The sequence below is a fragment of the Lineus longissimus genome, chromosome 2 (genome assembly GCF_910592395.1).
Source record: "Lineus longissimus chromosome 2, tnLinLong1.2, whole genome shotgun sequence".
Lineage (NCBI taxonomy): Eukaryota > Metazoa > Nemertea > Pilidiophora > Heteronemertea > Lineidae > Lineus > Lineus longissimus.
Genome location: NC_088309.1, coordinates 8239096 through 8296249, shown reverse-complemented (window position 1 = coordinate 8296249; position 57154 = coordinate 8239096). Strand labels below are relative to the sequence as shown.

Sequence of the window (57154 nt, the reverse complement as noted above, 5' to 3'; positions counted from 1 at the left end):
TTTTGGCAACAACAATTCTCTACTTGGAGGAGCATCAGTTTGTAGTAGATAAATGAAGGACTGAAATCCTGTGATTATTGAATGGTTCTTTCGAGGACGAACGAATAAGGCAAAGCAGCGGTTGTAATTAAAAGTGTACACTTATGTATTTACAGAGGAAAGTTAAAGCATACATTTCAAGGATTTAGTTTGGAAGGCCTTGCATTGTATGGTACATGTATATTCATGAGGTATAAGGTCTAAGATCGTCTAATTAGAAGTAGGTGCACAGCAGATATAAACAAGCGACATATAGACAGTTACAGTTAGTCTGACACTGAGGTAAAAAGGAGAAAGACACAACTACATAATCAGGAAAGAGAACTGAGTCGCATCCAGGGGACCTGCACCCGAGTCCTACAAAGTTTGAATAACGCTTGGCTCTATCCAGTGCGCTAAAGATAAGCCCTTACCATGCTCACAGTCACACCCACGATACCTCGTGATACGATTTCGTAAGTGGGCCCGGGAAATGGGCTTTCTTGGTCACGCAAATCGCTCAAAAACCAGTATTGTGGAAGGTTTTCGTAGCTAGGCACCACCAGCCGGCACTGGGACATATCGGCAGTACCACCACAGTGTATTTCGGCAGGACGACAGCAAGCAATTATAGCAAAAGTTCCAAAATTTGTCTGTGACAGAGTATACTTTGTTTCAGCCTTATGAGCTTAGATTGCCCTTTCGTCGTATCCTGAGATACAGTTGTTGGACGAAACAGTGATGCTCGCTATCATATGTTCAGAGAAGGTACATTATATTCTTTAGAACCATAAAGTGAACGTTTCGCAATTGCCTTCTTAGTTCACAACTAGTAATATGAGATAAACATATTCTTATCAATCATCTACTCTCTCTTAGCACAACCTTCAAAATGAGAATGTTGTACTGCCTGGGGTCGGTGACTGACGACGTCTATGAGACGAGATTCGTTGTCCTCCCTAAACTTTGTCTCCGATTTTGATGTCCAGCGCATGGCTAAAGAAACCAATGACCTTGTTTAAATCTTTCGATGGAATATGTGTTCCAACCAAACTTTCACAAGAGGACTGACTGTCCCTTCTACAACGGTTGCTTGTTGTTGGCAGGTACATGCCTGTCAAGCGAGGCGATACTAAATTTAAAGTAAAAAGTTAAGTTTGAATTCTTCTACAATATACCTTGGCGCTTTTCCACAAGTACGAGAGTCATCCCAGAGTGATCAAAACAAACCGCAATGTGTCCTTGCTCTTCGTTCACCTAGCGCCGATACGGCTTGATTTTCATTTCGACCTTTCTCAGCGAATAAGAGTCCGATTCCTTCAGGGTATACCAGACGATTCCGTCCGCGTATTTTTGTCCCCCGTGCGAGTACCAACTCGTATGGTAAACGCCGTTGAGGTTGCTCGTGTAGCAACTGTGGTACCACCAACCTCCCTGGTTCTCCCTCGCACAATTTCTGGCGTGGAGATCGTTGTCCATGTCTCCCGTACTGAACGCCATATCGTTGTGGTAGCTCAGGGAATCGCCGGCGTCTCCGTGATAGTTGCTCACCTAAAAATAAAATAGCAGCATATTCTAATTTCGCTATCTTTTGAAACAAGTGAATGAACATAATTTGGCCATATATCAGTACGTAGTTGATGTGAATATTCACGAAGACATTTCCAAGGACACGTTCTTACGGAAGACCATTCCAGAAAATAGATGGAAGCAGTGCAGCATCAATTTTTGGTAAAAGACTAGGGGAGACACTTTGAACTGCTACACCGACACTTGCTGTCTTGGCCCTCGCTATGGAGGTGGGTCAGGTGAAACTTTGAAGGACTATAAACTAGCAACTTACATGTAATCGATACTTCTCTGTTGCGCTCTCCACCAAGAAGTGGTCGTATTCGGCGTAATACCTCTTTCCCTCCCAGTCCCATATATCCACACGAAGGACATACTTTTTCTGGTTGGTCAGGTGCGTGAGCTTCTCATTGCCAATCCAGAACTCTCCGTAATTGTTCCCAAACCCGAACTTGTACTCCAGCCAACGCCTGTTGAACTTCTGTAAGCCGTCCACTCTCCGTTGGAGGACCGTCCAACCCGACCCGTTGAACATCTCGCAGTAGACATCGTCAAGTTGTGGTGACCGGTCTGGTCGTATTTGGTAAACTCCGCTGATGCTGTAGCCTCTTTGGTAGATTTCGTCACAATCTGGAAGACAAGAGTACCGTATTTAAGCATTTTGTTGCGTTCCATTACGGCGACTGACGTATTCGGTCAGCGAAGGTGCGTCGAGGGTGCGATCCTCATGATCACTTGGACGGCCGGGGGCATTTTTACTGCCCCGGTAAGGTAACATTTTAAGGACGAGGTGACTTGCGTATGGCCCTAAGCGATGAGTCTGGGTGCCAAAACAACAATTTTCGGATTGCATGACAAATAAACATGAGAGACAGGTCTCTTTTTCTGTGGACTTGCCTTGTCTAACAGTGGTGACTCTTCTTGTAATGATACTAAGGGCCATAATCCTAAACTCTGCATGAGCTGTACCGTAATTGCACCTCATCGGACTATTTCGAATTTAAAGCGTCTTTCATAAATATTTAGTTCAAGGAACATAAAATTCTTGTTCCGCGGAAGGCATGTATCAAACTTCGAATTGATAACAAGAAGAAGCGTCATTCCCTCATTAGGCGGAGAGGTTGCCCAGGACATTCTGATTACGAACCACTTTCAACGACAATCATCGACATTTTGGCGAGAACACTTCTGTCTCGCGAGGCGCTAATGACTGTGACTAGAAATTTGGTGTGATATTAGAATAAAACGTTAGATTTTCCTCGTTTACCTATTTTATTTGACAGGGAGATAAGCTGCCTCTGACAAATCATTAGATTGATGGGACAGATTGTGCACGGTTACCGGATTCACCATGAGTTCGTTGAAGAACGGGTTCTGTAGCATTATTGAATATAAAGAAAAACTGACAGCTATAAAGCCTGGCATAACGTTCAAAACGATCTGGCATCGTTACCACAAAAGTACCAAGAGTAGGCCTACTCCTAGCATTTTTGGTTTAACCCAGTTAGGCGTTGCATTGGCTTCAATTGCCCTGCACTCTGGAAGCAGTTAGTGCATGGACCAGCCTTGCCTCTCGACTCTCCGAATTGGCCGCCTCGGGAGTTCATAGATCCCGGGCAATATAGGGCGGATTGGGCGTTAGGGTGTTTGAGGGAGTGGGGGAGGTTTCTATAGTATGTTACCTCTTGGTGCATCCGTTGAGCGAAGCGTCAGTGATGCAGCTCGATCTGACTGTGTGCCAGAGCTGATATCAGGATAGACACTCCTGACGTCTTTACTGCCTGAAAGTACAAGAAATGATGAAGAAAATGAACAGAGTCAGAGAACTATCGAAACTAAAACGCCAAATTTAAGTAATAATGTCATTTATTAAATAAATCATTATTGAGGAAAAGGGAGAACTGCTTCCTTCTTATCTCTGGCATGAAAGAGAGGTTAGAAGGGATCTAGATCTTCGAAGGGATAAGACTTCAGAATCGGCACTGATGCCCTACTGCCAACAACAGCGTTGATTAGAAATTGAACGTTTCCTCTATTTGAATCATTTATCAATCCCTGCAGCTTTCAATACACAATGTGTCAATAAATAAGAGATCTCCGGAGGCAAAAGATAAATGAATAGTAGAAATAAACAGTTTCATAGATACTCATACATGGTATTTAAGTAATAAACTTGCTGTTATTGACTATTTTACATTTGTATAAAAAAATCCATTTCGAGTTCGGTGCAAAAACGAGTGGTCACCATGACAACTGTAAATAAATCCTGACAATGTGTGAGGTGATCTAAAGTTGATAATGATGATGAAGATATAGATGCTTTTCAATGAGCGACGAATGAGAAAACTGCAACAACTGGCCGTCTACGGGATACTGCCACCAGTATCCCAATGAGGAAGAAATGGGTATGGACCTGTATTCAGCGGATATATGCCCACTGATGAGACAGACGCCCCTAATGAACAGGCCTACCATTTGTCACCCGCCTCGAAAGAGCAATCCTGTGAAATACCAATGGTCAGACCCACCTGGGTCAGAGCAGTGGACACCAATCGGTCGTCTGTTGACAAAAGCCTAATGGTCGCCAATTTTGTATCTCACATCTGCGTACTATACATGTATATTGATAATGGCAACATGAATTCTCTGAAGACGAGACTGATCCGGTGGAGATGTTTGAAATGTCCCAAGGTGTCCGGGTAATGCTTAATGCTTTTGGTTCCAACTGGGTTGTTTCTTTACAATTTTGACCTCTGTATCAGGACACCTCCCCAATCAGGACAGCACGTGTCAGTCACAAGCGTGTCCTTGATAGAGAGGTTCTACTGTATATGTTTGCGTATCGATTCCTGCATACATATCATCAGTTCTGTCCGATCGATGATGATCAGCAGTGTCTTTCAGTCTGGATATCAATAGTCTATATATTCAATTAACACTATATAATTAATACTAGCCTATTTGTACCGATTTCATCCATCCTTAATTGACTCTTATTGTTGCGGTAAGCCTATTCTATCTTACCGCCCAGCGTTCCGACAGGATACATTCATATATCTGGTCAATGAACATATATTTATCAAGAAAATGATTTCATTGGGCTGCAGTAACAATTTACTGCAATAGTGGCATATCGTCACCCTCCGACACGTACGATAATTGCCTAACAGCACGTTCGCTTGTAGTGCTGTCGCAAAATTTACTGCGTCACTGTCCCTTGCCTATGATATGCAACTCGAGACATTCGGGTCTAACCGCGCAGCCTTCATTGGATGTAAGCATTTCTTAGTTTTATACCGCGCTGATCTGATCACGTCGATGGGAAAACATAAGAAATGAAAGAATAACAAGGCGGGAAATAGTTTCACAATCTACAAGTGTATGCTGAATCTTGTGACTCTTCATGTTGTTAGCATCAGTGAAGTGAGGTCACATTCTTTCTCGGACGCAAATCTTTAAAAAATAATGGATGGAAAGACCGGTGTAACACGAATATTAAACCAACAATATTTCGTCATTATGCAGGTCAACCATATCCAGGCACGATGATGTTATTTGCTAAACCTGGAATTAAGCGAAATGAAATGAAATGTCGAAATGAAATTTTTCTTCCTGAATTATGGTGCCGTGTCCTTGCAGAGTATCATTCTCTGGTCAATAATAAGGAAGACACGCACGTTTACCATACACGTTTCCAAACCAATATCGTACTGTTATTAAAGGGTATTATGACCGCCCGACCTATCATTATTGTCATGAGCACGAAGTGACTGGCTGGACAGCGGAAATCCGGTCCACATTAGGGCGATTCCGCCAGGTATAATGGGGGGAAGTACTCGGGTCTTATTCTGCGTGCGTGATGCAGGCGACAATAATTCCTCCCAAAACTGAGATTGAAAAACTGGCGGCGAAGGTCTATTCTGTCTGGATATACGTTTCTTCATATCATGCCAGCCACACCAACTAAGTTTCCAGTTTCCCTTTCTCGGCGGTTTACGTGTAAAGTAAACGACCTCGCATGTTATCAATAGTTTCGAAGCACGTGACAGTGATCATGTGAATTGATACTGGATGATGGTTCGATCAGATGAGGCGGTGGTGTGTAAGGCAATATTTTATAGATGTGTAAATCATCTAAAACCGTAAAGCAATGCGCAATGTTTACATCACTCTAATTGCCACTTTAATTGGTTTCATTGGCTTAAGGCTTCCAAACTTTTCGCAATCAAAAACCGACTAATAATCTGAGATGTCATCCCGTCAGAATTGAGCGGAAGAGGAAAATGACAGCGGGAAATTATGTGATACCAGCCTGTCGGATGATCGTTGTTGGCGGACAGTGATGACTGAAACGTGACGCAGCTTGATCATGTTGTCGACAATTGACGGACGAAAACGGAGGTCAGTTAAATATTGTTGATGTATGAGATCTCGCATTGTTTGTCCATCGAAAATCTATCCCCCGTCAACTCAAGATGCCTCTGAAAGGGCTTGATGCAAGCACTCAGTATACTACGCCATTTCATTAGTTTACAAGGCAACAAGGACTGTAAGAATTGATGCAGATGACTGACTCTGCGTCCTTCATCGTCATCGTCATCGTAATCGTCATCACTATTATCATGGCTATCATCGCCGTCGTCCTCATCCTCATCGCTAATCATTATCATCGTCATGGGGAACTGTTTCTCCAGGGCGAATCTGCATGCCTTAAACGAACCATGAGGGGAAGTCTCGTACTTCACTCGAGAGACTGTCAGTTGACTGATTCGGTTGATTGAAATCGGATTCCCCATTCAAAGATACCAACCACAACCATTATCTTTAAAAGGCAATTAGCTTGGAATTTCTATGCAAGATATCGTAAGAAAGCGTTTTTCTTGTGTGTTTTCCTGCTCCTAATTCAAACCAATTCGCCTCTTGTGGATGGGGAAAGGCCATCTTGGTCACAGGGGCATGGTAATTAAGTTTACAATGAATACACCCGATTAGGGGTGGAGCAAACTAACTTAAGTAACCGTTAAGAGGATGTCAGTCACAGTCATGGACCAATTTTTCAAAGGAATGCAATTATCGTGTAATTTGCATGGAATTGCGGACATAGGTATTTCTTGCTACGATGAACTGTCCATTCTTTGAAGTGAATCATGGCGTATTTGCAACGTTGCATAAGCATTTTCTCTACTTGGAAGAAACTCAACAAAGAGACACGCTGAAGGGGATTAGGAGGTACCGATGAGTATGACGATGACGATGGCGATGACGTTGATGATGAGGATGACCACGATGTTAGCTATGATGAGAGTGATGACGATGACGATGACCACGATGACGAGAATCTTACTTTAATCTCTCGTATTCAAGGCAGGCCTTGCAACTCACCGAACAGCCTGACCCGAGAATCTTATTTTAATCTCTCGTATTCAAGGCAGGCCTTGCAACCCACCGAACAGCCTGCCCTAGACATGCAGTACCTGGTAGAGGTCTGGGAAGATGGGAGCACCACAAGAAAAACGGCCAAAACCAGCGCTCACTGGTCAATTTACTGAAATAACCCGTGTCCATCTTGAACAACATTTGCACTGAGGTTTGAGGTGAATCAACCATTGGGTTACTATGTCTTGTTTGTAGAGAACGCTCTTGAAAGACAGACATATTGAAGCTTGTTCGTTATCTAGCAAGACAGAGTTTTAAAAAAATTCTATACGAAATAGTTTTTTGAGTTTTTGATATCAAGGTTATCTGCCCCCAACTAACTATAGTCACCTCAAGCTCACAGAAACGAAAGTTGTTTTGTCTCCAAGCCATAACCTAATACATAAAATATACAATACTGTCACCATCATTGAACCCTATTATACATCATCATTTCCTCAGTGATATTTTATTTCAGATCAGCAAATGAGCCCAGGATTATGATGACTCAGACAGGTGATTCTGTTACATGTCATGTCATATTTGTTTGCCTTATCCTCTGTGAAAGACTGTGAATTATATGAAACTCTAATACTGGGTGTGGCATGTCGCTGACATTCGTATTGATATCATGATTAAGTATAACGACATGGATCAACTTTCAGTGCCAAATACATCGACTTTTTCAGGGATGATTTTGGGGTATCTGAATCTGGTGTGAGAATCGATGTAAACTCCAAGGTAGTAAACGATGATGGCAGAATACATGGCTGCCGAATACGTCGGGAAAGAGGAATTCCGAGTGACGCCGAATTGACCGTGACAAAATTATTCCATGTACAACCGTGAATGTATACTATGGCATAACAGAACCCCAATTTCGTGTAACTTGATCTCACCCACCTCTATAGCTCCTGCCTAGAGTCTCCGTTAGACATCACAAATTTATTTGAGTGGGTTGGTTACATGAGACGGTTTAAGAGAACAGGGACCAGTTTTTGCTTTGGAGAAAAAAGCCTTGAGAATATTCCTATGATCTTGGATAAAACATGGAGGAACAAAACAAATCTATCTTTTTGTATTAACGGATGCCTGGGGATAAACATTTAAAAGCTAATGCGATGTCAAGCCATACCAGGGCAAAGTTTATAACAGTAAGCTATACATCCCTATTTAGCTAGTGAAAAGAAGGCCATATAGGCAAAAGAAGAAAGCTAAAATGTTTTCCGCCCTTTTTGCATCGATGACAACGCGGCTTTCAAAAGGGAATGACTCGAGGTAAAATGCTTCAACTAGCGAGTCTGAGACATCGTAACAAATTCTTCACAATGACTATAGCATAAACATGCCAAGGAGATTGACGGCATTTTAGCTGATTCATTGTTAAAAAGTGTACCCCGATATTCAAATTGACGAGAAGTGAAAAACCGCCTACTTTCTTTACAAATACCGAATTGGCGCCTGGCTCGCAGCATCGTTTCAGACGAGAGTTCACTAAAATCGACCAATGCAATCAATCCAAACTCTATTTCCCGTGACCTTGATACCCGCTGAACCAATCGACGGGACTTTCATCATGTTTATTGAACTTCAGGCCGTGAACGAAAGTCGGATGTGGAAACCGTTGTTCCCTCAACAGTTTGTCGAATGAGATCAAAAGGAAAATGAAAAAACGAGAGATATTTTCTTTCGATGGAACCAATAAGCGTTTGAATGACCTCTGTACCCGCTGTCGACGGGCTGAAACTGTGTCCCATTCTTCAACCTCGTGTTTAGGATGGAGATAGGCATCCTTGCTGGCCTTTCAAGGCTTTGCATAAACTCACCACAAACAACCCGACGATAACGAAAGAACGTACGTATTTTCGCATTCCAAGTATCACAGTCGTTGTGGCCCATCCAGGAGGGGCTTATTAATCGAGTCCGGCCTACCTGCGAAATGGAGACTACGTCACTCTGTCAGTCTTTTGGCGTTCCCGATTGGTTTTTCTTCGCTCAGTTTGGAGCTGATCCTATCTGTTCTCCCATGTCAATACATACATAGCTGTGCCAAACTCCTTGTGCCAAACTGCCCCGGTGGCATACATGGACATTATTACTCCTACCCCAAGGTTTCTTCGTCTAACTCATAAAGTTGTCGCATAACCAGTTACGCTACATGTACCTAGATATGAAGGCAGTTTGTGCCGTAAAGTTCACAGACGAAGTCATTTTGAACCACATGTAAGGTTTTGATACAAAAACCAATGAATGCAGATGTATGAAGTGAAATGATCACCAAAAAGAAGGTGTATTGATGAAAATGATTGCAGCATTGTTACATCGAGAAAATGTGTTGATATAATTGATTATCAATTTTATGACAAATGCTGGTCAGCAATAGTTCAATATCAATTAATTACAGCGTCGATAATAAAGATGCTTACCACGCGATCTGAATGGTTCACGCGATAAGCGAGAAATTTTCATAAAGAGACTATTTGGAATCAAACACATAATCTATAAGTCGGACATTGGTACAACATTGGTTGGCTCATGATAAGCATTATTGGCAGAAATCTCACACGCATCATTAGCTACTATCTATTACAAAATCTTGTCGCTAGACCAGGCGCATCCAAAAGCCCCCTGGTGGTGTGAGCTTGGCTTAATTAACACCAAGTTTCGGATCATTACGATATCACTCCTCAGGTCATCCGTTCTGGTGGCTGGCTTTGATGGCCGTGGCGAAACGCGGACATTGGATTTTCAGTGGTTGACTTGCATGCTAAGTGGGCTTTGAGTGAAGAGCATGCCATTTAAGGTTGACTAATCACCAACTTTATTTATTGCTGCAGCGGTCGTGACTCGCTGCATGAGGTATTGAGGAGGACGTTATCTCTTAGATGACAGAGGACCGAATGCTAAAGCATCCAATATGTCAGTCTGGAACCAGCTTCCTGTAAAGGTCCATACATCAACTGCTTTGCCTAATGGACAGTAATCAACTTGATAGCATAATGCTCTTCTTAAATCATTTCCCAGTTTACTTAAGTGAAAAAAGAAATGTGCATTGTAGGTCTGCGGCAGTTGATGCTATATGCTAGTCGCTGATCGCTAGTCGTAATTGACGGCCTATAAAAACTGTGTTTTATTGTATCGTCTTGGCGCAGGTGATAGAACTAAACATTCATGTCATTGAGCAGTCATTATGCAAGCGAATTAGCTGATATTTCGCTATTTTCTCTGAAATGATCGGGTGCTTGGGAGGCTAAAGTTTTGTTAAAAGGTTCATCTAAACCAATGCTTTGAACGTGATGGAGCAATCGCTTTGATGAAGACTTATAATAAATAAATGGGCCTAAAGTTAAAGGTATATATCCATTTCAGTTGGTGCATTAAGAGTTGCCTTTCATCACCTTAAGTACAGTAATATGTTCTCTTTGCCCGGGTCTCTTTGTCATACTTATTATCGGCTAATCTCATACAACTCATTACGCTGAACTATTGGTAGAGATTGAAATCGTCCTGGCGTCTGCTGCTATAAGCCGATACGATTGTAAGCTATGATCAAACCTATGATCTTATACCTTTATGTCTAAAATCATTAACAGAGACCGAGACAAAAGTGGTTTCAAACAAACAAGATAGTACATGTACATGTACCTACATGTATGACATCATGATTATGGACATACGGGCTTAATTTTATCCATATGATACCGAAGATGGGGAAGTAACCCTTTTTATATCAGTGTGATCGCTATCACTAGAGTTAATAAAGAGCAATCTTCCTTAATTCTTTCTGTCACTGAATCCTATTTAACCTTGCCTATGTTCATGTTGGCGACCATTGAATTTATGACGAGGAAAATAGCCGAGACGACGAAATATGTTCCGCAGAATGGATGAATAACGGGTAATGAAATTTCTTTATTCGATGGACGTGCCTACATGTATCATAGAACTGCATGAATATAACTCTCAATTATTATACTTGTCAGTTGATCCGATTATTATAGCTCAATTCTAAAATCCACAGACGTGTGAGGCTGACGTGACCAGCAGCTTCCTTGAAGGAAATCTTAAAGGGAGACGATAGGCAAAGAGAAAAGGGTGGCCAGGTGTGCGAGGGATATTTATATAGTACATGTATATCACTTAATAAGACCAAAACCAGTTCCCTAATAGAACATCGATATATTTTTGTAGTCACATGAAGACCACTAACAGAGGTTTTTGCCAAACTGCTCTACATGTACATACATGTACTTCTATTTGTCACAAATACATGTATACAGGCAGCAGCCGAGAAAAAGGCTTCATTATAAATGAACTTTGAAAACTGAGATGTTTTCATTATATTCCCCAATAGATTATGAACGGGATTATCAAGGGTCTATCAGATATCGGCTGTGTAAACCGTTTCCCGCCTTGTAATGTGTGTCAACGACACTTTTGAAGAAGGCGTACAATGTACTTGAGTCGGCAAACAACGTATTGACGAAAATTTAACATCTCCTTGAAAAAAAAATTTAAAAACCCAATTTTGCTTTATTGAGTCTTGAACCAGATCGTGTGATGGTTTTTAAACACATTAAAGTATGAGAACCACTCCGTAATTGCTATAAAGACATTAGTTTTGCCGATTAAATGCATGTACACGTATTACGAATAACCCTATAAAATTATGATCGATTGTCAGCCGTCAGATTGTCAGATACTTAAGATGAAACAATACATTAACATGCATCTTTTGAGGATATGAAAATAAGAAAGGCTGGATATGGCAAGGAAAAAAAAATCCGAATATGGGTCTTTATATTGAATATGTGACAATAATACACGCGACAGACGTCGGCTGATTACAAATGACTCACTTCGGAAAATCATCCTAAAAAAATAAATCCAATTATTGTTCTCAGATTAAAAGAAAAAAAAACATGTAAAATTAATCAAATACTTACTGTAGGTATCTGTAATGTTATTTGCAGCTTCTCCTAAGCGGCCTCTCAGTTTTCTATTGGTCGTTCTCAGGGTGTTCAACTCGCGTTGAAGATCGGAATTCTCAAATCGCATCTCGTGGAGCTGTTCCTGAATTCTCGACGTCGATTTCCGCATTCTTGACTGAAACTGCAAATAATCATTGTTCGCGTTTTCGATCCGTAGAATCATCGCATTGAGGCGAGAGTTCTCCTTCTTCAGGTCATTCTGTTGTTTTTTCAAGAGTAATGTATCAGCTTGGACATCTTGCATCATAGTTTTTAACTGTTCGATATCCGTCTCAATATTGCCTGTGTTGGTTGAAGTCTTTCTCCCACCATTCCGTAACTCTTGTATCTCACGTTTTATAAGTAGCCATTCGGCCTTCAAGTCCCCGATACCGTTCTGTAACCGAGCAGTCTCGGCCTGTAAGCTCCCGACCTCCGTTTTTATCTGTCCTTCATTCTGCATCGGACCGTCTCCTCCAAGCTGCTGAGGCACACCCGCCCTTGACCCCCCTCCCATGAAATCGTTTCGGTCCTTCATATTCATCATACTCATCTTCAGTTCCTGCTGCTGCATCCTAAGTTTCACATTCTCTAACTTCTGCTCCATCACCTGTTTCTCAATGCTGTGAGAAATATTCTTAGAGGCCAAGAGTTCGTGAAGGACATCATTGCGGAGCCGTAATAACTCCGTGTTAAAATGCATACTTATATTTCTTTGCTTTAAATCCAACCTGTCCAGTTTCCAAATAACGTCTTGGTCGGGTTTCCAAACTTGGAATGTGTATGCGCACGTGTTGTCCCCTTGCCGTCCAGTGGTAGCCACCACGCAGACACTCACAGCCATAGTAAGAAAGGCCCGAATTGCCATTCCGTCGACTGTATCCTATCAAGATCGGATGGCAAAAATCATCAAGTTGAAATATTCACCATGCAGTAGAGACCCTGCAGTTCGTATCGGTCATCCCAACCTGTAATTTGGAACATCAGTCAAAAAGAACTGCATTCAAATTCAACAAAGTTCAACGCCTGCACCGCTTTCCAGTCCGTCTCTGCCGCTCAACTGCTGTAGCCTCGCTGGCGGTACCAAAGTAATCTCTGCAAATCGAAATTCATTGTCAATTCGCGAAACATGTGTAACTGGACGTGATGTCGAGGGGTTTCGCGATGATTACCACAAATTATTACGGGAAGGTCAGCAGGATTTGTGCGTATCAACACGCGATTGTCCTATAATGTTCTTGGACGTTGGGGGACAAGCGATTGTTTAATGTCCTCAGCCAAAATTTGCACAGTGGCGATCTTTGACAGAAGCACAGCTCGTTTTTCAAACGACCGAAGACTTGGGGCAGCACATTCCATTAACGCCTATACCACGCGAGGACGTTTACGAAATCTGATATTAAATATTCGTCGAGGAGAACCCGACCAATGTGAACGAATTTTTTGTTGCTTAAAAGTTATGTCAGGACACTTCAGAATTCGACGAATACCGGTATAATCCACACGTATTTCTTTTCTTGATAGGAAAATAGCCAGCACGTTGTAAAGATCACTTAATTAACGAATCCTGTTCCAATCCGAATCTCAAGACATTTCCAGAATCAGATGAGGTTGAGCATCATTGTTATTGATAAATCCAGATTGAATCCAATCACATCTGAGCCTGATACAAAACCGGGTCTTCGCCTTGTCTCGAAGTAGACGATAAAAGCGATATACATGTATATATGCGCCGTGCAATTTAAAACTTTAACTGAAACGGTCTTAACCCAAAAAGAAAAGAAGACTCACTTGGGGAATTGGGTTTTCAGGGCCAACTCCATGCTGTATATCTCAGCAGCAGACGACACGAACAGTCGATACTTGTCAAGCATTTGTTTACAATCGCTAGCTCCTCGTGTTCGCTCGGGGTATCGATGTTTCAGTGAAAGGAGAATATAGTTGCAAAGCTATACGCAACATATCTAAGCTCCATTTCGAAATGTTGTCTCCAGGGATTAGTGTCTGTTTTGAAATTAGAGGTCGGTTTGCCTTGATTTAATATTTGAAGGTATCTCGTTTCCACTGGTCATGCTTATGGCGGGGGCCACGGCCACCCGATGGCGATCCCGCCGTAAAAGGGTAGTCTCTTCCCAGTTTATGTCCACAGATAGGAAATATCTGAGTGTTCGTGTTATTAACCTTCTTCCTGAGAGCATCGATTTCTGTTACACCGGCATGCATGATAAAAGACTGACACCAAGTTCATTGCAAGATCAGCCGGCTCATGATTTTATTGTCACGCTACTCTTGATAATGACAGCTATAAGTCAAGCGAGCGGTCGCTCATCTTCATTATTGATAATCATGATTTTATAGCAAAATATATATATATCGGTAGTCTAGAAAGTTTTGAGCTTTGCGATTTCTCATCACGTTAAAGGTCCGCTTTTTAACGATTTAGTTGGTAGCCTGCACGAGGTGACACATGCTCCCAATATATACATGTATATCCATATGTTACTGATACCGAAACAGTTTTATTACAGGGTCTCGGACATCATCAGCCTGCGACTGACAGGTCGACCTCGCGGGCAGTACCGTCTGTATTTGACAGTTCAAACAGTTTTTCAATGGAGAATGTCTCGAATTTTTAATGTTAGTTCTCGACATTACTGATCACATAGCTGATGACGTACTAACCCCCGGGTAAATTCTTATTTGGTTTCTAGTAGCCATACATCTTAACACCTGGAACAATAAGTTAATGTAGAGTTTGGGGGACACCATCACTGTGACACTGGCAATACAATGACGGGTTGATATTCCTTACCTAGCTGTCAAACTCCAGGTGGCCGACAGTTGCTAGAATGGTCGAACCTGCTTTCAAGGCCAAGGAAACGTGTCAGCACGGACTTCACAGATCAGACCAGAATAACCAACCAACAGCTCCATGGTGATCGCATCCAGGATGCGACGCCGCATGCTAATTTTTTCCCCACGACGAATTGTGAAAAAAGGAAGTGTTGTTGAGATGGACGATTGTAGCGCTGGAATCGCGCAATCAACGAGAAGTGCTCTCGAACAATAGAGTCATCTCATCGGAATGGATTCCACGTCGTCTGCTAGTGTCATTTAACGCTTCTTCTTACAAAAGAGATGTTAAGAAAGTGCATTAGCCATTACCAGATGATGGTGCAATGCAGATTTACTCGGCGAAATTGGCAAGTTTGCAATGGGTTGATGTGTTAGTTGTCCGGGGCTTTTCTGGCACATCGAGACATGGAATATCTTCTCATAGGTAACATCCCCATTTCGCTCACTGCCGGGAACTCTGCTAGACAACTCAGCTGGTCTATTTTGAAGCATCCGCAGCCTCATGGTTAGACTTACAAATAATTCAAAGGTAATTTATTTGCATTTTAATGATTTATATTTTGTAAAAAAAATCACACACAGCAAACAGCGAGGTTAAGGCATGACAAAAGATACATGTTGAACATTTAGAACACAGTTTAAATATGTCCAGTGGGTCCAAGTGAAATTTGAATAAGTTTTTCTTAACGGCAAAATGTATTTCACTATCTACTGCCTTATGAATTCAGATGTGGGCGAAACAAGAAAAGTTCTAGCATACTGACAGTTATTATCATCAATGTACTTAGAATGCCATTAGCTCCTCAGAAACCTATCTTAACAGTACTCAATGTTCAAAGTCTTGTTCATAAAGTTTTGATCTTTGGCCAAATCCTTTCAATGATTTTTTAAGAAGAAAGGCAAGTCCATCCTTCTTGCTCCTTTTCGTTTCTTCGTAAATAATTTAAGGGAAAGAAGTCCATCGATTTGCGGCAGAAAGAAATACTGAAGCACATGGAGAAGTATCTGTAGAGAATACAGAGTTGTGTAGTGACATCTATAGGTTAATATACGGTACTAAATATGCCATCCATCATTGTTCCGCGTTAGCCTTTTAGAGATGACATACCCGCTCTCATTATCTCATCCACCAGTAATAAGTTGCTTGCTATGACAGTACTGAAAGGTAAATTATAGGTTGTGAAAAGAACAGACTAAAAACAAAGACATTAATGGGTCTAAATCCTCCCATTCAAATATTTCACAAATGTGCCTAGTTCAATTTTCAGTAGTTCACTCAACTAGCAAGGACAAACATTTGAATAGGTAACAAGCTTATTCTCATATTTGTACTTACTGGGAAGGCAACCTCGCATAGGGGAAACAAGCCATTGACTACTGTATCTTATGTTAGACTACTATGAAAAGAGCAGTGGAAGCCTTGATGACAGCTGAGAGAACTCGAATGCCAGGCATCACACATACTGCATCCCCACTAGCTTTTTAGTTTCTTACTAGCTCACTTACCAAGAATGCAGTAACTGTTTTTTCACTCGATAGTTGTCGACTATGCCAAGATCTCCTGGTATACATGCTTCACCTGCCAAAATCAAACCACAAACTATTAGCCCATTTGACATGGTAGAAAACCACAATAACTGTGCTGCAGATCAAGAAGGCAACAAACATCCATCATCCAGATTAAGAATCAAACACGCCTCTAGCAGCAGATACTGAATACATTCCTCCCTACCAACTAATGTAACTTCAATCAGAAGCACACCTTTTGAGGAAACCAGTGCAGTGCCTTTGACCTAATTTCCTCTGAACGAGATCTCTGCTCTAAAGAGTTCACTCCACTCTAGCCACTTAAATGCTTTTAAGGCCACAGGAAACTAGAAATGCATGTTGAGTTTTTGTCAACCTGACAGATATATATACGCTTTCATCTTGCTCGGCACCTCTCAGCCTATCTTACCCGTCGCTAAATCTAATCCAACTGGTTGTCCAGCAGTAACGTATTCCTCCTGAAGTTTCACGATTGTCTCCTGTGGGTCATGTCCAGAGTTCTTTCCAAGCACCTTGGGAATGACCAACAGAGCCTCAGCAAATGCCTGCACACCTGCAATTAGAATATAGACCACTTAATGAAGTGATGCAAGCAAACAGTGACAATTCATTTTCCAGACAATACCAGTCCAAGACAAGAAAGGAGTCAGTTTTGTGACATAATCAGTGTTCAGCTTTGGCTTTTAGTTTTATTCCAAGTTTATTCTTCTTTTGCAACATGGTAATGATGCTCAATTTCAATTTCAGTTCTTAGATATTAAGGTAATGGTGCATGCTAGAAGAAACAAAGAAGTCACTTACCCAACCTAGCTCTGCCCTTGACAGACTCCTTGAACTTCATTAAAGCTGAGTAGGCAGCTATCTCGAAGGCCCCAGCTCCAGGGATGACACACCCATCCTCAATGGCATTCTTGACAGCTCTCAAACCATCATGGATCGCATCCTTGATCTGAGTAAGGGTGTGCTTATTTGGTCCTTTCACTAGTAGGGTAACTGAGAGTGGATTGGCACATTCCTCTACGTATGTGAACTTGCTTTCTCCCAAGACATATTCGTAGACGCGGCCGGCGAAACCGAGGCAGTCAGGAGTCAGATCATCAACGGAATTCATGGCAATTCCACCACAGGCCAGGGTCAATCTGAAAGAGATTACAACAGGATGCAAACCAGGAAATCATCTCTTTACAGACCTAATGTTGAGATCTTTAATAATTCCCGACACTGTTATCAAAACAAATCAGTCCAAAATACCTTAAATAGCTGTAGAATACCATATCATCACGAAGAAAATAACACATACCTTTCCATGTTCCTCCTCTTAGCCCTCCTCAGAGCCACGATGCCTTCCTTGGCCATCATGTCAAGAGAAAGGGGGTCAATACCCTTCTGGTTGATGACAACAAATCCCTTGTCGGTGCCCTCGCACACCTTCTTCTTCAATTCAATAATCTTCTTTACCCTCTCATCAGTGAATGCCCTCTCAGCCTGCACAAGCTTCTCACGCTCGACTGCGCTCTTGTAGAAGAAACCAGAGTTCACCTCACTGTAAAGGAAATTGTAGCAATATGTCATTTAAGACCAGTTCTTTGCTATCAGGTCATAGTATGCTTGTGGACCTTGTTCACTGAATGCCTGGCTCAGCTTAGGGACATTGCTCACTGTAAGGTCTGGTTTGGAGTTAGTCACCCATTGGGAGTTTCATTTATGTTTTACTATCTCAGAAGGGACAGCAAGAGACCGAAATTTGAAGCCACTACATAAACTCCTTTAGGGCTTCTAAACAAGATGTCAACTGACAAACGGTGTACCACCAATATTTTTTCCGCATCAATTGTGGCTCAAAATTCAAGTTCTCACTTGTGAGTCAATTTTGTGTCAACAACACTAACAAGAAGCCCCGCCATTAAATAATAAGGTTTGAATATCTTCAATGTCACGACTTACCTCTTCTCATATTCCAAAGAGACATTACATGTCAAGATGTAGGCATTGTCCACCTTCTTCTTCATGTCTGGATGGCGGGAACCATGATCCATCACAATACCACGAATAAGACTGAAATGACATAAAAACTTACAGGTTGCTGTTATAAAATCAACAAGCGCATGCAATAAAAGGAGTTCAAAATAAAAAGCTCATTTATACTGGTCATTAAAGTGGGCCTTTAGGTGGCGCTGACTGTCACTAGCGACTAGATTATTGCCTTGTCGTGACATGACATCAATTTTGTCTGAGCTACGGCACTATTTGGAATGATCCTAGTTCAAATGTGCCACCCCATCTGAAGGCAAAACCCACCTGGTGTCCATGTCAGTTTTGTGCTGCATTTCCATAATCTCGATCATGTGCAGATCAATAGGTTCCTTGTCTTTCTTGATGGCAAGCACGGAATCAACAATGTGCTGAAATGGGAACGTAAAGTACAGTTTTCAACAACAAATCAAACATAATTTGAAAAACGCTTTTTATCTTGGCTGTTTACATGATAAACTGAAACTGTTACTCTGCTCTGGAACATTGATTTGAACAAATATTTGAAAATGTTGAGAACTTTTCTGTTGGTTAGCAAAATGTCAAACCGTCATGGATACAAACAAAGGGACAACAGTTACCTCAGTGAGTTTATCTGCCAACTCTTGATGGAGCTTGGTCCTCAGTGATGTCCTAGCAACACTGATCAGCATATCCCGGTCAACAGCAGCGGTGATCTTCACCTCATCCAAGACTTCCAATGCCTTCTTCTTGGCAGCATCAAAACCCTCTGTGATGAGCCTTGGGTGAAGTCCCTCAGAGATGTAGAGGTCGGCCTGCTTCAGGAGCTCCCCGATGATGAGAACATTGGAAGTGGTCCCATCTCCTGTGATGTCATCCTGGGCGGTGGCAACACGAGCAATCAAGGAAGCTGTAGGGTGCTGAATTTGCTGAAATTCAGAAGACAAATGTCAGTAAATGGCGGAGGAATAGCAGAACAGTGTATAAAATCAGTAGACTAAGTGCCAGAATCACTCACTGCGTCTAAATTAGATGATCTTTAAAAGAAGCTAGGTGGCGGAAAAATATGTCATTGTCAGGAGTCTTATAAAACACCCTAAGACAAACAAACAAACATTAAGTTTCTTATTTAAACATTACATTTCCAACTGCATAAATCATAGGTTCCAATTTAGCGCACCCCACTTGGGCTGAGAATAGCTCTGAAAGTATGTCATGGCACCCAGTGCCAGTGCGATGTCGCCATATCTCATTCTCAACACCTTCACAATGTGAAATATGATTTTTACCATCTCATGCAGTAGAACATTTCCATCTTTGGTCAACTTGATGTCACCAGATCCAGAAACCAACCTGTAGAGAAAAAACGGCAACTAGGCTACATATACATGTACTACAAAGTTATCTGCAATGCATGTGAAAGTGACCTTATCAGTGAATGAGACGTGTTCCCTCTTCTATCTACCCCATCGACAGTGCCTGGACGTGCCCATGATTTGACCGAAAAAATAAGAGCCAAAAATGCAGGCAAGGCTTTAAAAAGGCATAGGCGATAGGGCCCAGTCAAGTCATTTCGTCAACTCGAGGTATATTAATATTTCATGATAAGTCGATAACTTAAGAGGAAGAGAAGTGATGGGATGTAATTGATATGTATGAAAAGAATACACCAGTCAGACGTCCGCCATGATGAGAAATGTAGACTGCAGACAAGGCAGAACCTGCCACTGTTTAATAGTGTTGTTGTTCTTTTCTTGACTTGGGACGGACGGACATCTCGAACATTCCATGTACATTCAGTCAAAATGCACACAAAATGTACAGGAAAAATACACTACGTCCCACATGGGTGAAAAACGCCGGTATTTCTGACAATTACAGGGAGGGTTTTCGGCACGATTTCGGTGAAAACTTACATTTTAAGGGTTCCTTTTGGACCGAGGTTACTTTTGAGAACATCTTGGAGACCTTTAGCTGCACTGATGTTCACCGCAAGAGCCTGATGAGCTCTTGCAATTTCGGCTTTTGGATTGAGCTGATGAATGGCAGACATTTTGAGAGGTATGTGGATGACGTCAGATGCAACTAATCCATAAATGCACAGCGTAAAGTTAGTCAATTAAACGATTGTTTGACAAAATTTTGAAACTTAAAAAGCTTTTTGTGATCTCATACTCGAATATGATTCTCTTTTGAGCACCGAATCGTCTCTACAGTTAGTAACCAAATACATGTATGGGTTGTTGATTATGAATTAGTTAGGTCTACTCAACATATTCCTAAAAATAGATTTGCGATAAACAGTAGCACGTGCAAGTTGGAACGGCTCTTAGCGGATTTGACAGTGTTCAACAAGTACACTGTCAGACTGTGAATTCCGCTGTGAAAGACTTTTGTGAGTCACTGATAGAATGTGATGCTTAATTTACTGCACACAATCTTGATATAGGTTATATTTGACAGTCTTAAACACTTCTGAAACTCATTTGGCTCTTTCGAGTAATGACAAAAATGACGAAAGACTATAGCCTAGATTTCTGCAATTAGTTATTTATCAGGTTAAATAAGGTTGAATAATTGGTCGATCACAGCTTATTCACCGATAGAGCCACCCACTAAGCCATCATTTCGACCAATCGGTAGGCCTACAAGTAGGCATTCCGGTACTCTGAAGCAGCGAAGATCAGGAGACTGGCATAACTGGAGGACAACAAGCCTGTCGCCTGATTATCCCGCTGTCGCCTATTGATTGAAAGCGCTCTAACTTAAAGATGAATTTCACAATTCTCCTCGTATCCACTTTGTTTTGTGTCTCTGTTGTGACGGCAGGAAGAAACGTTCGCGTTAAAACTAAACAAGGGGAAATAGTCGGGAAACGGAAAACGTATCAGTACAAAACAGGTATGTGGCATGCCATGAAGATGTCATTTTCGAAGATGGACTTCGTCTTGTTTCAGCCATTATAAAGAATTTGTTTATCCATTCAATATTAATATAAATGTACGCTAAGTTATACGAAGAGTCCTTTTTCCGTACTGAAGAAATCAGAAGCTGTTTAATGTTCGCTTCTCTGCTGATGTGACGCTTCTCCGACCTGGCCTCACCACGGTGAAGCGCTCCTTTCATAAACCATCAAAGTCCGGATATTCCCTGGTTGTCGAACTTTTATTCGCCCCCTCAAGTACTGAAGTTTCAACGTTTGGAATCTCGGTGCGAAAGTAGATTTGCTGGCCCATCGAGAAGGCCAGTGAGTAACCAGGAAATATTCACAGCTATTTCATTTCGCGGCTTTGTGAAATATACTTTTGCAAATTCTTACCTTTGAAATACAGTAATAACAGTAATTTCAATTAAATTTTCTTATCGTGGTCATTTATTTTATTGCGATTATCGAAAAACGCGAAAATGCCAAGGTGTTTCGCCGGTTTCTGAAAAAACCTGTGGCTGTCTTGATGTCGGGTATACTTTGTATTCCGAGCACACCTCGATAAAGCAGACATTATGCGCATTAACCTTTTTATGACAGACACTATCGTCCTTCATTTTTGCCATTAATATTCTTTGTCGTGTGTGACACAAAATGTGGTTATGTTTAGGATTAAAAGGTTAACAGCTGAGCAGACTAATTTTAGAAGCACTACATAGGTTAGGTAACTTTTCCCAGGACTGTTGTATGCCCTTGATCAGTAGAGCAGAGACCTGTGGAGTGTGCAGGACAGAGCTAGGGAATTTCATGTAGAATTGTAAAGTATTTTGAGATCTAAAACCACGTAAGTTGTGTGAAATTCCCGAATTAGACATATTTATCCGTGTTTAGATAGTTGAAATTTGTGGTAGAATTATTCTTAAGATGTGGTTTGTTTTATCCACAGTTATTGTCCATGCTTGAAGTTCTTGTCCAAACCGAGGGTCCATATCCATGAGGGTTTCTTATCTATATACGGGATGTTCCACTCCATATGACACCAGCAGACTATACTATCGAATCAGGACATGATAATGTTAAAGGACCCGAGAGCTGTACCAAAGCATTGTTTACCTATGTATTTGTAACTGTTTTGTCTGTGTGTCAAATATAATCTAAGAAATAATCCAGGTCTTCCCTTCACTCAGTCACATTCACGCATCTCGGCCCCTTCATTTGCTACCGTGACATCGTGGTAATTGTCGTATTTATAACACTCTTTATGGCCTCAAAATGTTACTTGCTCATTTTAGTCATGGTATAATAATCATTATAGGTCATTGAAGACAGAACAAAACAGAATTAGAGCAGTGGTATCAATCAGAAACAATAAAATGGTTACGTCTGTTTAATAGAATATCAGAGCAGTTTTGTAGATGACCGTTGGGTCTGTTTTTTTTAGGTCAGCCATCAATATATTCATTGATTTTTCTCTGAAGCAACTTTATCATTAGATAGGCCTTATGTATGTGGAATGACACTGTCGCCGATGGCAATTTAAACTGATGCGATTCAAAGAATGAGCAACACAAGGAATTCACAAATTACAGTTGCACCTCTCTCATAAAGACACCCTTTGGACTGACAATGTCGTCCTAAAAGAGGTGTCCTGATTACAGACATCAAATTGTTTAGAAATGTCACTGTCACAAGAGTGGGTGTCAGCTGAAGGAGGTTCCACTGAACTTCAAAAGCCACACACCTGGTTCATCACCGAGTGTTGTACATCTCCATGAAGAATTGTTGAGACTATTTCGATTTTGCACAACCAGTATTTTGTGTGGACGATATACGACATTCGTCATCGGCAGCATCACTGCATTTGGATTGTGTCATCGAAAAAGTCTCTTGTGGTCTTGGCATGGGCTCGACCTAGGCAAATAATGGCGTTTTATGGTGTCACATTACATGAAGATGACATCCCAATTACATCTAATTCTGGTGGCATTTCGGAAACAACTATAGAGACAGACATAATCACTCAATTGATAAATTCTGATGAACAGAGAAGTATAATTTGGCATTTTGACATTTCTGCCCCAACAAATGTTGATGGTGATTTTCTCTGATTTCCAGCGATATGTTTACTTTGCAAGAGGATAAGTTTACTCGGCAAACTTTCATGTGATTCACGAAGGGATTCATTTGCAGTTCATGATTGCCGAGTTGGCTAGACTGGAGGTTATCGCCAATATCAAAAGCAAACTCGGTCATCGCGAAATGTCGCAAGCATTTGTTTATTGTCTGAAGGGTGACGGCAAATCAAACCGCATCATGACCACTGGTCGAAAATTCTGACCAAAATTTGTAAATAGCTATTGCCAAAAGCACTTTCCATTCTTGGCGTAAGTCGCGCAGTCATCTGGCAAGGTTCTAATTTTGTACATTTTAGACCTTTCTGTAAAAATACTGAAGATAAAGCACTTGGTATGTTTTTATTCACATCACCCAAAGGGACATGAGATTGGTGGAGATGATCCCATAGTCTGCAACGACCTGTGGTCGACCAAGGTGAGTTTGAGCTCCGAATTTAATCTAGTTAGTATGTTTTTAACTTCGCAGGTGAAGTGACGAATGTAGTCGACTCGTTCTTGGGCGTCCCCTACGCCACGCCACCCACGGGGGAGTTGCGCTTGAAGGACCCCTTGCCCTGGACGGGGCAACATGGAGGGCGATACTTCAAAGTCAAACCCGCTTGTAAACAGAACATGGAATGGATTACCGACATCATTGAACTCCCGGAAGTCGAAGTTGGACAGAGCGAAGATTGTCTGCATCTCAATATATTTTCCCCGAAAGAGGTAAAATGAGTGTTCCTCCATGCACTCTCAGGATTGAAGAACTTCAGCAATGTAAAATGTGAGAGCCCTAAAGGGATACATTAAATATACATGTACCAGACATCGAGACGTTTTATCAACATTAGGGAGGATTCGCAACCCTATGAACGACTTAGTGCGAAATAATGTCCATTTAAATGGGGTTTTTTTATTGACAAATGACGATGTAAAGATGAGTCGCGGATTCCTCGGACTACCAAAGACAGATAGACGTACATGTATTACCTTAAAGTAATTAACTTGACTTTATTTCATATTACTTTCATATTACGTCAGACTAAAATACAACACTTCGGAACTTCGGTCCCTAGCTGATATGACGATGGTACGGTTTGCGCAGAACGGCTGCCTTGACCTGTAACGCTAACATTTCTCTTTGAAGGAGATATCGTTAAATGTCATGTCAGTTATGCGCAAACCGTACCATCGTCATATCTGGGACCGAAGTTCCGATGTGTCGTATGTCATTTATACCAAGTAGATGCGGCAAGCTTGTCCGTCATGACATTGTACAATGTTGAAATTGGCTGAACTTAACGTGCGGGACTTTATGAGTGCGAAACGGACCTGTTAAGTCAGATAAAGCATAATTGCTTGTATATGTACCAAACCTATGTTTATTTTTTTCTTCAGAAAAAAGACAATTTGTATCCAGTTATGATGTTCATCCATGGCGGAAGTTTATTGGGAGGAACCGGAAACTGGTTTGATGGTCATGTACTTGCGCAGTTCGGTGTAGTGGTAGTCTCGATCAATTATCGGTTAAACGCTTTAGGTAGATCTCTGTCCTCCGATTGTTAACTTCAAGGCTCTGGCTGGTCATATGTGTATCAAGATACCTTACAAGATACCTGACCTTAAAAAAGGGGATAATCCAAGTCAAACGGGCGGCGCACTCACACTCTAAAAACTAAAGTTTTTTGAATTTAAAAAAAATGCCTCCGGTCGTATCTTCTAAGTACATCAACACCTTTTGATATCCAGGTTATCTTACTGATGGCAATTCAACCTCTGACTTACCCGGTGACTATGGCATCTTTGACCAAGTAATGGCTTTGAAGTGGATCCAGGAACATATTCGAGCATTTCGAGGAGACCCGGACAAGGTGACCATATTTGGTAACAGCGCCGGTGGCTGGAGCGTCAGTCTTCATTTGATACTGGAGCAATCCAAAGGTAAGAATGGCTTGTCTCTCCTAGAAATTGATGTGCTTATAACTCCAACCACACGCCTCTGGAGCATGGCTCAATGAGTGGTTTTATCATGCGGTGGAATCATCATGCGTTTCTCTCTTACTATCATTTAGGTCTTTTCCACCGAGCTATCGTCCAGAGTGGTCCACTAAATGCGGCTGTGTCCCATGCCACAATAGGAGAGGTAGCCAGTGATTTATCACGGGTGGCAAAGAAAGTAGGGTGCTCAGGAACAAGCGCCGACATCAAGAAGTGCGTAAGGGAAGCTAATGCGACGATAATAACTCAGAAATATGGTAACCCAGTACGTAGTCTTATCTTCTTGTAGGATCTTACATTTTAATTATTCATAATTTGATTTCCATTATACATGTGACAACATCTTATATTTGAACGAGTGAATGGGATTTTGGAGGACAACTTTTACTGAAATTTCAGCCATAATCAACGCATACTTCAAGAACGAAGATTTATACGTGTTCATTCACTTTTGACCGCGAGCAGTGTGTATATGAAATGAAGACTTTTTTATTCTTTCTCGCAATATAGGCACAAGCGGTATTGTACGTTGGCAGCAGGACATTACCGCAAGAACCTGCCTTCATGCTCAGAAATGCCCCGTTGAATAAAGTCCCTGTCATGATAGGAAATGTGGCTCACGAAGTGGCAAGATTCTTCAGCGTCATGGACGATGTTGACTGGTTCCCAATAACAAACAAAGGGATTCTTGGTGAGGAAAAAAATGTTTCACAGACTTCCTTGGTTTTCTCTTCGGGTTTTGAGTCTACCTGGGAGAGTTTTACAGATCGTCACATTTGTTCATGTCCTGCTACTCCTGCCTCCTTAGTTTACATGGTTGCAAACTCCATCCATCTCACCCACAATGTTTTGAGATCGCTAAATCACTCTCGATAGTGTTGATGCGTAAACTCCAACCCTGCAGTAATGTCTAAACACGCCTCTCGGACAATATGCCTGGGTTTCATAGAGTCTCCGCTTACAACCGATGGGCTACAAGTTCTCAATCTGTTATTGCTTATTTCGTTTCTCTCGCTATTTTCTCGTTCTTGACATGCAGCCCTCCACGAAATTACTGAGGAAAAACTTATCAAGGCGACGAGGTTCATCCTAGGTGCAATATTCGTCGACCTCCCCACCAGGTTACAGAGGCTGGTGCTGCACGAATATAGGTCTTGGACTACCCTTGATGATGAGGAAAAGACAGTGGAGTCATTCATTAATGTAAGAATTAATGGTAATCCTGTATGCAAAAAGAATTTGTTTCGTTTCATCGGGAGGGTAGAATCCTTTTCAGTATGGTCTTGTGATATACCAACGATTATAGGTGTTGACCTCTGCCCCTCATCAAGAAAAAAAGGGAAAACGAAAGCATCAGTTATCATCACCATTTCACGTTTCAGATGATGTCTGATATTGTAATGGTCGCCCCAACAGTCCAAATGGCCTCTATTCTCCATTCGCGAGGTGTTCAGCCTTACCTTTACCTCTTCTCGCACAAAATGATGATGGACCTGAAGCACGAGAAAGTGTCCAATTTCACTTGGTTGAGCAACTACAGCTACCACGAATCTGAACTGGCCTACGTGTTCGGGGCCCCTGTGTCACGGACAGCCATGAAGTCGGTGTGGCACTCGTCCGAAGGCTACACGGACGCCGATCGCTATGTCAGTACAAATGTTATGAGACTTTGGACGAACTTCGCCAAATATGGGTAAGATCTCAGGCTGCTTTCATTTTCTCAAATTGATGACTTTGACAAGAGTTGATATCTTACCTACTTCGCCAGATAACTTTTTCATTTTGAATCGTTCCAAGGAGGTAAAACTGAGTGCCATTCCTTCTTCATACATTGTGCCCGAATTTAGAAGAAAGAAACAGCTTCCCTCAACCTGGCCGCTGTGATTGACTCATCACTGATGAGTACGCCGGCGATGCCAAATTTAGCATTTCTTATTAGACAATACGACCGGAAGTCGCACCAAATTCAACTTTTGAAGCCCCTGAAGACTGAAAGAATCCCTCCGAATTAGATCACCTTGGAATTCTTATGGGCGCTAAAAAGAAATAGTGCTTTTTCTTTGATGCTTTCAGTGAACCAACCAGAGACGGTGTGGCACCACAAGATATCCAATGGACACCTTTTAACCCAGAAACAACTGACTACCTCGACATAGGGACGACGAAGTTCGAAATGAAACAGAATCTGAGGGCGGAGAAAGTAGACTTTTGGAACAAAGTCATGCCTGCCCTAGAGAAAGGAATGACTGACGATGAAGGACCGACACCTCCTCCGGTCTTCGTATAAGACTGAATTTGAATGCTTTCAAACCGGACAAGGATGTGGCGTAATCGTGATATTAATTATTTATTGTCTCACTCTTTTCAGTTAGCGAGAAGTCTGTAGTCCTGCTGTGTGGCAGGATGATAGGAGCCAAGGTTTAGATGCATAGACAACTCTCCAGCTTACCTACATACAATACTTTCACAAAGAAAAGGAGAAACGTCTTTTTTACCACGTTTCCAAATCAAATCCAATTATGAGATGACAATTCATTTGGATTTGACTCTTTTTGTTCTTCTTTCATCTTAAATTTTATCGAATAAACACATACAATGTAAAATTATCTAATGAAACTACGTTGTACTCCATCAGAGAACTAACACCAAAAAACTCTGCACCACGTGCTGATTAATTTTATTATCGATTATCAACTCTCTGACTCAGATTCCTGGCTGGCACCGTACGTAGTACCTATAATCGCCACGAGCCTCAGGCTAACCTTTCAAATCGATATCCATGTTAGCTGCATGCAAGAAGGTACCAGCAGAAGGCATTGTGCTATGTGGTGTACAGGGAGTGTTGCTTCCCTGGTAGCATATACCTGGGGAAAATCGTTCCTCCGACAGGGCTCGAATGCTCACTCTCTTCGTGGAAATGTCGAGTTCTGCTCATGTTGAACAAACCAATGTGTTCTTCTTCCTTCGACTCCTTTGTGCTAGATAATGGCAACATCTGCTCCGATTAGAATATGACGGAATCCCACGTCTGACGATGATGCTGTGTTGATGATCAAACGCAAACGGGAGATAATTCAGAATGTACGGAAGAAAACCCAACGCACATCGTCAGGATTTCATATTTTCCTCATACACGGCTAAACCTAGCATGGTAAGTATAAGTGAAATCTGGGGACCAATTCTTCAAAGGTTTTGCCTAAGGTCCAATATGGTGTTTTGCTCCTGCTTTATCTGTGTGTCAGTGATTGTTGTGCAACCTCGAAACTTCTAGTGTCTCGCTCTCATTTCACGTAATCGTCCTCGTCGTTCAAAATGCAGCCTACATAGTACGCAACATTCAAGGTTGGTATATTACATGCTGCTGCCAACGGAGGAATTGTGGTCACTGTCAGACATACGTATCTACTAATAGGTCTACAGTCATGACAGCCTACTATGCCAACTTGAATCATGAATCGGGGCCACTCTCCTTTGGAGATCCTGAGCTCCAAAGCCTTCGTTCGGTACTTGTAACGACCTTCCTTATGCAATGCTGACGAGGCGAGGGACCGATCGTGCACCTGACTCTGGTAGGCTATTTACATGCCATGTATTCAGGAGAATGTGGACACTAGTGGCTTCAGATGCTTGCCGAGTATGGAAACCATGCATAACCTGCTAGCAACTCCATGGCACATGCTGGCATCTCACATACAGTTATTATAGCAATAACATTGGAATATATGATTTGGTAAATATAAGACATGGAACTAATTATGCGGATTTCACCCATGTGGTCATTATCGTATGCCTCCATAACCAAAGAAAGATTTGATGCTGTCTGATCTGCATCCAGTATATTATGTAATGAACTGGATGTAAGCTTAAAAGCTGGCTTAACTACAACCATCCTTGAACTCTCATGGTTTTATACTCCCTTTAAATTTAGAACCCCTCGGTGGTCATGATCGACCATAACTTGCTAGGGCTGACTTTGGCTTTATGTTTGATATATCAAATACCAAATGGCACGGTTACTTAAGTCGGGAAGGACCATCCTGAAGAAATCAGAGATTATCGCTTCTCAGGGCCGGAGAATGGTGGAATGCGATACAAGATTAAGGAAAATGGTCCTTTTTCCAGACCTTTTATCAATTCAAATCTTATACAGCCGTTAGTAAAATTACATTGGCAATAAGAAAATAGCATCATATATTAAATACAATAAGCTTGTTCCACTTACGTGTAGATCTATCATGTCTCGATCATTGGGTACGATTATCAGTTCTCAGTTTATCTTACCAAGCATGGCATCATTACAAAGAGCATTTACTGAGCACTTACTGAATGAATGTCCCCATTCTGAATCTATCTAGGTTATGTCTTAACAATGTGTGGATATGGCTGGTGACGAGATAGTACCCCGGAGACTCCGTATATCAAATTCGTCGACACCATTGGCAAAGTACCTTCACGCAGGCCGTTCATTATATCAAGAATGAATTGATTATTTCTTTTTTTTAATGTTGAAAGTGGATATATTTCAATCTGGTTTCCAGAAGGACTTAAATTGAATCATACGTTGGAAAAGCCGCATGTACTCTTTTTTGTGTCGAATGTTCATGGTGGGTATTCACAGAGTTGGTGGCAGACCGAACTAGGGGATCATCATTCTAACGCATTGGTAAGATCGTAAGTAATCTCTAACTTGAGCCTGCGCGTGTTGTGTACGCTCTCAGAAAGAATAGTTTTGAGCTTTCGAAAAACATTCGTAGGGGGTTTAGCGAACACAGATAAGGACACCTTAGGTTTTTCCATAAAGATTTTTGAGATTCTAATTAATCACCAAGGGGTTTTTGTTTTGCTGAAAACTTCTCACGGCGCATATTTGTGGATTGGCCGAAAAACCCTCGAAGGGTTTTTTAAAGTTAAAACCTTTATTCAATTTCTTGTATTCTTCTCCTGTAAGCGTTCCTTGAAGACAAATCGAAACTCAATTCCCGAGAAGAACTTCACTTATGATATCTACAAATGTACCATACGCTTAAAAATCTTCCATAGCTATCAGGCATGTTAGGGAGTCTATCATTTATAAACATTAAACCTGCAATAATGGGCAGTGGAATGAAGGCGTCTTTGTATGAAACTTTCGCGGTCGCCATGGAAACATTCACGCGAATACACAATAACTCGTTTGTCTAATCCTAGTGTCCAAAGGGTTTGGTTGTCAGATATCAAGGTGATGACTTGTACATAACAACAAAGGCAATGATATTTGAACCAGTGCAATATAACATACCCCACAATACTAGTGGTAACGCGCACTTGTAAAATAACCCCGGTGGTATAAACTTATAAAAGCCATCAAAATTTCACCAACCAATGTACCGAAATATGAATTGGCACAAGGTTATAAACAGTGTCTTTCTATTGAAGTTTTTCGAATCGTTTGACAATAATTTATCTACACTCACTTAACGATACGATAAGCTTTATTTTCATCGGTATGAGATACATATAAAAACGTGAGCTATGGAGAGCTCTTTTGCCGATATCAAACATAAGATGAAATCACTTGTCAGACACCGATTACGCAGCTTTAGTATATTGATGGGTAAGGCATTCCAGACTGAAACCATTCTTTATGCACAAATGGATCATGTTGTTATCTATCGACTATCTAAACTAGACAATGTCACTTGACTAAATGTACATATCTTCCAATAGAATTCAATACAGGAGTGCCCTCACCCAGCTGTAGTCTGAAGTAAAATGCATGCACTGTGAATGTTTTTTAGGATCTCATTATGGTCTGGCTATACCGTCTGGCTGACACCCGAGTTGAAGCAAAGTTGACGCCATTTGATTACATGTACATTTTATATCAATGTTCAACGTATCTGAACCACATGAACCTTTCTTCGATTAAGCCAATTTCTCTTACTCGTGATGGGAAAACAGGTACATTTCTGTTTATAACATTTTCAACGGGAATCAATGCATTTCAGTTAATTTACAGGCGGAGTGGCCGGCCAATCAGAAGCCCACAATGCTGCTTCACCGGTGCAGTCTGTAGTATCGAGCCAATCACATTAGACATACGAAAGACTATCATTAGCTCTGCTTTCGTACATGTAAACTGACGATTTTTAAAGAAGATTTTCTGTATTTTCTATCTTTTCAGATTCCAATGTGGGGCCGGCGGTTAACTCCAAGAAAAGCCATCTACGCGTTGGTGTCACTGATAGCAATGACGTTGATGGTATATCTCTTCGCCTACAGTTACTCAGGTACTTCCTTACTGACAATCAACGGCGAAAAATCAAGATCAAGGTTACGGGGTGAAAGGCCATTTCGAAAACCTCGAGAAACTGAGGACGAAACACTAGGCATTCCACGTGATAAACCATTCCGTGACGATGGGGGAAACAGGCGAGGAAATGCACATGACGTCGATTCCGAAAATGCTCATGACGTGGATTCCAAAAATGCGCTGAGGACCAAAGATAATGAAGGACCAGCTGGTAGCTTTGAGGGTGGGTGGGAGGAAACGCCGCTTGATCCGGGGCCACGGATAGTCCAAGAATTCTTCGACTATGCCGGCGATTTTAGCGCGCGGGCTGAGGAGAAGGACATTGTAGACGATGGGCACAACCGGTACCAACGGGTAAAAGCAGTTATCAAACGACTTCGAAATAGGGAACCATTTTCACCAGTTTTTAACAGAAAGGAGAAGCTTGTTTTTATGGATTTGTTAGAAATGTTTGACGAGATGTGTAAACGACATCAGATTACTTATTTCATATACGGCGGGACGCTCCTCGGCAGTTTCCGCCACCACGATCTGATCTCTTGGGACGATGATGTTGATGTTATCATCCCAGTGAAGCAGAAACCTCTCTTGATAGATGCCATGCAAAACATTGAAAACAAATACAAACTCGTCACAACTTCAAGGGAACATTTCAAAATATACAGCAAGCAGAAATCAGAAATTATGAATCTTTACTTCGATTGGGCATGGCCGTATCTTGATGTGAGCTTTTACGGAGAAAATTCCACTCATATCTGGGACATAGCCGAAACGTACGGAAGAAGTTACGAGTACCAGAAGGGTTACATCTTTCCGTTGCACTTGAGACCACTGGGAAAGCTTTGGCTGCCTTCCCCTCGTGATTCTTACGCGTACTTGTACTACACGTACGGGGCTTCGGACGACTGCGCCATGAACCATTACGTTCACAAGATAGAAATGGTTGTCTGGTGCAAGGAACTAAAGAGAAAATGTAACAAACTCAAACACAAGTATCCGTTTGTTTTTAGAGAAGAAGCAAAAGGCGGCGTGAAGGAAACGTTAAAAATGAACGGCACGGTCATACATTCTTACATCGTACATGAACCGACGTATGCTGTGACGAAGCCTTACAGTTTATTCCTTGACGAAAAGGTTTACAGAAAGCATTTCAATAAAGGGTGAAGCCTGATATTTTCTTGATGGAGAAGAATTCGGTTTACTTTTGGCTTGATGGTCGACCTGCCATTGCATATTTCTGGGGTAGGAGGCGGTAGTGAATTTGTCGGTGATTACTGGATACATCTAGTTTCTGTAGAATGTCGCCGTGCTCCGCCTTTGTGAGTCATGCGTTTGGGTTTGATTAAAATAAGAAGCAAAACTGTGTATTGTTACGTGTGCCAGATTGTGAGAAAATCCTATATCATTTTATATAGAGCAAGACATGAATATTCCTGAAGTTGGTTGATAAAATAACAAGTGCAAAATAACACAGGCAACGTGGTATTCTCGACTCGAAACCTATCTGGGGTTCCTAAAACATTTGTAATTTTACTTGTACGTATTGAAATAGCTTCATGATACAACATTCACCGTGCAATGCGTGACTGAACTAGCGTCAATAAGATATCGCCACTACTGTGGTAATAATTTGGTATGTACTGTCTTTTGGCTTATGTGTTTGCTTGTATGTGTAACTGCCTTCGTGTTGGAAATCAACTACTTCGGCGCATAGAAGCAAAGATTGCATGAAGACGCTGACTGGTAATATTGTTAATTATTTAGGTGCTTTTGGTTACAGAGTGCAAATAATACTGAACGTGTTTTGTAAAAAGTTGTGAATTATGTAAATGAAAGATAATGTATATTATGTATTAAATGGACATAAATTTCAATCCGATTGATAGTTTAGTACTCGATACGATTTCTTTTCGAAGGTTACTATCTCAAAAACTATAGGCGTACACGGATACGTAAATGTATTGAAACCAATTGAGGTGTTTTTTTCGTCGTCATGCGTAAGGTTTTAAGCACTGGCTTGTAAATAACAACCTGTATTAATAGAGTCTATAGGTTAGGCTTTCCCTTAGGCGAAACTCGGCTTATGTGTTGTTTGGCTCTCTCGCATCAAATATTTTTATCCAGAAGTCCACCTTTCTCTTTCGAAGGTTCTGCTTGTTTTCGAATGACCCAGTCTTGATTTCCAGATAATCGTACGTTTCTTCGCCAAACGGTTCCCATGTCAACTCTGGGGATGGCTCACTGAAAAGACAACGTATCAAGCTAAATTCAATTTGGATCATAAATTGTTCTTAAAGATGGTTTAACTTTGCTCCAAATGTACGAATACTTGAATTTCGTGCAGGCGATGTTCAGTGTCACCGAAATTGACCCAACAAGGGAATTTCGGTTGCGTTAGCAGAAACTCATTCGTTGTCGTATCCAACTCAAGAACTGTCTGTACGGGTGACTGCCAGTGCCGCTGCAATTAAATGATGATTTTTAAAATGTCCGTTGCCGTACGGCCCAAGCCACTGAATACTGGTTACTTGAATACTGATTTTTGTGCATCATTCTGGTGATTTATCAGTATATTTTAGTTAATAGACCAACATGGCCAAGGCATACATGTAGCTAACGCGTCAATCCAGTGTTTTCTATCCCATCTCCCATCCTTTATTTCGTTGATTTAACCACGGAACCTACCCGTTTCTCGCAAAATCTGCCCACAATTTCATCACCGATAAACTGAGATTTCTTTCTTGCGCCGTGTATCTGTTCGTATGCCATACTGACTTGGACCACGCCTTGGAGATGGGATTCCCGAACACGAATGGTAGTTCGGTTTCGTGATAGCTGTAGTCCGATAGCCAGCTACAAGCGAAAGGATTGTTGATGTCTATTGAAAGCGAATGGCTAAACATGTAGAAGTAGGGAGTGAGTCCGCGCGAACGGAGAATCTTCGCCGTCTGCACTGCTGGCGCTACCATGATGATATCTGAGAACAACTGAAATGTACATGAACGTAAAGAAGGAATGAATGATCAAATGTTGACAACAAAGTCTATCACAATATGAATGAAGTCAACACGAAGACAAGGTCAGCAAAAGCTGCCATCATTAGAGGAAGAACAGGGACCTGCCCGTTCCGGAACTTTTTCAGCTGTGCAAGCCAGCAGTTGGAGCATTCTACATGTAAAATAAAGTCCCTTAAACTTAATATAGGACAATCTCTGCAGGGCCCTACCGCGGCTGCTCCAGCCGAGTTCTCCTTCGCCGTCGACCCGTCTCGCACGGGCACGGGCCTCGCAATTTCGACTGGCTGTCGGGCGGGTAGCGGGAGTCTCCAGATCTTTAAGGCGTTCTCCTACTTGAGCTCGTAGCCAGCCTTGTGATGAGTATTGAAACAGTTCATTCTTACCTCAACCAACGTCTTTGTTATTTTCTTCCTGTCCATCATGACATCTGGAGTGAAGTATTTACCAATTACCACCTTCTTCATCGTCTCTGAGAGGTCAATATTGGACATGCCGAGGATTTGGTCAAGGGATTCCATCAAAGCTGCATGCTTTACTTCTGCGGTGTCGTTGTCGAGAAAGCCCCCTGAAAATATACTTCTGGAATCACCTTTTAAGTAGAGGCCCTACGGTGTCATCACGCTGGTCCATTCTGGTGAATGGGATGGCACCGTCAGTGAGGCACACACGTGAGGGACAGGATGGGTACAGACCCTACTTTAAGAAATGATTTTACAATAAGGTTTATAAACGTTTCTATCTTTATGTAATATGAGAATCATTCTGAAAGGGTATTCGCTTATCTAATAATGTCTTGTAAACGTATAAGGCAAACATCCAGAAAAACCCTATTCAGTGCAGTGCGCACCTCCCCTCCTAAAATGCCTCAAAAAAATGCCAGGATTTCAGATGGCATATTAAACCCACTGCTGAAATTTTGGGAGAGCCCCATGTCACTAGCATTTGAAATTCACTTATTTGTTGATTTACATGTGGTGTACTAGTGTAACGTACTGAAGTTGCCATTCTCATCAATGGGCACATTTTCTTGAATGGCAAAGATGCATAAGAATCGGGCGGCCTCGTGCTGAACATCGCCAATCATCACAGGAACTCGGTTTAAGTATCCTTGCTTCAGCATCTTTACTGGTTCGGTTGGGAGGACCCGACTACCCTTCCATAAGACTTGGAATCGGCCGTTCTGCAAAGATTGCACGAACAAAATTAACGAAACAAAGACCGGTGCAATTCAAGCTATATGTATATATGTGTATATACACATATATTGACATGATGGACGTTTGATGCAATTTGGATCGGCATTGAGTCGGCGACAGCAAGTTGTCCCCTGGTCATGACGTCAAATTCCGGCTTGGTTTTTGTTCATCCATTTCGTAGCAATTATTCAACCGGTCTTAGGTCGGTCAAACTAGAGTATAAACCTAATATACAGTACATGTACCCATATTCCCGTCTCTAGAATGCTCATTAGACGTTCGTAAATTTTTCGACCGCCCAAGATCTTGGCAGGTGTTCACAACGCTGCCACGTGTTTGAGTTTCTTTTCACCAGTCACAAAAGTGACTTAAAACATGTTAAAAGTAAACTGCATGCAATCATTGGTAAACATTGCCGAAAATGTTGCACAAAAAAACTGGCACTCACCATATCAGTTGCATGTTCTTCTTCGCTAAATAGCTCAGCATCGACATTTCTAAGACACTGCAGGAGAAGATCCGCGTCATCTGTGTTGCAGTTCAGGGATTCACCAACAGACAGTAGGGCCTCTTTCACGGACGTTGGCGAGTTGAAATGGCTTAGCTTGGCATTCAGGGGGCCGCTCTGGATAATGGCACGGTGGAATAGCCCTGAAATGAACACGCATTAGGGAACAAAGTCCCTAAGATTAATATGAAGATGGTCTGGTGGAAACAGGAGCATGATTATATCCTTGATTATAGTAAGCAAACATTTCGGACATATTCATACAGCAGCGTTTGATTTTGATTTTCTTCCCGATGTTTTTAAGGCTCAATTGACATGGTACCTTCTTTGAACTTTGTACTTTGCACACCTCAAACAAGCTGACTCCAGCACATTTCGATTGGTGACGAACAATTTAAAGTTTTTTCATACCAGCTGAAAAAACCCACACAACACTTCGGGTTGTCGGCATGGTCAAGCCTACCTTGAGACCACTTCATCAACAGATGAAGCGAGACACTCCATGCTCCCGCACTACTACCAAATATGGTCACTTTGTTCGGATCACCTCGAAATTCCCGGATGTTGTTTTTGATCCATCGGAGCGCCATAACTTGATCAAATATACCGTAATCGCCAGGAAGCGAGTCAACATCACCATCGCTGAGAAAACCTTTAAAATTGAGAAAAACCTCTTACATGCTGTATATAAAAAACCATAAAAGTATGTTGTATACCGGCCTCGGTTACGTACATTGGATATTATCAACGCGCATGCGTAACCAGATAAAAAATCTGGAGAACAAAATGCTGAATTCTGCCGACCATTTATTCTCAAAGGAGTATCTCAGTGTTCATCATAATTGACGGAATAGTCATGCCGACTTGGCAGAATAAGACAGAAAAGTGTCAAGCGTTCTATTGGTCGACCAGCAGTTTTCTATGTCCTCATCACAAACGTTAGCTTCGTTTCGGCATTGTGCTACCACCTGATCACCATTGAATGGTGCGAATGACAAAATGGACAAGGGCAAGATGGTCCCTTACCTAGGACTCCAAGGCGGTAGTTTACGGTCACCACCACAACGCCGAACTGGGCGAGGACATGACCATCAAACCAGTTACCGGAGCCGACTTGAAGACTTCCACCGTGGATCCAGACCATCACCGGATACGTCGCTTTTACATGCTGAGAAATAGTGTAATCCCGATATAGCATTTTGCGCTGAGTTTGGTAACATACAACGAAGACAGTGTCTGACCAACACAAATCAGTCTTGTCATCAGATATCGTGGTAGAAAGGGGTTCGACTTCATAAAGAAGTGTAATACTGACCGTTGAGAACTCTCGCGGGTGGAATATCGTGATGATGCTTTCATAAGGTCTAGTTGTAGCAGAGTGAGAGGTTGAAGAAATATTTGAACGAAAATTACTTCGAAACAATGGAAAACTTCGGCAAAAGAGACTCGGCAAACATCAACTGCATGTAATGATTTTCACTTTTATAAATTTACCTGAGCGGGAGAATAGATATTCAGCACGAGGCAGTCTTCCCTCATTGTATCGTTCACATCAGCTTCACTCGACACACTGTAGAGGAAGGCAGGCATTTGGATGCATCTTGGACCAAGATTTAAGTTGTTAGTGCCCGCGGGTGGGGACACCCTCACCGGTTTTGGATCCTATAAGAGTATTTGCACAGAAGATAAAGTTTTCAATGATTGGTGGTAAACTATTAAGCTTAAAGAGAGGGGTTCTTTAAAAGTAAACTGGGTTACATCCCTGCATGCTAAAGTGGTTCCCATGGTTGAAGCCTTGGTACAGTTGAAGAGCGTCGGACCTAGTGATCGTGGGTCGTGGGTTCGAGGCTCTGCCGGTGCCAACCGACCAACTTTTAATCGTTCATCTTGCCCGAAATGGACTTGATTTCTACGGAACGATTTCTGAATTTACCGATGATGGGATGTCAAGTGCTTTGAGACAGTACAGTTGATCATCACAAAAGCGCTATAAAAGAGCTTTAAGTCCTATAGAAAAGCTTACATTTCATTAAATTTCATCTCTTTTTCTCTACTGGTAGGATTTGATCAACACTGAATACAGTGATATATATTAGTAACCAGGGTTCATGCCTCAGATATAATTAACTTGGCTTATTACGGATTCTTCTCTTGCTGCTTATGTAGTTGGCCAGAGAACCATCAAACAATCGTTACAAATACAATGTAAAACTGTCATAATAAAGTGCTATTTACGAGTTTTCTCGTTGGGATTTGGTTTGATGAGGTCGATGATGATATCCTTGCCTCATCAGGTGATAACCATTATAGCAATCGTACATGTAATTGCAGTTTTTGTTGGAATATTGATTACAACTGGATGGCCTATAATTGGGTCAACTTTTACATGTAATGCCTCAACAAAGGGGTCGACTGTCGAGAAGCATGAAAACATTCATCCTCATCCCGCATGACTTGAATTCTTGAATTTTGATGACGTCGTACAGTCCCTGCTTGAATTGCCTGCTATTGCCTCCGAATGGCGGAGACTCAGCCATTTCAATGTTAACATACTTTGTCACGCGAAAGTTTTTGACATGGTAAGAATAGCACAGTGTACATTAAAACATGTTAATTGAAACTGAAACGTTGTTCTTTTGAATTATATACACAATGTAAGTTCGAATCTAAAAGCGAGACCACTTTTTGCCCAATACATTGCGAGAACGCAGTGTATACAAGCAACGTACATTGACTTCACAACATGGAGTCTAATCATACTGGCAGAGAGAATATGCTAGGAGACAATGCCTGCTTGGAGAATGGTAAATCCTTGATGTTGGAAAGAGAATATTCTCCTTTTTTCATCATTAGGTGCAGCAGCTGATTAGATCAACAGTTATGGGCATCATAAACGTCATAACATAGCCATGTTGATCCTGCCCATGACAAGCGAGTGCAGGTTGTCTGGGATGGCATTCAAAAAGGGCGAGTACGCGGATTTTAGAGGTTTATATGTCAAGATTCTCTGTTTTAAGATCTTCCTAACCCGTTTAAAAACGTACTCTAAATCGTAGATTACCAACTGGCTGATCGGCATAGTGAACTCCAAGAAACGCGTCAACGGTATTGGAAACCGAATCTGGAAATATTGAAGAAATTAAAAAGATGATGAATTTAATTAGTATGTTGAAAGTGGTGAGTTAGGCTATGCACTCAACTCTGACAGGGACTAATTTACCCTTTCTTTGCCCTTCTTTTCTTCGACTCAAACTAGCTTACCGAGATTGTCTCTTTACATAACAGAATCGAGTCTTCACCATGGAGCAACAAAGTCAGTGATACAGACCTCCTTGCAGATAAGTTGGCCACTGCAGTCACAGGGTTTTATCATCCTCGTTCAGCAGGGGGTTTCTATAATTATACTCTCACTTCTCGCTTTCGTCTCTCGCCATTTTGACCATGACGGAGTGACAAACCCTGCATCTCGATAAGAACAGGTTTTATGGGAAACACTGTCAGAGAAGAAGTCGAGGTATGGGGCGGGAAAGGGGAGAGGCGGCATGTAGAAGATGACCTTACCAATTCCGTAATCATATCTTGTCCTTTTTCCGAGGACTCGCCCTTTTCTAGTAGCAACACGAACAAAATGGGCTTGAGAATATCCTAGCAAACTAAAGATACAAAAACATAGCAATCCTGAAACTTTCAGTGAATCCATATTGACCATTTCGCAACAACCACTGATTTGGTGTTGCTTTTGCCCAATTTGCCAAAATGTCGCATTTTAGGAAATGAGATTTGTAATTATGGCCAACCTAAATTCTACCCATTCATTAATTCTAAATCACAGACCCATTGCCCCATTTGAGCTACATTGTGCCATATATCACGATATATCGGTAAAACTATCCAATATCGTCCCTTTCAAGTGGAAAGACAATGCCGTTGGATCTCCGAGGGAGACGTATGCCCAATCTTTGAAATCTTTGATTTTCCCCGGTCAGAACACTTCGTATTGGAGAGGCGCTCTCCCACAGGCAACGTACAATTGAGGTTTTCTCCGGGGATTCGATCAGGTCCCTACATTACATTACTGGAAAGCGCTTTTGGTTCGAGTGCCAAATTTCCCACCGAGAGGTCGTGCGTTCGAAATTTTTCCGGGTGACTCCGAGCGAATTTACAGCGTGATGCAAATGCTAGCTGCTGCTTAACTCTCTGCGGAATGCCAAGGATGGATCCGACGAGCAGAGTTGACTTGGAAGTTGGCAACCAACCTCCAGCAGAGTTGTTTCAGTTCTAGAAGCCATAGGCAGATGGAGATGCTTATACATTGCTTTTAGCCAAGCGTAAAACGCGCATTTAAGGCAGTATCGTTTTTTATCATTACCAAATAGATTTTCAATAGTCCGGTAATTAGTTTGCTGGAACAATTTATTCATTGCAATGGAATATAAAGAGAAAACCGATTCCTCGTGTGACTTTCAATACCCGGGAATTTGTTATCCGAAAATGGGGGAACTGCAACATTTTCGAAGGTCAAGGGCGTTTATAGGCAGAAATGGAATAGATGGAAAGCGAACACTATAGCTAATGTTGGTATGCAACTGGTGGATGCAAGGCTGAGAACCGTGGGATTGTGTGTGATTTAACGGCGCTTTTAGGGATTAATGAAACAGCCGTTTACTGGATTGGTATTAGTACCGGAGACTTGGGTGACATTCTAAGGACGCGTTTCGAGGGGGCGAATGAACCCGGCATTCTTTGATTGACGGAAAGCAGTTTTTCCAACAGTGGATATTTACGGTTGCTGACATGAAGTAAACGTCGATCTTTTTCAGCATGTAAAAATAAATGTACAGACAATTGATTTAGATCATGGATTTTATCACGAGGATAAATTTAATATCCATAAAGGCGAGCGTGACAAGTGGTGTGGATTTCAAATGCATTGGACATTTGCTGTTCATATTGATAGATTCAGCAATTGGCAAACAAGAGGCATATGTAAAGCTCAAAATCGAAAACACAAATTAACTATAAAGGCCTTGTGAAACAAGAATTACCGAAGTACATGTTTTTGGAATGCGTTCCTTTTTAGTACGAATACAAAATGCCCGAATTTGGCAACTCTTCCTGCTGTAAGCGGCAGTGGACAGTTTCCATCAAATCAAGCGGTAATTTGTGGGCGTGATGAAATTTGATGCCATCGACACCAGCGGATTTATTGGCGAAAAATAAGAGACTTGTCAGTCTACCAGTCCTGCTTTTAAAGGTCTGCTGGATCCTAAACACAGGAGTATTCATGATGAATCTGGAATTTTGACGGTGACTGGTGATTTAACACTCGATTCGCAGTCAGATGATATCAGGCTTTTGCCGCATTTAATTGGTGGCGCTTGACGAATAGACAATGGAATCTCAGTGAAAAAAAATCGGGATTTGTCGGTGTTTTTTATCATTTAACACTGGAGTCATATTGATAAAATTAGGATTTCGACCCCTTTAATTGCTGGTGCTTAATCACTGAACACTGGCGTCTCATCGATGCACTAATCTGGAGTTTGACAAAGTTCGATCATTTAACATTGGAATTGGAGTGATATTTTCAGAATTTTTACGGTGTACTATACGTTTCCTATCCACATCTGGTTGTCCGGTTGTCGTATTTGTAATGGAATTCCACTGAATATAAATACCGATAGAGTGTAAGGTGATAGCATTGAGGACAAGACAATGATTCGGCTGTTGTTCGATGTACTCAATGGAGGCTAATAAATTGACATCAGTAGCTGTACTCATATGAAGGCTATTAAATTGACAACAGCGGCAGTATACTGTGCGAGTCCAAGCAAACATCATGCTGTAGATGCACCGTGTTACCAGTGATCAACAACGACAGTGTAGTATAATACAAGAATTAAAATAACACCTGGGGAGTCTGTATTGATTAACTGCAGAATCATTACAGTGATTAATCTAATTATCAATTCGTGATATATCGACAGTTAGGATATGCAAAATGTCGCCAATCGGGATCTTGTGGTCGTTGCTCTCTATCATGGTCGCTGGTACCGTTAGTTTTGCCTTCATGCAACCTTATTGGTTTATCAACAAAAACACATTGAATTGCCTAGGAATGTACAGTTATTGTCTAAAGGATATACGATACACAAATTCTAAACATCTTTGTGGAATATTTGGAGGTTCATTTGACTTTGGTAAACTTCCTTCGTCGTCTTGGCAAGCGGCTTGTGCGCTCTATGGGGGAGGATGTGCCTTTTTCTGTTTTGCCGGATTATTGTCTCTATTAACTCTGTGCATTCCGAAACCTTTCAATAAAAATTTAGCCATATGGACTGGATATATTCAAATATTAGCAGGTATGTACTCGGTCGTGCATTTGACCGCTTTTACACACTTCTAAATGTTGATCCTTTTGCAGCAGGGGCCTCGTGTTTTTGGGAAGATCAGCGGCATGGTGGTTAGAGCGCCAGGCTCATTTAGTCAGTTAGTCAGTTCGACTCAAGGAACGATTACCACTCTGTCGTATTTGTGTCGTTGAGTAGGGTACTTAACCCAACTTTCTTCTCTTCCGTTCACCCAAGAGTAAATGGGTTCCGGCCTTGCTTATCATTCACCTGGAAAGACGACAATACAATATTTTCGAAATCCGTTAATCCATGCATCAACTCCAACCGTTATCAAACCTTCCGCAGCTCAGCCAGTCGAGAAATTGTTCACGGTACCGACTGTGTTAATAGACAGTTTCACAGTCACTGGAGCCGGTGGTGCAATCTAATACCTTGAAGATGCCATGTATCAAACTATTAATGCTTGCTTGATTCTGACTACAGGTGGATGTGACTAGCCGTTGATATATGAGCCTGGGGAATTCTGCAGGATAAAGCGCAATGTTCTTTTGCAGGCAGCAGCGATACTTGATTTGACTTCATGTACATTTTTTCCAGGGAATTAGTACATGCACATTTTGTGCTCTATAGCTTCACCGATATAGGTCAGTTTCCCAATATTCAGGAAAATGGAAATACCATGCTCACACGTTTATTCTCAATGCCAAGTACCCCTTCGGAAACTAAATTGATAATATTGTTTCTCAATACGGAGCTCTGCTTATCAATCCATATCCACGATGCGAAATATTCCGGGGAAATGATTTTCCCACTGCTATAAATGAGTTGCTGTCAAACCCTCCGTCTAAACACATGATCCGATCAATGAGTGTAGCGTGCCGTGTTTTGCTTCTAGTTTCACCAGCAGGATATGTTCAATAGCAAACACGGTGGCAGGTACAGCGAATATCGTTCCCACTTTGACATTCTAAATGAGAATTGAAATGATTATGTCCCAATTATTTGAGAGTTGCCTTTTTTTATGTTCCTTTTCCTTTTCCTCGTCTTACCATATACATGTACTCACCACGGGAATATAACGCTATAGTGAGAATATAAACTTTATATTTCCTAGTGGGAGTATAGGTATGAGACGCAGTCATTTCTTCAACGCGCTCATTGAAAATATAAATAAATCCCTAAGGCTATCAGCGTTAGTCTGCCAACATGGTCAATGATACTTGTGACATCAATTCTAAACAGTGACATTCATAAGAATGATACTGGATGTGAATTTACTTTCGCTTACCTTATACAACTTTGCTTGTTTATTAGTATTCACGCTGATATGGCCCACCTAAAAAAATATCATTGTCTTCCTTTTAGGGATAATGCAAGAATGGCATTTTCTTTGAGTGTAATTTTCAATAGAAAACCTAATCGTTGGCTAATGAGATCTACATGTAGCTCAATATTTCAAAGATACATGCCATAATTAAATTCTGTCCGATATGAACTCCCTCTTCTACTTCTCGAAAGAGAATCGACTCCAAGCGACCTGATGACATTATATAGGTTGCCACATTTACAATACATTCAATCACAATGAATCTGCAAAGCAAAACCACTCAGATATGGAAAGTTCTGACCTTTTCAAGCTGGCAAAAGCCATTAAAAAATCTAAGGAGGCGGGGAACCTTTGTGGTACTCGATAAAAATACTCTTGGGAACGCAATCATTGCAAGATATTCACCTTCAGTAGCTGTGGCGGTGTACATGTATTTGTTAACCCGTCCAGAAGTTTGTGGTTGCATGAGGTAAATACGGCTTGTTGATGGGCGTTTATAAGACAAGAAATAAGAAACAAAGAAATTGAACACAATGCAATTGAAAACTTTCTTCATAAAAGTGTCACTGTAGCATTTGCCAGTTGGCGGTACCTGGATGAACTTGTATAGAATGTGAACGTAACCCATTTATATTCTCCTGGCATGGCAAACTGTGCTGTAAGCCAAAATCGATGTCCCGCCTGCGTTCCGTTTCACATTCAAACCATTATCTCAATTTCATTTCTGTTTCATTTCGTTGCTTCGTATTGCTTGTTTCACAGATGCCCCTTGCAGATAGATATACAGGTGCTTCGGGTTAAATTGAAAGGTGAAATAATCAGCGTTCGTTCTTGGTTATTCGCGCCTTTTCACCACATTCTTTGACTTTACAGTGTAACGTTAGTCAGCAACAGGTTTTTGTATTTTTATTGGATTCTTAAGGGGTGAGCAGCAACCAGCTGGTAATCAGGCCAGGTAAAAATACAAAAAGGTTTTCGTCGATCCAAATCTACTCTTAAAATCGGAGTGGGGCATTTGGCAAGCATTTGGTTCCTTTCTACAAGTACAATGCTCTCACACAGAAAGGTTGCTCAGGAACGATATACGAACTAGTTTGGGGGGGGGGGGGGGGGGGAGGAAATACTTTATGTTGAATTTTTTATTGATGGTAGACGACAGAGCCGACACATTTCAAGGGATGATATGGCCGTGCCATCACCATAGATAGAACAGACACCCCTTCGAACTTACGATTTTAGTTTTTAAAATTTATTTGGGGGATGAGGGCGCGGCGCGATAAACCTGTGCAGGTGTGGATGAGAAGCACGCTTCTTTACCTGGCCTTACGGATGAGGCGTTTGAGTTTCGGTGGGAATCTCCTGGGGCCGAACAACATGGTTCTGATAAAGCTACATGCTCCTTGTGTTACATGAACATCCAATGCGGAACACATTGCAATTAGATGCTTGTACTAGCAGTCCACCGCAACATCCCGTAATAATTCTAGCTTCAGAATTGGAGATAACAGGGAAGGAATGGCTCCAATTGATTAAATAAAGCAATCCCCCATTGTTGCTTATATTTCCCATTTACAGTCGCGAAAATGATACAGCCTTTGGGTTTACGCACCATCATCGGTTACCAGGAAGTACATTTCCAGCTAGAGAGTATGGAACATATTGCTATATCTGTCAAAGAATTGCGAAACACTGTTAAAATTTGGCGTTACCTTCTTCTTCTAATACCGTTTATTCAGAAAAGAGACAACCTGAGCAACGCGTACTGATTCTACTGAAGATTTAGTTACCTATTTGACGAATTCTACACTTTTCCAATGAGGACTCATAACACGGATACTTGGAGAAGTTTGAGATAAACTGCATACGTTTTTGCTGCTGCTCCAAATTCCACTCGCAAGAACCGTTGCTTCAGTGATGCTCTATTATACCAGGTTACCGAAATGTGTGATTGTCTGACGACAGTTTTTAAAATTGTACCATTACTCTCCTCCGTTTAATTAGGTTCTGGGACCATTAATACTGACTTTGCATAAACCTTTGCAGAAAGTCTCCCACTGCAGTATTACAACACATCAAATATCATAACGGCAATTTTATTCCCCATTGACAATTTTATCAGCGTTCTTCAAAATTTACGTTTAGAAGAAAGATGCATCTCGTGTGTACAAGAAATTATTATCAATATCATGGCTGTTAGCTGGTTGCTGGTACGCAGGCAACTCTCGATAGGCTCTCCCTCTCGTTTGGTAATTACTGCAACAACAGTTTATACATTAAACAAGCATTTTTTTAACTGAATTGCCAATAAACCATACATGTGCTATACGTTGGAAAGAAAATATTCTTGACAAGAAATACATGTAGTAACTGTAAGATTATTTTTTCACTTAAAACACTGACAGAAAAATTATCTAAGGCTATTGACGGCTGAGCTACTGCTATCCCTTCAGTACATTCTGCCGTAGCTTCGATCACCCCTCTGGCATATCTAGTGTGAACAGGAAGGCTTTGCTGACTCTTCAACACAAGGCTGAAATGTTCAGTTAAGCCGAATGTCAAAGACATTTATGTATGCGCTAAATGCCCTCAGATCCGGCACTCGATAAGGCGCAGCTGTCCGCTGTAGGCGGAATATTAGCGACAGAGCGTTCAATGTAAAAAAAGCAATATTCTCTCCCAGACAATAAAATTGAGCATCACATTGGGAATATCAGCTCACTATTGTGCTTTCAGTGGATTACGCCTGTTCGCGTATTCAGTCAAGTCCTCCAGAATGGAAATGACTTACCTTCCAATCTCCATATAGCTTACCATTAGGCACCGTCCACACAGGAAATGACTGTGGACCTTCATTTGGTGAACTGATGGGTCTTTCTCGCGAGGTCAGCGAACACGTCAGGCCGACTGCTATTGGTCACGCGCTTGTCACGAGAATTGACCAGTCGGTCAACACGCGGATAGTACCTCCGTGGTCACAGTCATACTTGTATGATATTCTTGTATGTTAGCGACTCTCGATAGTTTTTTGGTTTCAAAGTGACGCTTGTAGTGGTCTGGTACCTGACTCTAGAATTAGTCACCAATGATATATACCTGACGCTAGTTTGGTGACGTACTTGACGCTGTTATTGCTGACGAACTTGTAGCTGACATGAATTGGTCACTGACAGTCTTTAATTCCATTCTTAGTAGTACCTTTAAAGTACGCTGTCATTAATATCACCAATGTAGACGAAGAAACGCTGAAGATGCTGGGAGGTATCAAGCCCCTTTTAGCTTTCCCGATCTCGATGATGCAAAATCTTTTCCGGCTTACCACGTGCCAAGTAATTGTATGCTCAACTCACAAAGCACTTCCGAAAGCGCGATCTCCCCTCTCGGGAGTAATTCCGTGTACGGACTATCATCAAATCAACCAACGTCACGAAATTACCAATATCAGGATCAAGATCGTCCAGTTTAATGTGAAAATGTCAAATTCTTGGCGTCGGAAGATGAAAGAGGGATTGACTACGCGAAGTTTGCTTTGATGTGCCGAGTTTAGAATTATGTCTCAGTTGACAATCTTCATGAACTTGATAGAGTGACGTATAAGCTGATCATGGGCCTTTTCACCACTTTTGGTTGCTAAGATATACTGGTTGACGCTCAGCTGGCATCTCAATAATACATGTTTTATCGCGTGTGGCCAGTTTTTTGTGAGTTGGTGGGGGGGGGGGGGCTGTTATTGGATTTCCTCTGCGGATGTCATGAGAGGTGCCATGGCCTGTACAGGTGCACAACGATGGTAACAAAATTGATTATCTGTATTGTCAGTTTCCGATACTGGGTCACCGGAAAGATCATCGGAAAAAATGTTATTCTCTTAAACGCAACAGCAGCTTAAAACCATGACCCTTCAAATTTCCTGAAAAAAATTATGAAAGTTACGTTACACGACATTTTTCTTGCAACTTATTTTTTTCTCGAAAAATAAGGCGTCATCCGATGGATTACATTATTGGCTTAACCCTGACATTACCGGGATTTAGATCAAAATTAAGGTTTTGCATTTTTGGAACTGCAACGGGAATGCCAATAAAATGTTATCGGTAGATGATAATAACTTTTCATGTTGACATTTGGGTTACTGCGATCGACTTCTGAATGGATTATCACCTTGCCGATGAGGTCATTAGGTTTTTAAAGCAATAGTTTAGCAATGGTTAAATTCACAGCTAAGTGACTGCATCTGCCAGACGAAACATTATCTGCCCTCTCTATTGACCAGTCTCCACAGGGGAAATCAGATCGCCCAATACATACCCGGTATATCATCATATCAGGTATTGACCCCGATGGTACCGTGCTTGTCCTAGCGGGCGACATAATACCGTGCTTGTCCTAGCGGGCGACATAATACCGCCTATCATTAATGTTCAGCCTTGCCACGGTGGATTAGTGTGCCAATAAGGTCAAATATCCAATATGGTCGCGGCTCCTCGCCTATCGCAAAGCTTTCAATTTCGTCTCCATTGGGGAGACATCTACAGATTGCATGGGGCCAAACTCGGTAGCCTCCCAGACGCCACACAGGTACCTTCACGAGATTAATTTTGCCAATAATGTCACCAGTGTCAACCTTCCAACACGGTCTTTGGTTATTGTTAATCAGGCGGAAATGGCAGAGCCGGTAGGGAAAATAGCAACACCTGAAGACAGGCTCTTCCAGGGGTGTCATTTGTCTATGAGAACGACACCGTCTTTGGGACAGAGCGTTGAAACTAACTGCCTTCCTTTGAAACCAGGAAATATTAGATGTATTTTAATAACAGTTTTACTTAGAAGCTCCCTACCACGCTGACGAATGCCTGGCTACATTTCGCTAGAGCAAATCTGTCGAGTGCAAGAATTCATCAATGCAGCCGCCATTTCATGCTTGATTTGTACTTGACCGCTTTGAAGGAGACTCCAAGCTCCCGGTCGATAAACGTCTGCTCATCTTCGAGCCTTCCGCTGATCTGCCGGTCACATCTCCGTGTATTAATTGCACAGCTACTGGTGACAGCGATTGGTATTTGGGAAAAATCCGTAGAGAAAGTCATTCACGTTCCTTATCTGTCATTCGACGCCGTTTCCTAATATCCTTCCCCGCCCACAAACTGGTCATGAGCATCACAGAGAGGCAGTTACTAACATTATAGTGATTGAAGCAGCGACAATCTCAAAATTTTGGAAATCTGTCCTAAAGAACCTGGCACACAGACCACTCTTGAGATCAGAACTCACGTCCTTTTTGCTAATATTTCCTGACTGTCACAATATTTGGAATGCCATTAATCATTTGGTAATGACAGCGAGCATGGGTTGCGCGATATTGGTGGAATAATAATCTCACCGAGATTCATATCAGTAATATCGGATTTTTGACACATCGATTGCATTCCCACCCTTGATCGCATCATGTGATATTGCTGATTTGGCCGAAATGTATTAGGTGAGTTTTGGTTTTAGAAGGCAATACTCCTTGACTCAGGAACTTATACATAAGAACTGTAGTCCTAAAGAACTCAATCCAGGATTGTTACTCCCACGGACTTCCATAAAATACAACAGTTCTAGTCCGCGTGTTAGTACCAACATGACATCAAGAGCATGGTTCGGCTTGTTATCTTTGATTTAGCAATAATTGATAAAAATGAGCACGATACTTCCTTACAGTTTGACTACAGTCCAGATGCATTGTTTAGTCAATGTCTTTGATAGCCGAGCTTCATCAGACATGATGCTTTTACCTTATCGGAGCCATTTGGGTGCGACAAAGGACGGTGATCAACTTACCTGCCGCGTCTCCGCTTCATCTACTTCTACTACTCATTCACGGTAAAAACTAATTACTGTCTACGTACCTATGTAGCATTCAATGTGTCACCACCTCTGATCGTCCAGTTCCTGCGAAATAATGTTCATAATTCATACCCAACCACTTCGGGTGATTTTGTTAGCCGCCAATTTTCGCCATCGTTGTACGTTGTCAGGCACACATGCTATTCATTCATGGTCTTAAATAGCTGGGTCTGATTTGTTGCATTCACTGTGTCACAACCATCACGTACTAGACATTTCTTTGCCTTCGTGTTCAATATCAGCTGACATATTTCCTTTGACCGGCTCATCCCAGACCATCAATCGTGAGTTGGTCAACAATAGCTCTATCTCTGGCTTGTCACAAACACTGGAGAGTGATATGGGTACATTGGCATCAGTGTTTCCGTCAAATGAGGGCTGGGTCTTCGCCTTCGCCTTCGCACTTCTCGTCGGAATCTGCCCCTCAGGCTTTGGACTCTACTACGCCGTCTCGGACTTCTTTACACCACAAACTGTAAGTCAATGGAATCTCAGGCTAGCTGTATCTAGCAAGAACAAAATAGCATCATTCACTTAAAATGCAACGCCAGTATTGTCACATGCTTTGGTGCGAGAACGAGCTAATGAAATCGATGAGCACAATGGAATGTCATTATACAAGCAAGGAGGAAGGATATCTGAATACAATCAGTAGCTCGACTAACTATCTCATCTCCATCCAGAGCACCGAATAAATCCCTCTGATGTTGACGAGATGTGTGGCTTAGCTATGTGCCCCACTGGTATACAACTCAGCATTTACTTGAATTCAGCATGAACACACTCGAAGTTATGAAGTTATTCATTATCTTAATACTCATCTTGGCTTTGTCTGCTGGGGAGCAAGGTATCATTGAAGAAGTGAATTGTACATTAAAAGTCTCTACCAAAAATTTATTCTTGGTACTACGGAATCGGAAGTGTTACAAACTCTACAAGATGAGTGTGTTACAAAATTCACAAGATGAGTACATGTATCATAAACTGAACTTAATGCTTATCACAGTGTACACTATTCGTATCGAACATGAAGTATTCTCCACACAAGTGCACTAAGTTATAAAGAAGAGCTCATATCGCTACGAGTTACACGACAAGCCTGCGGGTAATTGGTTTCTAAAGTTATCTTTGAGTATAAAACACATCCTTGAATGACAAACAACATCCATGCTATGGACCATCTAGCATCTTCTTATGGTAAGTTAAAACTTCTGTGACGAAGCCTCGTTGTTTATGTCATTCTTTTGTCAAGTGTATGGAGATTGTAACGGTATAAAGGAACACACATCGGTAAAAAGAATGATCGCGCAAAGTGACAACTTTGTCAAATGTCTTCCGGTTGAGAAAGACATTATGTCGATTGCACAACAAGCCTAGTAACTTTCGCTGCAACAGGAATCTTTTTATCGAAAGACGTTTAGCGAGTTTCATTATTGTCTCTCCTCAGTTGCGATACTCAGATCGTATTTGAACAAAACGATACGTCTATCATTGCTAGTGTATCCTGTATTTTTCCATTACCTTTGCTATCAAGACAAAGGTGAAAAAGGGTAGTTACTGTTTGAATGGAAAGATATCTATTTTGATATTTCCGATATATGTGAGATGGGGGGTCGACGGGCTTTTGACAGCTGCTTTTATAATTCGTTTCATCGATACACAAAACGAGCTCTGTTAGGAGAAAGAGTCAAAGGATTCGACTCGGTACAGCATTCTTCAGATGATGGGAAATTTAGATGCTTCTGTAACGCATCCTGAGGAAATCATTGGTTCATGTTCGCCTCTCCGGCCCGGCGGATTCGTGTGCAGGGCCGGGGAAACAACCAAAAGTAACCAGTAGTAACTAAAAGCTCTCCCCTCAGCAAATGTAATTGGCAGAACATGTCTACTAAACGAAGCGATTAGATTAGGCTGTTGATTACTTCATTGCACACTATACTCGGTAGCAATCTAAACTAATTTGATACAGTTTCCCCAGCTCTTCGGCTTAATTAGCGCGTAAATAAATCGATAATAATTTGTAAACTCGCCGCGAAATTAGCGCTGCGCATGTGTGAGTTAATGGCCTTTTATCAAAACATGGATACATTCCAGAATATCATTATACTATATGTACATACATGTGTACGAAGATAATTGGAATGAATGAACATGTATTACACCGTTATGACCTGGCTGATCTGACGACTGTTGTCAACTCGTAAACATGTGTAGATAGAGCTGTTGATAAAGTAACTGTGGGCAGAGTTATAAGTTTCGCAAAACCGTATGTTTCATGTGCATCTCCTAGGTTTGCTCAGATGCATGTATCTTACTTACAGGATCCTGCTCAGTGTCGATTCTTTTTGGCTAAACTTGCGAACATGTTGTATTTTAATGCGTTGTTGCTAAATTCTGCATTTCGCGAAACATTACACCACAGATGATGAAAAGATCACAAAATCTGCACGAAGCGTGATCACATAATGTGTTTTGTCTTATCAACGCCTAAGATGCTGAAATATTAGACACTAAGATGTGCTGTAACACTTTGCATCACGTTCAAGAGCGCGACTAGCTGTCACAACCTACGTATGGAGTTGAAAACAGTGCCATTAGCAAGCTTAATGCATGGAAAGTACCGAGCTTTTTTACTCGTCTGAAGGAACACTTTTTAAGGAACGGAAGGGAAGCACCATAAATGTCTTTTAAAAGATGGCATCTCTTCAGCTATACCATAAAGCATTCCCAATAGAAAGACTGGTTCGAGTCAGAACCTTTTTGTTAAATCATATTGCGGCGGTTAAGCTCCGTACGTAATAGAAAGGTAGTGGCATCCATATCAAAATTACGTGTCACCGGATAAAAACTGCTAGTTTCGGCGGGATTTTTTTCTTTAACATACCTTCCTAAGGCAAACCAACAAAGAGAAACCGAAAAGCCGGATCAAGATTTGTCTATATGTCGCAAAGAGTCGAAGCAGGGTTCTGCGCATCAACAACTGGGAAAATTCTGTATTCATTTCGTTGTGGTTTATTTACACTTGAGTGGTAGTCCCCCAGTGACAACTTTTACAGATTGCTACTACCAAGGGAACCGATTATCATAACACGTGAGACCAAAGCTAGTTAGAAATTGGATTACGACTTAAAGGTATTTACCCGTGACAGTACTGGCAACTGCCTACTTCGAGGGATTGGGTACCAACCCAAGCGACTTGCCTATACCTGAAAATATCGTGTTTCGGAATTTCCAATTAGTCATTTGCCCTGGAGTGTCAGCTATCTTTAGAGCTTGTGCTGGACACTCTTATTACTTTAAGATAGAGTATATCAAATTATAGCCACGTTGTAGGCACTCTCTCATTCGCGAGTGTTTATACTATTGATACGGGTCGATATTATTGTGATGGAAGGCGGGTTAGCCGCATTGACATTCATGGTCAGCTGAATCGATGGACGTGCTCTAAAGTATTTATTTTAGGGCACTAATTAATTTACAATATAGCGTGCAAGATTTTAGAAATAAGCTAAGAAAATCATGGTATACGCTTAGTAAATGTAATTTCCTTTCTTATTAAAAGCTGACAGTCAAAATTCTTCTTACGTTTCATAATGTTGACGTCGCGTGATAACCAAATTGGATCAGAGCTCTGCGGCAAAGCCGGGAAGACAGTTGTCCGTGAAGTAATGTCAACATTTCCCTGGGCGTCAATAATCGTTGACCTAAAGTGCATTTTTTTGTTTCCGTTCATATGTAGCATACCAACTCAGCCCTGCAATGGTAGAAGGCAGTAACTCCATATTTTGGTCAAATCCACCTTTTGGGCATTTCTGGAACTACTGCTAGTGCTTTATCTTCTGAAATGGTTGTTATCCCTGTAGAAGCAATATTTTCTGAGATTTCAGCATGGGGGTGAGAAGTAACTCCGACCTCCAGACACTAATACAATGGTAAAAGGCAGTAACTCCATGTCCAATGTGGAGTTACTGCCTTCTACCATTGTTTTTTTTAAACCCCATGTGGAGTTACTGCCTTCTACCATTGTTTTTCTCCAAGTGCCTGTGGACCCCCACACCCCACCCCAGTACCCCGCCCCTGATAATTCATTGACTGGGTGCCCTTGATCCTTGACAGCCACTGTTCTCCCACTTCCCTGTTACAGTCAAAAACGCATTGGAGTTACTGCCTTTGATGATTGTACAACCAAAAATAGTGGCGGTGGTTTACAATGGAAGAAGGCAGTAACTCCACTTTGACCTTGAACTTTGACCTTTTGACCTAAATCACAGTACTTTTGATATTTGGAAGATGAAAAGACAAATATCAAATTGTAAGTATTTTGATAAGATTCCTCATGTTTGAGGCATAAGGTTGATCACAAACTGTTGTTTTTCTCAAAACTATGAAAAGTGGAGTTACTGCCTTCTACCATTGCAGGGCTGAACTGCTCATGCCTGGAATAGATAAATTGTCACAGAACTGTTCAAGGTATTTTGCTGTTATCGACAAAGTAAAACAAGTGTTATTGCCTGATAAACGTGACAACGGTAACATTACAGCAATATCAATTTTGGCTAATGGATTATATACACTAGCATATACCCATGGAGCAAAGTTGAAATGTAATATACATTAGTTAAATGGGCACGATGATTGAACTACATTAAATTTCTAACGTTACTGAAGTTTTATTAAAGGTTAAACACGCAATGAACTGCATTTAGGGACTTATTGCTGCTATCTACATGCAACCCCCAATAGATTGATTGGAGTACGCTATTTTACACAATGCATTGAGACCAGTGACAGCAGGTCCTGTTCCAAATAAGGCCCTCACATATTAGGCATATCACCTACCCATTCCCGTACCCAATGCCACTGTCGGATCAAAGCCAGGTGCATGGAGAGATGCAGAACACAATTCAAACTGACAACATCAGTCAGTAAAGAATAAATCAAAGAGCAAGCGCTGGCCACTGTACATATTTTGTCCATCCTGGCATAACTGTTTCTCGAATAGAACTAAAATAGAATAGGCTAATCATTAATCTCCCTGCTAATACCCTGCACCATGGACCAGGTTGTGTAGCACTACATACGTGCTGGAAGCTAATACTGATGTGGCAGGGAGAATATGCGTGAAGTTTGTGTATGCTTTTGAGAATGAGCGGAGCTCTCCAGTCGACGTGCTCTCTGAAAAGTTGTTTTATTCTAAAACCACCAAGATATTCGACGTATGACACCCTCAGTGACACTCTTACTTATGATCCACACCTACGAAACCAAAAGTTGCAAGAATTCGACGCATTTTCGAGGCCCAATTTTGAAACAAAAATCGCCTCCTTTTTAGCGGCCACAACGCGCATTATAGTATAGATGTAGATCACCAGGTGACATATCTTAATATGTATTTAATATATTCTATCTAACAGCATTTGATACGTGAAGAGAATATAGGAATACTCTTGAGAAAAGTGACGATTACAGAAAAACAATTTCTATTGGCTACCTAGAATAGGATAGAAAATACATTAGGCCCCATAAAAATGTCAGTTTAACATCCGTTTTACCTCACAATATGATAAAGGAGGAGGATAATTTTAGCTTACGGAATGCATTTCCGTTATTTATCAAACTCGACAACAATAGGATCTTAGCCAATCGTCAATTTACACTGAATGGCTTTGGATGCAGTGGGAAGTAACAATTATAAAGGTATTAATAGTTAAATGAAACCATAGAAACATTAACCGGTTCTGCTGCTGGCTTAGTTTCATCTTCAAAGGATACGGCATGTTGACACCATCATAGAATTCTTAATCTTGACTTAACTGTGATGTACGTAGCGTTAACGACTGTTTTTGTCGTGTCAGAAGTTGAACAAATTCGGCAGCAAACACAACCAGCGTTCGTAGACAAGGCTGAATACTGAAGTTTGATTGCTCAAAGGTAGAGGAAACTGGCCGTCAACGCCGTCTTTTGACCTTGCCACCAAGAAATTGGAACTAGCCATGTCACTGGTTGTTGGAAGATCGCGATATATGAAATAAACGCTGCGAAAGAGCGTGAAATTAAACGGGAAAAAAGGCAGGTCAGTCTCTGTATTCAATAACGACTACACTGTGCGCCCAACTTGAGGTCCTTGGTTTCATTCCCTGGTTCCTCGCCGAGACTACTACACTGCCAGACATACTTTATAACCTGAGATGTTATCTCTTTATTACTTATCGAAGTGGTCAGAATCAATAACTTCAACCAGCATACACACCCCAGGTCACTTCAAATGGCTATTTCTTCATGTCTAATAAACCATGGAAGGAAATGAGTGGAATCGAGCAAGCGTAGAAAATTGGAAAATCTGCCAATATCATATCGAAAAATACATTAACGACGTGATCTACCACTAAGTACATTCTTGGAGCTAACTGCACGTTCGATACATTTCGCATTTAAAGATATAAGTATATTATCGTGGTGAAATCGAGAAAAAGAACAGCCGCACTTCCTTTTTGGTACATTAACTGTCCTGTCCTGTTATACGCCTGAGACCTACAATTATCCATCAGCTTATCGGGTACTCACCGCCTAATCTAGCGCTCTGTCTCGGGACCAAACATACATGTCCAACTGAAAACTGACGCAATTAAAACGATATTAGCATGTTGGGAGATTCGATTCTAGTTGACGGGTGTGCTTCAGAAGAGAAGGACGAGGTATATGACCCTCAGTCTTATGGGAACGAGAGACACAGTAGGTCGAACCTACGACTTAAGAGGTTACTTTGAGGATGTAAAAAGCAAGGATCAGTTGGTAAATATAAATCTCTCTTAAAGTAACAAAAAAACCAAACAAAATAACCCCAAAAGCCCTGTCAGGATACACAGTCACTAAATTTTACCATCTCGTCATAGTAGATACAATTACAACGAAAGGAGCCTAAAATATTCTGTAATTCAGTCTAATGTCCATCTTACATGATCCAGTAGACCAAACTTAGCATACATTTTAAAATTTAACAGTTAAAGCTTAAACAATCCTGAATCTATTTGTTTGTGACAGGGCCTTTTAAAACGAATTGAACTTCTTCTTCTACCTATCAAACGATCAAGGAAGAAGATATGATGTGCGTTAGTCGCCATGATCTTGTTTAAGGAATCAATTGCTCCAGTCAATACCATGCGTCTTAT

The 57154-nt window shown here is 41.4% G+C and overlaps 5 protein-coding genes across 5 annotated transcripts; 2 read left to right on the top strand and 3 right to left on the bottom strand.

Annotated features, from left to right (window-relative positions):
- Positions 1-876: 876 nt before the first annotated feature.
- On the bottom strand, positions 877-13642 carry LOC135483624 (angiopoietin-related protein 7-like). Its single transcript, XM_064764603.1, has 4 exons — positions 11949-13642; positions 3270-3368; positions 1862-2217; positions 877-1569 (listed from the first exon to the last, which is right to left on the bottom strand). The coding sequence occupies exons 1-4, from the start codon at positions 12838-12840 to the stop codon at positions 1276-1278; spliced, it is 1641 nt and encodes a 546-aa protein (XP_064620673.1). The 5' UTR covers positions 12841-13642; the 3' UTR covers positions 877-1275.
- A 1716-nt stretch (positions 13643-15358) lies between these two features.
- Positions 15359-20434, bottom strand: LOC135483623 (T-complex protein 1 subunit zeta-like). The gene is made up of 10 exons (XM_064764602.1): positions 20285-20434; positions 19658-19721; positions 18989-19297; positions 18675-18778; positions 18321-18431; positions 17677-17919; positions 17178-17515; positions 16786-16929; positions 16335-16407; positions 15359-15986 (listed from the first exon to the last, which is right to left on the bottom strand). The coding sequence occupies exons 1-10, from the start codon at positions 20419-20421 to the stop codon at positions 15914-15916; spliced, it is 1596 nt and encodes a 531-aa protein (XP_064620672.1). The 5' UTR covers positions 20422-20434; the 3' UTR covers positions 15359-15913.
- A 547-nt stretch (positions 20435-20981) lies between these two features.
- Positions 20982-27941, top strand: LOC135482502 (neuroligin-4, X-linked-like). The gene is made up of 9 exons (XM_064762576.1): positions 20982-21269; positions 23896-24134; positions 24807-24948; positions 25158-25349; positions 25481-25671; positions 25917-26097; positions 26446-26609; positions 26789-27099; positions 27480-27941. Exons 1-9 carry the CDS (start codon positions 21140-21142, stop codon positions 27691-27693), a joined length of 1764 nt encoding a protein of 587 aa, XP_064618646.1. The 5' UTR covers positions 20982-21139; the 3' UTR covers positions 27694-27941.
- A 4204-nt stretch (positions 27942-32145) lies between these two features.
- LOC135499320 (uncharacterized protein RP688-like) lies at positions 32146-32862 on the top strand. Its single transcript, XM_064790058.1, has one exon. It carries the CDS (start codon positions 32146-32148, stop codon positions 32860-32862), a length of 717 nt encoding a protein of 238 aa, XP_064646128.1.
- On the bottom strand, positions 32673-40182 carry LOC135482503 (carboxylesterase 5A-like). Its single transcript, XM_064762577.1, has 10 exons — positions 39981-40182; positions 39464-39540; positions 37914-38081; positions 37446-37587; positions 36883-37071; positions 36360-36562; positions 35709-35895; positions 35099-35280; positions 34384-34685; positions 32673-33939 (listed from the first exon to the last, which is right to left on the bottom strand). The coding sequence occupies exons 1-10, from the start codon at positions 40126-40128 to the stop codon at positions 33780-33782; spliced, it is 1758 nt and encodes a 585-aa protein (XP_064618647.1). The 5' UTR covers positions 40129-40182; the 3' UTR covers positions 32673-33779.
- Between the last annotated feature and the right edge of the window lie 16972 nt (positions 40183-57154).

Bases quoted from the DNA above. Each gene is read 5' to 3' on its own strand.
- LOC135483624 (XM_064764603.1), bottom strand. From the start codon at position 12,840: ATGGCAATTCGGGCCTTTCTTACTATGGCTGTGAGTGTCTGCGTGGTG. The intron at 3,369-11,948 runs GTAAGTATTTGA...TTGTACTTTCAG, and splicing joins TAACATTACAGATACCTACA to GCAGTAAAGACGTCAGGAGT. The intron at 1,570-1,861 runs GTAAGTTGCTAG...TTTTATTTTTAG, and splicing joins CAGAGAAGTATCGATTACAT to GTGAGCAACTATCACGGAGA.
- LOC135483623 (XM_064764602.1), bottom strand. From the start codon at position 20,421: ATGTCTGCCATTCATCAGCTCAATCCAAAAGCCGAAATTGCAAGAGCT. The intron at 18,432-18,674 runs GTGGGTTTTGCC...ATGTCATTTCAG, and splicing joins AAAACTGACATGGACACCAG to TCTTATTCGTGGTATTGTGA. The intron at 15,987-16,334 runs GTAAGTGAGCTA...TTTACCTTTCAG, and splicing joins AAACAGTTACTGCATTCTTG to TACTGTCATAGCAAGCAACT.
- LOC135482502 (XM_064762576.1), top strand. From the start codon at position 21,140: ATGAATTTCACAATTCTCCTCGTATCCACTTTGTTTTGTGTCTCTGTT. The intron at 26,098-26,445 runs GTGAGGAAAAAA...CTTGACATGCAG, and splicing joins AACAAACAAAGGGATTCTTG to CCCTCCACGAAATTACTGAG. The intron at 26,610-26,788 runs GTAAGAATTAAT...TTCACGTTTCAG, and splicing joins CAGTGGAGTCATTCATTAAT to ATGATGTCTGATATTGTAAT.
- LOC135499320 (XM_064790058.1), top strand. From the start codon at position 32,146: ATGTTTGACGAGATGTGTAAACGACATCAGATTACTTATTTCATATAC.
- LOC135482503 (XM_064762577.1), bottom strand. From the start codon at position 40,128: ATGGTCAATATGGATTCACTGAAAGTTTCAGGATTGCTATGTTTTTGT. The intron at 37,588-37,913 runs GTAAATTTATAA...ACTATTTCTCAG, and splicing joins ATATCTATTCTCCCGCTCAG to CATGTAAAAGCGACGTATCC. The intron at 36,563-36,882 runs GTAGGCTTGACC...TGTTCATTTCAG, and splicing joins GTTGATGAAGTGGTCTCAAG to GGCTATTCCACCGTGCCATT.